The sequence below is a fragment of the Macaca fascicularis genome, chromosome X (genome assembly GCF_037993035.2).
Source record: "Macaca fascicularis isolate 582-1 chromosome X, T2T-MFA8v1.1".
NCBI lineage: Eukaryota > Metazoa > Chordata > Mammalia > Primates > Cercopithecidae > Macaca > Macaca fascicularis.
This window is the reverse complement of record NC_088395.1, coordinates 155,628,199-155,689,146: the sequence shown is the minus strand read 5'-3', so window position 1 is coordinate 155,689,146 and position 60,948 is coordinate 155,628,199. Positions and strand designations below refer to the sequence as shown.

The 60,948-nt window shown below is 44.4% G+C and overlaps 2 protein-coding genes and 1 long non-coding RNA gene across 3 annotated transcripts; 2 read left to right on the top strand and 1 right to left on the bottom strand.

The window, feature by feature from the left end:
- Positions 1-806: 806 nt before the first annotated feature.
- LOC123571149 (melanoma-associated antigen 9) lies at positions 807-2,805 on the top strand. Its single transcript, XM_045383814.2, has 3 exons — positions 807-923; positions 1,082-1,152; positions 1,228-2,805. Exon 3 carries the CDS (start codon positions 1,293-1,295, stop codon positions 2,235-2,237), a length of 945 nt encoding a protein of 314 aa, XP_045239749.1. The 5' UTR covers positions 807-923; positions 1,082-1,152; positions 1,228-1,292; the 3' UTR covers positions 2,238-2,805.
- A 13,967-nt stretch (positions 2,806-16,772) lies between these two features.
- LOC135969071 (uncharacterized) lies at positions 16,773-23,539 on the bottom strand. The gene is made up of 3 exons (XR_010584144.1): positions 23,177-23,539; positions 22,651-22,717; positions 16,773-19,562 (listed from the first exon to the last, which is right to left on the bottom strand). It is a non-coding gene; the product is annotated as an uncharacterized lncRNA (long non-coding RNA).
- Positions 23,540-31,167: 7,628 nt separating this feature from the next.
- On the top strand, positions 31,168-32,386 carry LOC102124602 (melanoma-associated antigen 8-like). Its single transcript, XM_045383547.2, has 2 exons — positions 31,168-31,312; positions 31,388-32,386. Exon 2 carries the CDS (start codon positions 31,451-31,453, stop codon positions 32,384-32,386), a length of 936 nt encoding a protein of 311 aa, XP_045239482.2. The 5' UTR covers positions 31,168-31,312; positions 31,388-31,450.
- The last annotated feature ends 28,562 nt before the right edge of the window (positions 32,387-60,948 follow it).

Below are 60,948 nucleotides of genomic sequence, written 5' to 3'. Positions count from 1 at the left end.
CTTTCTTCGACAGACACAGTGGTCCCAGGATTGGCCAGCAGTCCAGGTGAGGAACCTAAGGGAGGATTGAGGGTACCACCAGGCCAGAGAAACTCTCAAATCAAGAGAGTTTGCCCTGCCCCTACTGTCACCCCAGAGAACCTGGGCAGGGCTGTCTGCTGAGGTCCCTCGTCCATCCTGGTGTCAGGGAGGGCTGGCCTTGGTCTGAGGGGGCTGCACACATCAGCAGAGGGAGGGTCCCAGGCCCTGCCAGGAGTCAAGGTACAGACTGAGAGGACCCCACTCACCAAACACAGAGGACCCCACTCACCAAACACAGAGGACCCTAATCACCAAACACAGAGGACCTAGCCCGACCCTGCCCCTTCTGTCAGCTGAGGGAAGCCACTGGGTGGACGGACTCCCCTCACTTCCTCTTGAGGTGTCTCATGGAGATAGGGCCTCAGGTCAACAGAGGGAGGGTTCCAGACCCTGCAGGCATCAAGATGAGGACCAGGCAGTATCCTCATCCCAGGACACATGAACCCCATTGAATTTGGACATCTCTTACTGTACTTCCGGGGAAACCCTGGGCAGGTGTGTCCAGATGTTGGTTGGGACATGTCCTGTTCCATGTCAGGGATGTGAGCTCTTGATCTGAGAGATTCCCAGGCACGTAGAGGAGTGGAGTCCAGTCCCTGCCAGGAGAAAGGTGAAGGCCCTGAATGAGCGCAGAGGGGACCATCCACCCCAAAAGTGTAGAACTCAGAGTGTCCAGCCCGCCCTCTTGACGGCACTGAGGGACCGGGGCTCTGCCTGCAGTCTGCTGCCTAAGGGCCCCTCGATTCCTCTTCCAGGAGTTCCAGGAAGCAGGCAGGCCTTGGTCTGAGACAGTGTCCTCAGGTCACAGAGCAGTAGAGGCCCAGGCAGTGTCAGCAGTGAAGGTGAAGTGTTCGCCCTGAATGTGCACCAAGGGCCCCACCTGCCCCAGCACACATGTGAACCCAGAGCACCTGACCCCATCCACCCTACTGTCACTCATAGAGCCTTGATCTCTGCAGGCCAGCTGCACGCTGAGTAGCCCTCTCACTTCCTCCTTCAGGTTCTCAGAGGACAGGCTGACCAGGAGGACAGGAGCCCCAAGAGGCCCCCGAGCAGCACTGAAGAAGACCTGTAAGTCAGCCTTTGTTAGAACCTCCAAGGTTTGGTTCTCAGCTGAAGTTTCTCACACACTCCCTCTCTCCCCAGGCCTGTGGGTCTCCATCACCCAGCTCCTGCCCACGCTCCCGACTGCTGCCCTGACCAGAGTCATCATGTCTCTTGAGCAGAGGAGTCCGCACTGCAAGCCTGATGAAGACCCTGAAGCCCAAAGAGAGGACTTGGGCCTGATGGGTGCACAGGATCCCACAGGCGAGGAGCAGGAGGCTTCCTCCTCCTCTGATGAGGAGGAGGAGGTGTCTGCTGCTGGGTCATCAAGTCCTCCCCAGAGTCCTCAGGGAGGCTCTTCCTCCTCCACTTCCGTCTACTACACTTTATGGAGCCAATTCGATGAGGGCTCCAGCAGTCAAGAAGATGAAGGGCCAAGCACCTCGGTCGACCTAGCTCACCTGGAGTTCATGTTCCAAGAAGCACTGAAATTGAAGGTGGCTGAGTTGGTTCGTTTCCTGCTCCACAAATATCGAGTCAAGAAGCCGGTCACAAAGGCAGAAATGCTGGAGAGTGTCATCAAAAATTACAAGCACTACTTTCCTGTAATCTTCGGCAAAGCCTCCGAGTTCATGCAGCTGATCTTTGGCACCGAGGTGAAGGAGGTGGACCCCGCCGGCCCCTCCTACATCCTTGTCACTGCTCTTGGCCTCTCATGCGATAGCATGCTGGGTAATGATCATAGTATGCCCAAGGCTGCCCTCCTGATCATTATCCTGGGTGTGATCTTAACCAAAGACAACTGCGCCCCCGAAGAGGTTATCTGGGAAGCGTTGAGTGTGATGGGGGTGTATGTTGGGATGGAGCACGTTTTCTATGGGGAGCCCAGGAAGCTGCTCACCCAAGATTGGGTGCAGGAAAACTACCTGGAGTACCGGCAGGTGCCCGGCAGTGATCCTGCGCACTATGAGTTCCTGTGGGGTTCAAAGGCCCATGCTGAAACCAACTATGAGAAGGTCATAAATTATTTGGTCATGGTCAATGCAAGAGAGCCCATCTGCTACCCATCCCTTTATGAAGAGGCTTTTGGGGGGGAACAAGAGGGAGTCTGAGCACCAGCTGCAGCCAGGGCCAATGTTTGTGGGGTCAGGGCCCCATCCAGCAGCTGCCCTGCCCCATGCGACATGAGGCCCATTCTTCACTCTGTATTTGAAGAGAGCAATCAGCGTTCTCAGTGGCAGTGGGTGGAAGTGAACACACTGTATGTTTTCTCTGGGTTCCTTATCTATTCGGTGATTTGGAGATTTATCTTTGCTCCCTTTGGAATTGTTCAAATGTTCTTTTAATGGTCAGTTTAATGAACTTCACCATCGAGGTTAATGAATGACAGTAGTCACACTTATTGCTGTTTATGTTATTTGGGAGTAAGACTCTTGCTTTTGATTCACATGGGGAAATCCCTGTTATTTTCTGAATTGGGGCAAGATAACGTAGCAGAGGAATTAATAATTTTTTTAGAAACTTGAACTTAGCAGCAAAATAGAGCTCATAAAGAAATAATGAAATGAAAATGTAGTTAATTCTTGCCTTATACCTCTTTCTCTCCCCTGTAAAATTAAAATATATACATGTATACCTGGATTTGCTTGGCTTCTTTGAGAATGTAAGAGAAATAAAAATTGAAAGAATAATCTTTCCTATTCACTGGCTCATTTTTTCTTCAAACATGGACTGAGCATCTGTTGTTCGGAAAACCCTGGGTTAGTAGTAGAGAGGCTAGGTAAGCCAGACCCACCCCTTCCCCATAGGGTGGTGAAGTCTAGGAGCCACAATCCTAAAATTAAGATGGTGCCATGTCCTCTAAGAACTAGAGGAAAATAAAACATGGGTGAGGGTTTGGGGCTCTAGGTGACAGCAGTCGAGTGTATATGCCCTGAGCCAGGGTCTTTCGGGCTTTGGGAAACTGCAATTCCTTCTGGGGGAGGTAATTCTATTGAAGCTGGATGGTGCCAGAGCTAGATTCTCAGAGGATGAGAGAAAGGCCTGGAATGGAGAACTGCTCAGCAGTTCCTTTTGGATAGTGGATGAACAGAGAAGAGTCTCCACCTGGGACAGGAATAGAAGGAAATTGTCCAGCGCTCTCGTCTCGGTGCGGTTGAACACAGTGCAGGGGCTAGGTGATGGATACCTATCATCTGCAAGGGTTTCCCGCAAGATGAGGGTGAATCTCCCGGGAAGGGAAGCCCAGAAGTCACTGGCCAGGTGCTTTTCTGCCTGTCTGGGAGAGCCAGAGTTGATTGTATTTAAAAGGCATTCTAATCAAGTTATCTCAGGTGGGATTTGACCAATTGTAAGCAAAGGTTAGATTTTGAGTGTTAACAAAATAAGTGAAAACAGTGTCTTGGATCAAAAAGCAGGTGGCAGAGAGGAAAGGAGTTGATTCTGGATTCAGATTCTAGGAGCTCTGAGCTGCATTCAGCTGCGCAAGACTCCAGAACACCCAAATTTTGAAGTACATTCGCAAAGAGGAAGTACTTAATTTCATTGACAAAACTTCCTGTTTGGGCTGATTATCCCATGTCCTGTTGAGCTGTATATTCTCTGGTAAGTCTTGGAGAACAACAACATTTACTAAATCCCAGAGTTCTAGAGTCTAGGGTCAAATGGTATTACATACTCGGGTGGCTGAGGCAGGAAAATCCCTTGAACCCAGGAGGCAGAGGCTGTAGTAAGATGAGATCTCACTACTGTACTCCAGCCTGGGCAACAGAGCCAGACTCTGTCTTAAGAAAAAAAAAAAAGTTTATTTTATGACCCAAGAGACAATCTGCCTGGCGAGTCTTCCAGGTGTGCTTGAAAAAAGACATATTCGGATGTTGGTGGTGCTGTGATATTTGCATCCATAGTATTTCTGAGTCATCCTGAATAATGGCTGAGAACTGGGTGATGATCTACCACTAGTTCATTTCTCCAGTCCTTAGTAACTATGAAGATTTCTGCATGAGCACCTTAGGTTGGGCCCAGGAATTTCTGCTCAATTTAATGTGTTCTCTTGCTTACACTTGCTATTCTCAGTGGTTTTTCCCAAGTTCACTGGGTCCCTGGGGACTTCCTCTGATCCTCTAGCTAGAAGGTAAGTCTTTGGTGTCCTCACATTGCTGTGCATTTCCCTTTCAGGAGTCAGGCTAGGCGGCCAAGTGTTGGGAGGATAAACAGAGAAACGTAATATGGATTTCTTTCACACTTGTTTTTCCTCCAGCTTCTCTCAGGACTTTTTTCTCTTTGATTTTCTGCAGTTTGAATATGATATACATAGATGTATACTTCTTAGTATTTATCCTGTTTCCTGTTGCATGAGCTTCCTGAATCTGCAGTTTCATGTCTGTCATTAATTGGGGGAATTCTCAGCCATTACCACTTCAAATATTTCCTTTGTTTCTTTCTCACCTTCTGAGCATGGTATTTCAGTTATGCACAGTGGTGCCTTTTGTAACTGTCTCACACTTCTTGAACATTCTGTTCTGTTTTTTCCTTCCTTTTTTCTCTCTTTGCATTTCAGGTTTGGATTTTCGATTGACATTTCTTCAGGCTTGGTGCTTGTTACCTCAGCCATGTCCTGCCTATTCGTGAATTAATCAAAGATATCCTTCATTTCTGTTACAGTGGGGGTTGTTTTATTTTTCCTAATAAATTATTTTTATCACGATACAACACATATCACATAAACCTTCCTAACCATGGGAAGTGCACAGTTCAGGGGTCTTAATACATTCATACCCTTATTCAACCATCGCCATGTCTCATCTGAAGAACTCTTTTCCTCTGACAAAAATGAAACACTATACCCGTTAAAAATAACTCCCCATTTTTCCTCCCTCTCATCTGATAGCTAGCTTTCTATTTCCTGTCTCTATGAATTTGACCACTCTATGTACCGTGTGTAAATGATATCCTATGGTACTGTCTTTTCATGCCTGACTTATTTCACTTAGCATAATGTCCTCAGGTTCAGTCACGCTGTACCTTATGCCAGAATTTCCTTCCTTTTGAATGCTGAATAATTTTCCATTGCATGTATATTGCATTTTCCGAATCCAATTATGTGTCAAGGGACACTTAGGCTGCTTTCACAGTTTAGCTATGGTGAACATTGCTGCTACATGTATATGGATCTACAACCATCTGTTTGAGACTCTGCTTTTAATTATTCCGGGTATACACTTATAAGGGGAATCGCTAGATAATATGGTAACTCTATTTGGAATTTTGTGAGGAATCACATACTGCTACCCACAGCAATTTTGTAACATTTTACATTCCAACCAACACAGAGATTCCAATAACACCACATCCTTGCCAACTTGTTATTTCCTGGTTCCTTGTTGCTTTATTTAACAGTAGCCATCCTAGTGAGTGGGAGGAGGTGGCTCATTGTGCCTTTGATTCCTATTTCCCTAATGATTAGTGGTGTTGGGTATCTTTTCTGGTGCCCATCAGTCACTTGCATATATTTTTAGGAGAAATGTCTATTCAAATATTTTACCCATTTTTGATTTTTTTGTTGTTGTTGTTGTTTTGTCGTGTTTCAGGAGTTCTCTATACATCCTGGGTATATATCCCTTATCAGATATATGATTTACAGATATTTTCTCACAGTCTTTGACTTGCATTTTGACTCTGTTCATAGTGCTTTTTGATGCACAAAAGTTCTTAATTTTCATGAAATCTAATTTGTCTGTTTTCTTTTATTGCCTATTTACAGTGTTTTAGATTTTTAGTGTTTTCTTGTGATTCTTCTTAAAGAGTTTCCATCTCCCTACTTATATTACCCACCTGTTCTTGCATGTTGTTCACTTTTTCCGTTAGAGCCCTTAGCCTATTCATCATAGTGGTATGAATTCTCAATCCGGCAATTCCAACATCTCTGCCATACCTGCGTCTGTACCTGATATTTACTCTTCAAACTGTGATTTTTTTTTCCCCCTTCACTATGCCTTGTAACATTTTTTGATGAAAGCCAGTAGTAATGTCCTGGGTAAATGGAATGGAAGAGAAAGGGCCTTTCAGATGAGAGTTTATTTTTATCTGACTATGCTGTAGACTGTTTACTGTTTGCTGGAGCTATATGTGTCAGAGGTTAAACTTTACTCAGGTGTCCTTGTTTTGTTCTTACCTCCTGTCTTGGATTTCCCTAGAGACTTTTTCTTCTTCTATTTTGTTTGTTTCTTTTAGACACAGTGTCACTCTGTGTTGCCTCGGCTGGTCTCAAACTCCTGGCCTCAAGTTACCCTCCCGCCTTGTCAACCAAAAATGCTGTGATTACAGGTGGGAGCCATTGTGCCTGGCATGGGACTCTTCTTAAATGAAGTTTGCGATGTGCACTTGTTTCAGTACTGTTCCCCTGCTATTACACAGGAGCCTACTGACATCGTGGAAAGGTATGGGGGAGAGGAAGCGTTCTACACACCTATGAGTAGGCCTGTCTTTTCATTGGCCTCTGCCACTGTGCCATGACCTGCACAAGTGCTTTTCATTTCTTACCCCCCAACTCTCCCCATACTTTTTGGTTGAAATTTCTTGTCAGAGAGCAGGAATCACCTATTTGAGGGTTTTAGATGCCTGCCCAGCTGTGGTTGATGCTGCCACCGCAGGTTACAGATTCAGGACTGGGGCTGGTGTGGAGGCAGGTCCAGCAGGATCAAAAGGTTTTTTTCCCTCATTATCCGTGTCCCCTACGGGCCTGCCTTCCTAGCTCTTGAACCATACAGAGAGACCTTCATATATACAGCTTTTCCTATCCTTGTGTAATTCTCAAATTTAGGCTGCCTTTGAGTCCATGCTTGGAGATACAAGAGGGAAAAATAGCACAGGCATTTCTCCACTATACTGACCTTACTACAACTTCTGGTTTCTTTGCCCAGTGCTCCTTTTCTAAACCATGCACCCTTCTGGACAAGGCGTCTTTACAGGAAATTATCAGTAGGACCTGACACAGCAGGGAGAAACTGAGCTGCATATTGATGTCACTTATGCCATTAGGGGTCCTGGACTGAACCAGTTAACACAAACCCCATTAACCACAGAGGTGCATCTTAGACAGCCACGTGGCTCCCCTCTTAAATTTCAGTATTAATGTTTTCTTTATACTTGACCAATCCAATCAATTGGGGCATGAGTTCAGACAGGACACAGCTCTGGACTATTGTGACCTGACCTGAAAGTCATCCAGGGCTGAGGCCGTGTCACAAAGGCAGGGCACACATGGGACTTACAACCCCAAGGGCACATGTGGTCCCCCTGCAAACACACACTGTACCATAATTTGGGCACCCCAAGATGGCCGAACTCAGTCAGGAAGCACAGAATATCGAGGCCTCACTGTGACATCCCACCATGGCACCCCCTGCCAGCTACAAGGGTATCCAGTACACAGGACACATAATCCAGTTCAGCCCCTGGTTTCACTTGCAGACAATTTGGCTTTTCCATGACTGGTAGGGAGGGCATCTGGAGGTACTCCGCGGGCAACATAGAGGAGCCGGGGCCTCTCCCTCTGTCCCCTAGTCAGCAAGGTCAGATGTTGTCATGGGTGCAGCCGTGAGTTTGGAGTCACAGAAATTGCAGCTGCTTGCAAAGGCAGCATGGCGAGTTTTCCTTCAGCAAGAGAAGAAAGCTTCCGGGAACAGTTCTGCAACACCAAGATCACAATGCCCTCCTCACACCTCCCCAGATGTTGTGTTTTTCCTCCATCCTTACTAAGTCAGCATGGCCCACTCAATAATAAAAGCTTTACATTGCTTCAATCATCCCCTACCCTGCCCGAGGCCTTCTCACCTGGCAGGGCTATGTGGCATGGGGACAAAAACATTTTCACAGAAGAACACTGTCATAAAACAAGATGTGAATAGAAAGACCCGTCATGTTTAGGAAGCAGTCAGGAAAAAGTCCTGTGTTTCCAGAAGATTCCAAAATGAGTTTGCATAACCCTTTTCATCCCGCTCATTTATGCAGTAAACAGTGTAGAACAACAACGATAAAAAGAAAAAAAAATCCATCACTTCCTGGGCTCAGCTGCATTTGATAATCCTACTGCCTGGCGTGTGGACCAGGAGGAAGGAGAGGAAGCAGAGTTAGGCTGTCTGTCCACTACCTAAAATTGCAACTGACGTGCGTCCTGGGACACAAGTGACTGGCAGTGGACATGCTAGAGAGAAGATCTCAGACTGATCTGTCACGAGTGGGTGGAGAAATCACAGTGGGTGGGGGGTGCCATCCCACAACATGCAACTTTCAGCAGACATCTCACCAGTTAGAAGTGCAACCTGTCTGCATCAGAAATACAGTGCCCATGAGCAGCTTCACTCCAGTTGGCCCCACCGGAGAACAGGCCCTTCATCATGGGCATCTGCAAGAGATGTGCGAGGTCCAGGGCTGCATCTGTGTTGTGTGGTGACAGTTTTGAACCTCACTAACAGGTGTTTAAAGCCTACCAGGGTTCCAGAGTCAAAGATGCCTTTGTTGCGTTGAGCTATGCCTGCTTTCTGCTTGGCACAGCCTGTGGTGAGTCTGAAACCGCCCAGAGCAGATCCTTTGGTTTTAGCTTAGAGTCAAGGCCAGCCTATTGAGATTTGTGAATTTGCAATTCCAAAACAGTCGGTAGTGGGGGGAAGGGATTCTGTAGCAGCAGGATAGCCAGCATGCTGCAAGGCCAGACAACAGTGAGGCAGGGAGACACCTGCATGGTATGCTTTCCTATGGCCTTTAGGCCTTGCCAGTCTTACAGTCCAAACGTGCACCTCAAATCATGCACCTTAGCTCCAACAGTCATCGGCTTATACGTGGCTGACGTCCCAGTTCAGAAGAGCTCATTTCACACTGTTTGGGACTGGGGGTTGATCAAGGAAAATGATAGGATCACCAGAGGCAATACCACACAAGCAGCTTTTTTGGGTGGTGCTTGGACAGGGAATGCAGGGAGGGGACAGACTGTCCAGAGTCTGTGTTTCCAGGGTCACCATCAGAACGGGAGGAAGGCAGGAGAACTGATGGTGCAGATGGGAATTGGAGAAGGACCTTATGGGTATAGGTGATATTGCTCAGCAGCTGGGCAAAGTGGCTTGGGAGTCTCGTAACCATAAGATTCTATCTTACCTATGGTTAGCAGATGTTAGGTGAGGACTAGCAGGGTATGGAAGCCAGCAAGGCTCTGAATGCCTAACGATCTGCTTGGCAGTGCCACGTTTCAAACAATCAAATGTGTGAAAAATTCAGTTTTGTGCTGATGGGCTTCTGAGCCAACAGGTCTCAGTCTTGTGAAGGAAAACACAGAGAAACATGAGCAATGCTGCACGACAGCTGAGATGCTGCTGCAAGGCCCTTTGCCAGCCACATCCCACATCTAAACAATAAGCAAGGCCTTCCTCCAGCCTAGGGGCTACACACACAGGTCATCTTTGGTTCATTTATAGAACACAAGCTGAAAGCTGTTTTTAAAGTCTCTGAAGATGTATCTCCACCTGGAGACCGTCTCTCTTTTTCCATGTGGACTTCCTTCCTCCAGGGATCCCAGGAGGCAAGAATTATCACCTTCAGAAACGCTTTCTGTTACCCATACTTGAAAAACTTAACACAAACACACACGCAGAGTTAGAGAGAAAAAGCGTGAAAGCAAATCCAAGCACTAGATATAGATGGATTGCGAATAATGTTAATACTATAATTCCTCACAGACAAAGTTTCCTACAAAAGGCTTTTAAGATTCTGTAGAAAAGAAAACCAGTGGAAATCACAAGCATCCAAGTATCCCTGTCTAGAGCAAGGGAGGAAAGCTCAGTGTTAAGCAAAGCCAGCACTGTCTCCTTTAGAAAGGCTGATTAACTGACGGGCCTGTGTGAAACACCATTCAGGGGAGGCCACTGCTGTGGACTAGCCTCCTGCCCTAAGCCCCAGCTGATCACACCCGACCAGAATGGGGTCACTTGTGCTGAGTGCCACATAATCATCCTGAACTTTCCAATGGGCCAATTAAAAAGAAAAGAAAAGAAAAGAAAAAACAAAACAAAACTTAGAATCTTCCAATTAACCTGAGCCAGCGAAATAAGGAAGACCCTTCTGCTCTAATCTTAGAAGGAAAGGAACTTTGAAATGCTGAATCTGTTTTCTTTTTCTTTCCTTTTCTTTCTTTCTTTTTTTTTTTTTTTTTTTTTTTGGTTTCTGCTTTCTTTAGCACTGTTCTGCCTACAAAGCCAACCTCGACTGCTTGGTTCATTGTAACACTCATTTTATTTTACAGAATGTAGTGTTGCTCAATTCTAGCATCGCCAATAAAAGCCAGTTTGATCTTTAAATCATATTTGCTGTTATTATTTTCTTGGCAGATTCTGGTGGTTTTGGGGGACCCAAAAGACACAGCTGATGTCCCTGGAGACCCCTTGACAAATGCAGGGGAGATGCCGCTGACAGCTTCGGAGGCCCCTCTTACCCTCACGGAGGCACAAGGTTGTCAGTTCCTCTCGGGTCACATTTTTGCATTGATTCCCCTGATCCTTTTGGCTCTTGATTCCAGGATTCATTCGTCCTGTGAGAGAGAACATGACCTGGGGGTTTGTGGGGGCTGACAAGTCACTGACAAGACGTGTAGTTTTAAAGGTAACTGATGGAGGGAGCAGATGATCACAGGCAGTGTGTGACTCTGGTTTTGGGAAATTTGCAGGGATCTGGGTTCTCCAGTTTCTTTTGCTTGTATGCTTCGGTAGGAGAGATTCACTGGTTACGTTAGTCAAGAGAAGCTCAGAGTCATAGCCAGGACTGACTGGTGGCTCCAGTTTGGGCACTCAGGAGCGATTGGAGCACTCACCACCTAAAAATAAGATATCTGTATTAGGATCAGCTGGTCATGAAACAAGTTAAATACCATGTCACCGCCAGCCTCAAGACAGCATCCATGCAGCCACGGGGAGGACTCTGTGCAGCTGCTGACACTTTCTGTTGTATGTGGATGAATAAGACAAACAGGCTGGTTAGTTAGAATGGGTAGATTCCTCATCTGGCTCATTCTTTGGTCTGTTCAATTTCAGTTGGTTTAGCTCATGGGAAGCCTGCCTAAGGGGCTGTTTTCAGAGCCCCCAGCCAACCTGAGATTCTAGTACCAGAGTATCTGGAAAGGCTGACCTAACTGGAAATGGAGGGGAGCTGATGGCAAGTTTTTCCAGCATGCTTTCCATAGGGTAATTCTTGTGCCTGGCAGACAGCCTAATATCCAGTTGTCCAACCGACCAGTGATCACGTGGCCCCTCATATGGGAAACTTGTTTACTCTGGCAGATGTCCTTGTGCTTCTTGTCTGATCTGTGTCCAGCTTATGCCTGCCTGTGACCACCATTCCGGCGCTTGGAGTTTGAAATTCTCTCCATCCCCCAGCATCCCAGATAAAGTCTGACCTTGGTTGCCATTTGATGTTCAGGTGAAAGGCACAACTTCAAATCACCTCCACAACACAAAATAAATTCAAAGACTTGTTACTTACTGATCCTGGGAAGAGAGAGTTCAAAGAGTTGGGAGGACAGTTCTCCATTCCCTGATCATGTGAGGCAGGAACGAAGAGCCAAATAATCAGGCAGGTAGAGAGAGAGAGAGGAGAGAGAGAGAGAGAGAGAGAACATATAAATATACAGGAATAGGGAATGGGTCAGGTAGGTTCACAGTCAAAAGTCTGAATGGTCCTTTCAAAGAAAAGGATTTTGAAGGAAAAGCGGGGAGAGATGCCTCTAAATTTTTAACTCTGCCCACAGGCTTGAGCCAGTTGAGTGTACTGTTCTACTTCAACTTCCTAGGCAGCAACCTCCGCTCTGCCATTCCCATTACAAGGGCATACTCCAAACTATGGGTATTATCCTCCTGACAGTCATAAGAGTAGTCCCCCTGGTTCACTGCATCCTCTCAAAAAGGCTTATTAATCTCCATGCAGCCATCTGCTGAATGCCATATGGTCTGTCTGCAGCTGGAATGATGAAAGCTCCAAGAAACACATGGTAACAAGGACACTGTAACATATGAATGGCATGTTAACTCCATAAACCCAAAACTGATGGTGACTAACTGTAGCATTCATGTCCTACGATTTGGTCATGACCCAAAGGAAAGGAGACTGTGAAACAAAATTAATGGGAGGCCATTGTGCCAGGCTAGCTTCCTGAACTAGGCCCCGGAAGATCATAAAACCAGAATGGGGTCACTCATGCTAAGTGTCATGAAATGAAACTGAACTTTCACGGGGGCCAGTTAAAAAATTTCAGAAGATGCCAATCAATATGACTCAGCATAATCAAGAGATGCGCTCTGCTTGAACCCTAAATGGAAAGGAACTTGGAAATGAGCAATCTGCTCTTTGCTTGCTGTTTCTGCTTTCTTCAGCACTTTTCTGTGTAGAAAGGCAAACTCCTCTGCACAGATCATTAGAATGCCCATTCTAAATGAGTGAGGTTGCAGGTCCGAGGGTCTGACCTTGTGGGCCTATTTCTGGTCCTCTGCTTCCTCACTGTGGAACCAGGGTCATGGCTCAATCCCACCATTGCAAAGGTTAGCTCATTACAGAGATGGGCTCATTCCTACCAACCACCCAAGGGAGGCTTGCACACAGAAAATGACACAGACCAGCAGAGCACTTAGCACAGCAGCTGCCTGGCACCCAGTAAACCCTGAACCAAGCAGGGTGAAGGGCACCTGGTGTGGCAGATGCCTGAGTGTGTGAAAAAGAGGAGTGCAGTGGCTGACAAAGAAGAAAGGAAGGCCTGAGACATCTGAGGAGTTGATGTCCATGCAATCAACAAGTTCTGAGCCATGATTCAGCATATACTCATGTCCTGGGGACATAATTCCTCTTCTGGCTGCTTTCTGGAAGGTAATACAGAAAAGAAAATGGGAACGATCATAGGTTCAAGAGAGATTTGCAGCTACTAAATAGGTAACTGCAGGCTGTTTCAAACCGTGAAAACAACTGTGTGGGCAAGACTGTGTTTCAAATAGCCATGTAGAGGGCTGCCCTGCATGTCTAAGCTGTGGCAGAAGAATTTGCAATGTGGCTTCAGCCCTCCTTAGAAACATGCACCTGAAAGGTTGAGGACAAGCAAAGTGGGGGCATCCACAGTGTCCAGGCGGAGGACTCTCCTCTCAGAGCTCTGAGTTGTGGGGATGGATACAGGCAGGGTGAGCCTGGAGAATGTCTTGGAAGACTCCCCCAGGGCCGACTCCCACAGACACATGTATTGATCCTGGGTCTGGTTCAATAGCCCTGGCTGTCGTCCCAGGCAGGACTAGAACAAGTTCCACCATGCCTGCACAGGTCTGAGATGTGAGATGATTTACCCGTGATGGCAGATTTTCAGGAGAAAAAGAAAATAAATGCATTAACCAATGTGCATGTGGATCATAAGACATATATAGGTTTAGAAATGTTAAAATACGGGGGGGAAGTTAAAACTTAGACACACAGTAAACAAAGCTACTTCCTATTCACCACATCATTTGGGCCAGGCATTTTACATGCGGGTGACCTCAGGTATAAACTCACAACAATGCTCTTACTTTGTACTATTACATGTCCATTTTACAAATGAAGAATCGAGGCACACAGAAGGCGCATGATTGACTCAGCTTATAACCAGCAGCAGTCACATTTCACAGAGCCCTGCCCTCGCCCTGGCCTCGCTGTGTTCCCCATGACCAGGGGAGGGCTGCTCTCATCAACAGTTACCCAATGCCCGATGCCCCATGCCACATGGCTGAGGCCTGCAAGGAAGCCAGTGAGAGACTGTCACTGGACCTGGCCCACCTGGCCTCTCCCCAACCCCATTAGGACACCACCCTTTCTGAAATTCAGATGAGGGCTCTGCTGGAGACGTTGGGTTTAGAACAGAGTGAGTGAGGATGGAGAAGCTTCCACTTGTATATGGATGATGCAGGTCCCTTCCGCCCTCCAGAGGCTGCACTCCTGTCCCGGCGTGGGGCCTGCACCCCCATAAACCTGCCCTGACTCCTCCCCATCTCTCCCTGCTGACTGGGTGGCCCAATGATCTCCTGTGGACCAACTCCAATAGGTCAAAAAGGAAAATATATGAACAAATATTACTAAGGTTAGTAACTGTGTGCAGCCTTCTTCATAACTGCAGTCATATGAAATACTGTGACCAGAAGCTAAGTCATCCTAAGACATCTATGAAAAACCTTGACAGATCACACCGCATATAGTTTCACCCAAGGAGCCACGATCATGAGAAATTTTTTCTTTCACAAATGAAGATTTAAAAAAGGACATCTCTTCATTTATTGAGCAAGTGTCAATGTTTATACATGCGTGCACAGTGCTTGCACACAGAGTTAACAATGGGATAATGTACGTTTGTGGAGTCAAATCTGAAAAATGCATAAAACAAATTAGAACTCTCTCAAAGTCTCCACACAATTTATACCTCCAGTATTGGAAATAATGCAAAGAAAGGAATGGCATAGTGAGTGGTTAAAAATAACGCTGACACTTCAACACCGTGAAAATACACAAACAGGAAAAAGAAACCAGAAAATTCTGAGAAAAGAGGCACTACAGGTGAAGATATAGGCAATTGGATGGAGATAGTCCTTAAGAGCTGGCTGAATTTCACAGTCGTTAACTATATGTTGAAGTTTTGCGTCACATGTACCTGCTGTTTTTTCTTTTAGGACATGTGTGTCCTTGAAGGATATCTCACATTCATTTTCTATTTGGCGCTGCTCTTTTAGAAATTCTATGATACACGAAATGAGCATTCCTTATTAACCCTCCCTATTTTCTGCTTAGGGGTATTGATCATTTCGAAATTAGATGTCAGAGATTGACATTATGGGCTTTCAGCATTTGGCATTATGGCCTACGGAGTCGGGTCTTTTGGGATTCTGATCCAAACCCACTAGGTTTATGCACTGCTTTTGTTCGTGTCTCTTAATCCTCTCTCCCTCTGCTTAACGAGTGCACAGATCATAAATGTAGAGCTCTTTAATTTTCACCCATGAACATCCTTGGAGAGCCCATCACTCACCACACAAAAAACATCTGCCTTGAGAATTTCCCCTCATTTCCCTCCCAGCCTCTGTCTCCCAAGGTAGCCACTATCCTGACTTCAGTGCCGTAGAGTAGTATTGCCTCTTTTGATCTCCACCTAAATGGAATTATGGAACTGATATTCTCTGCATTGGCTACTTTTTAGGTTCGTGGTCTTCTTCCACGTTATGGATGTAGCCATAGCTTTTTCACGCTCAGGGCTGTATAGTATTCCTTTGTATGAGCTCCAGCGTATTTCCCCATGCTCATGGTGATGAACATGGGGGTTGTTTCTAGCACGCTCCTAAGGGTGTTCTTATACACATCTTCTGTTGAATGAATGTGTGCCTTTCCACTAGTACATACCTCTGAGAGGACATTCTGAGGGGCTTAAAGTGTATGGGTGTTCAGCATTAGTTCATACATTTGGGTCTCTTTTAGTCTCTAGCAGACCTATGGCCCACAATGCCCTCCTGCATCCCACCGTCCTTTTCCATTGTATTGACTTGTTGCAGCTGACTGATCAGTGGACCTACAGCATGTCTCCCCACTACTCATTTGTCTGTCTGCTGCCTCATTGTGTCATTTAACTCTTGCTCCTTTCCATGGATTCTGATTATCTGGCTTTAGGTTCATATCTAGATTTGAGGTAGGTCTCACTCTTTTCTGATGAAAATACTTCATTGTTGGTTTCCTGTCTCCTACTGCATCCTAGCATGAGGCACATGATTTCTGGTTGTTTCACTCTTGAGCTTATTGACACTGACAGGTGGGTTCAGGTGATGACAGTCTCATTCCTCTCTTGTAGGATGCCTCATTGACCTTGAACCAAAGCGTTTCATTCATCCTACAGCAAGTGTCTCACTGGGAGTTGCAGATATTGGGTTTGGTTTGGTTTTGGTTTTTTTCTGAAACATAGCCTTTACCATCCTCAGCTGCAATGTTTCAGTGAGGAAGACCTCTCCCTCAACTACCGTAACTATTGTGAATTTTTGAAATACAAAGGAAGGGCAGAAAAAAGCTTAATGATTTCCAGTGGATTGCCGATAGTCACCAAGTAAGGAGTGGTTGCACTTCTTCCTTTTTTTTTTTTTTTTTTTTTTTTTTGAGATGGAGTCTTGCTCTGTCCCCCAGGATGGAGTGCAACGGCACAATCTTGGCTCGCTGCAACTTCTGCCTCCTGGGTTCAAGCAATTCTCCTGCCTCAGCCTCTCAAGTAGCTGGGATTTCAGGCACCCACCACCACACCCGGCTAATTTTTGTATTTTCAGTAGTAGTGGGGTTTCACCATGTTGGGCAGGCTTGTCTCAAACTCCTGACTTCAGGCGATTCACATGCCTCTGCCTCCAAAAGTGCTGGGAATGCAGGCATGAGCGACTGTGCCCGGCTCGCACTCCTAATGACATCCAAGTGTCATTTTAAAATAAACTTTTAGATTTCAGAACAGTGTTAGATTTACAGAATTATTGCAAACAGGATACAGAGAATTTCCATACACTTCACGTTTAGTTTCCCTATTATTAACATCTTACATTAGCATCTATATTTGTCCCCATTAATGAATCAATACTGATACATTGTTATTAAGTCCATACTTTATTCAAGTATCCTCAGTTATACCAAATGTCCTTGTGCTGTTTCAAGATCCCATCGACGATACTTCATGACATTTGGTAATCCCGTGTCCTTCATCTTGTCTTCGTAGTGACAGTTTCTGAGGTTTTTCTTGTTTCTGATGACCTTAACAGCATTGAGGAGTATTGATTAGGTCTTCTGCATAAAGTCCATCCAGTGAGATTTGTCTTATCTCTTTTCTCATGATTAGCATTGGAGGTATGAGCTCTCAGAGGAAGATCTCAGATGTAAAACCCCATTCTCATTACATCATGTCAAAGGAAATTACCAGAAATACGACTTCTCATGATTGATGTTAGCTTTGGTATGCACTTCTTCTGTAAAGCGACACTAATCAAGAAAATATGGGTATTGGTGGAGGAATAGACACACATCGACGGAACAAAATAAAACCCCAAAATAGACCCACACAAACATTGTCAACTGATTTTTGACAAAAGTGCACAGGCTGTCATATGGATAAATTGTAGTTTTTTCAACAAATGGCACCTGACAAAATGAATGCCAATACACACTGAAATGAACCTGGGGAGAGCCTCACACCTTTCACAAAGAATTAACTCAAAATAGGTCATAAACCCAAATATAAAATACACGATTTTAAAACTTCTGGAAGAAGACACAAGGGAACATGCACATGACCTTGATGTTGGAGATGGGTGTTTAGATACAACATCACAAACATGGCCCACAGAACACAAAACGGAAAAGGTGCACTTTCTGAAAGAAAAAAAAATTGCTCTGCAAAAGACACTATTAAGAAAAAGAAAAGGCAAGCTACAGACTATGAGAAAATATTTGCAAGGCATACATCTGACAGAAGGCTCATATCTAAAATCTTTACAGAAAGCTTAAAATTAAACAATAACAAGTATCTAAAATCTACAGAGAATGCTTAAAAGGAAGCAATTTTAAAAATAGCTGAGGGGACTGTACCCTGCCGAGCCAAATGGGCAGAGATGCCCAAGGTCTTGGGAGCCCACCTCTTGCATCAGTGTGGTCTGATTGCTAGATATAACATCAATGGAGATTATTTTTGAAGCTTTAAGATTTAATGACTGCCCTGTTGGGTTTCAAACTTGCCTGTAGCCCTTTTGTTTTGGCCAATTTCTCCCATTTGGAACGGGAGCATTTACTCAATGCCTATACCTTCACTGTATCTTGGAAGGAACTAACGTGTTTGTTATCGTACAGGCTCATAGGCAGAAGTGACTTGCCTTGTCTCAGATGAGACTTTCGACTTGGACTTTTGAGTTAATGCTGGAATGAGGTCAGACTCTGGGCGACTGTTGTGAAGGCTTGGTTGTGTAAGAACATGTAAGGAAAGACATGAGATTTGGGAGGGGCCAGGGGTGGAATGATATGGTTTGGCTCCGTGTCCCCACTCAAATCCCATGTCGAATTATAATTCTCAGTGTTGGAGGAGAGGCCTGGTGGGAGGTGATTGGATCATGTTGGGGTGGGGGGGAGCTTCGTCTTTGCTGTTCTCAAGGAGTTGATTGAGTTCTCACAAGATGTGGTTGTTTAAAAGTGTGAAACTATCCCCTCTTTGCTATCTCTCTCTCTCCTACTCCAACTGAAGCTGTGCCTGCTTCCCTTCCACCTTTCGTCATGATTGTAAGTTTCTTGAGGTCTCCACAACCATACTCCCTGTACAGCCTGCAGAACTGTGACTCAACTAAACCTCTTTTCTTGGTAAATTACACAGTCTCGGGTAGTTCTTTACAGCAATGTGACAACAGAATAATTATCTATCTATCTATCTATCTATCTATCTATCTATCTATCTATCTGTCTGTCTATCTATCCCCATAGACCAACTAATTATATAGATGAAGGTTCGTGGGAAGTAGCTTTCTCACTGTTGAGGTAGATATTTACAGATAAACAAAGGAAGGAGACTAAAAGCTCCTTGTGGTATTAGAGTAGTGTCATGGACATCAGGAAATACTCATGTTCAACTTCATAAACATACAGAGGGTGCACACATAAACACTAATAAGCAGGTAAATAAACACGCATATATTTCTTTGTTCTGTAAATGAGAGAGCAAGAAGCAACATCTCCCAAGGAATGATGAGCATTCCTAGCACGAACATCTAGGATTCTAATACTTTTCCTCAATACAAGGAAGCAGAAATACTTGGAAAATGGATTCTTCTGTGACTGGAACAGAAGATATAAAAATGATAATCATTGTAATTATTCAATGAAAATGCAAATATGAAGAGCAGTACGATTTCTCTACACACCTAATACAATGAATAAAATTCAAAGACCTGAAAATACCAGACTCTGGAGAGGATGTGGAAGTCTCATTCATTGCTGGGAAAGAAGAAAACTGTTACATTGCACGGCAGGACCTTTTGATTGTTTCTTACATGGGGAAACATAGAATTACCATTAGACTCAGCAATCCTACTCCTAGATTTCGTTTAAATTGAAAATGTAGGTTCCCATAGACAAAACTGTGTGCACAAACATATATAACAGCTTATTCAAAATCAACAACCAAGACTTCCTTCAAGGGGTGAAGGGATAAAACAAGTGGTACATCCATCACCTGAAAGTTTATTCAAAGCTCAAGCCACCCTCAAATGTTCTGGAACAGACACTTTTGGAGGCCAATTCTAACAAATAGTCAGGGGAAATTATCATCAACTTATCTCAACTCTTCCAAAGCAGCCAAAAAGATGAGCAATTGTCCACTTCATTCTCCCGGGCTAGGACTCCTGGATTCAAAAAACAGATAAAGATGCATCCTCAGCTCACATGAAAAGAACACGTGAGTGAATTGTTCACTGATAAGATAGCAAATGTCCTAAATATGTAATCGCATATTCAAGAGAACAGTGGACTAAATGCATAAGCAACCTGTATGTCAGGAATAAAAATATTATTTCACGTTAGAAAAAGTTGCAATTGTAATTCCCTACATACAAGATAGAGAAAAAGTTCCGTCGTGTAAATGGGTACAGAAAAGACTTTGAACGAAATTCTATGTGATTTCAAATTAACAACTTTCAGCAAACTAACATGAAAAGGAACTTCCATTTCATAAAATCGGCAGGAAGCATACTTAAATCTCAAAAGTTAGAAGCATTCTCATTCACAGCAGGGACAACCATCGACACAGACTATCACCATGGCCTTCCATAGGTACAGAGGATACGAAAATAAAAACGAACCAAAAATGTGGACATGAAAAATATACATGAGGTATAAAGATTGAAAACAAAAGTATTTTGACAATATAATTATCAAGAGAATTCAGGGGAACAGACACACGAAGTGTTCAAATGAATAAGAGACTTCAGAAAACATCATATAAAGGATGACAACAGCAACACAAGAGGATTGTCACACAAAAGCAACTTAGTGTCTAAAATAGAAAATATACCATTTGCAAGAGCATTGAAATCCAAAATATCAATTAAAAGAAGCCTAACCAAAATGACCTTTATGGAGGCAACCACACAGGTTTACTGGTAGATTCAGGGAAAAAAATCCAAAATTCATGGAGTAACATGCCACATTCATTGATGGAGAACAGAATATGGTAAAGATGTAAATCCTGCTTAAGTTATATACAAAGTGCCTTTCTCGTAGCTGCCTAAGTGAAAGTCAAGCTCAGGCTGTTGTGCTCTGCTCCCAAAATCAGTCGTGGAAAAATATAGAAAGATAAGAGAAAAAAAAATCTGAAGAAAACAGAGAAAATTCCGGGGATGATTGAAGACAGTGTTGAACTGGTATTCATGTTTGGGGTGGGGGAAGGCAAAAGGATATTGAGGAGGTGTGTAGTCTGTATAGACAGCATATTACGGGATGGGTAGAAGGAAAGATATTAAAATCTACCCGACATCTCCACATCATCGCACAACCTGAGGCAGCACCTCAAAACATGATGCCAGTGGCCCTGGGATAATACCAGGACATCAGGAAATTTGAACTGAGTGAGAATTTTTGACTCCAGAGTTTTGTTAATAACCACCTGGAACAAACCTAGTGGAAGAGGACAGGCCTTCCAAAAATTATTTTCATGGAAAAAAAAGAATGATCTAGAAGTAGAATAGTGTTTGTGAATCACACATACTATGAGGGGATAGTGTTTAATGAAATATGTATATGTGTGCATGTGTGTGTGTGTATATATATATATAGTCTACATATCTACATGTGCCTATATCTAAAGATACATACATATAAATATACATATATGATATAAACATATACAAATGTATGTGTTTATGTATATACACATAAATATAAACATAATCTACATACACCATATATAATGTACACATACAATTGCAAAGATTTAAAATCTATTTCTTACTATATGAATGAGGATTAAAATACGAAAATCACTAAATTGGACTATGAAATGATAGATAGCTTCAAAACTCATGGCTTCCCCAAATCTCTTGCTGCCGTTCAGCCTCTTCAGTGTAAAAACAAAGCTTTTAGGACAAAAGCTTTGCAAAGTCTAGGTCTGGCTGGGGAGGAACCCCCGTGGGAAGGTGTGTGTCTTCTCCTAGAGGTCACTACAATCACAGTTACTGCAGCCCCCAGGGACCATCTGGCCTTAGACCCGCAGCCATTCTCTGCAAGGGGTGGAGCAGGGCAAATGCTCAGAGGTGACAGAAACAGAGCATCTCCCACCCATCACTTCATCAAAGAGCCAGGAGGAGGACCCTCCTGGGTAAAGACTAAGGGTTCTCTCACCCCACATAGAGGGGCCACAGAATCCAGCTCAGCCCCTCCTGTCAGCCCTAGAAGACCCCGGCAGCCTTGCCCAAGGACTCCCTTCCTTCCACTGCCACCTCTGGGGACTCAGGTCAGAGCCTTGGTCGGATGGGAGCCAACACCGTCGGCAGAAGATAGGGATCCAGGCTATGCGAGGAATCAAGGTCAGGACCCTGAGGGATGACTGAGGGCTCCCCAAACCCCACCTGCAGTCTCCCACTACCCCTACCCCCATCCTCCCCCACTACCACACCCCTCCCCCACCCCCACACTGCAGTCTCTCCCCCAGACCCTCACACCCCCACTACCCTCTCTGACCTCCACACCTCTTCCTACACCTACACCCCCAAATGTGTCCACTCCCCACCCGACCCCCGAAATCCCCTCTTCTGCCCTTCACCGTGACAGAATTCAGTCCCGCCCCTGCTGTCAACACAGGGAATCCCCTATCTTGGTGGCCGGATGTGATGCCAGTGACTTGCGCCTTGGGGATCACAGAGAAGTGAGGGTCTGGTTCCGATGGAGGCTTGAGATTGTTGGGGGGAAGCGGGCCCAGGCTGTGTGAGGAGGCAAGGTGAGAGACGCTGAGGGAGGACTGAGGATGCCCCCACCCCAGATAGAAGACCCCAAATAATCCAGCACCACCCCCATTGCCAGCCCTAAACCACCTGAGGGCGGACTTCTCAGGCTGGGCCACCTTTCACCACTCCTCCCCTTAAGCCCCAGGGGACTCTGGAGTCAGAGCTTGGTTTGACCAGGGCAGGGTTGGTTAGGAGAGGGCAGGGGCCAGGCTCTGCCAGGCCTCAAGGTCAGGATTCTGAGGGAGGGCTGAGGCCCCAGAGAGGGAAGCTCTGTCTTTGCCGTCAGCCCTGGGAAGCTCCGGGAATGGGGACCAGGCACATTGATGCTGTTGTCCACATCCTGGGCTGATGGAGGGAAGGGGCTTGGTATCATGAGCACCACCTCAGAGGAGTAGACGGAGGGCCCAGGTCCTGCCAGGAGAGCACGGAGGCCTTAAAGGACAATCACCACAGGACAGGGGGCCCACCCCGCCCCCATCTCAGGCTAAGGTACCTCCTCATTCTGCCTCAGGAATCCGACGGATAGACTCAGGTCCGCAGAGAGGAGCTCTGACGCAGCACTGCCAGGATCAAGGGGAGGAAAAAGAGGGAGGACTCAGGAGACCTTGGACTCCAGATCATTGGGGACCTCGGCCCTTGGAGGTGCCACGCACGATGGCTGCATGTGGTACATCCCTGCCTATGCCTTGGAGATGACAAAGAGGAGAGGGCTTTGGTATGAGGAGTGGAGGCTCAGGTTAGCAGAGGGAGGAGTCTCAGGACCCTGAGGGAAGACTCAGCAGAGCTCCTTTCCCAGATGTAGGAAACCTGCCCTTCCTTCAGTCCTGGGGGGCCTCTGGCAGGACTGTGGGGAACAGACCTGGCCCCCACTTCCTGGTTAGGGATCCCAGGGAGATGGTGGCCTTGACCTACAAGACCCATCCAAAGTTCAGCAGGAGGGAATGGGCCAGGCCCTGTCGGAAGTAAATCTGAATACCTATAGTACACCCAGACACAGGAGGCACTCCTGAAATACGCACCTTTTGTCCGTCTTGGGAATCCCATTCAGGGATGTCAGTGTAGCGCCCCTTCACTTCTGCCTCCCAGGCCTCAGAGAGGTGGGGGCCTCCCTCTGAGGGGTGTCCTCAGCTCAGCAGAGATAGCCACACCTGGTCAGCACAGGTTGGGTCCAGAGTCTGCCAGGAGTCAAGACGAGGAAGGTTGGTGAGGACTGAAGGTAAGAAGGTACCTCCACACCTCGAAAAAGAAGGGAACTTGCAGAACCTGGCTTCCACTGTTCTCAGCCCCGGGTGGCCCCAGGCATAGGTACCATGTGGCATGCTCTCCTTTCTGTCACACGGCGGGAGGTGGGAGGTCTCAGGGAGGTGAACACCTTGGTATTAGTGGCACTTACAGTTCAACAGAGGAAGTCACATCTGGCCAGCAGAGGGAGGGGTCCCAGGATCAGCAGGACCCAAGGAGTGCCCCCTTCATGAGGACTGGAGGTACCCCTGGCCCAGAAGGAAGGGACCCCACAGATTATGGCTGCCACCTGTTTTTAGCTCTGGGGCAACCAGATCAGGAATGTCCCTAATTGGCAATCTCACTTGTCCCACAGATAGGAAGTTGGGGAACCCTTGGGAGCATGGGGTGTTGGTGTAAAGGGGAGATGGCTGCTCATCTCAGGAGTTTGGGGGTTGAGGAAGGGCAGATGCCAGGAGGAGTAAAGATGAATAACCCACCAGAAGACATTGGAAGCCTCACCCCAGAACCAAAGGGGCCAGCTCCCGGAGTGAACCCTGGACACCCCACCCAAGGGTGATGGGATGTGGAGCCTCCTCACTTCTGTTTCTAGATCTCAGGGAGGCTCACCCTCAGGCCTTGCTTTCAGAGGGTGACTCAGGTCAACACAGGGACCCCAATCTGATCGACTGACACAGTGGTCCCAGGATCTGCCAGGTGTCCAGGTGAGGAACCTGAGGGAGGGTTGAGGGTACCCCAGGCAAGAACGCAAATGGGGGCCCCACAGAAATCTTCCCTGCCCCTGATGTCACTCCAGAGAGCATAGGCAGGGCTGTCAGCTGAGGACCCTCTCTCATCCTGGGATCTTCAGTGTCAGGGAGGAGGATGCCTTGGTCCTTAGGGGGCTGCACTCAGGTCAGTAGAGGGAGGGCCCCAGACTCTGCCAGGAGTCAACATGAGGACCAAGCAGGTTCCTCGCCCAGGACACATGGTGTCCAGTGAATTTGGATATCTCTTGCTGTCTCTCCCAGTGGACCTGGGCACGTGTGGCCCGATGTGGGTCCCCTCATACCCTTCTGTTCCATATCAGGGTTGTGAACTCTTTATCTGAGTTTCTCGAGCCAGCAAAAGGGCAGGATGAGGCCCCTCCAGGAGAAAGGTGAGTGAGCACAGAGGGGACCATGTAACCCAATGAGAGTAGGGACCTCACAGAGTGTGGCCAACTCTCCTGACAGCACTGGAAAGCCGGGGCTGTGCTTGCGGTCTGCACCCTGAGGGTCCCTCGATTCCTCTTTTAGGAGCTCCAGGAACCAGGCAGTTAGGCCTTGGTCTGAGGCATTGTCCTCAGGCCACAGAGCAGAGGAGTCACAGGCAGTGTTAGCAGTCAAGGCGAGGTTCTGATCTGAATGGACAACAAGGGCCCCACACTCCCCAGAACACAAGGGACTCCAGAGAGCCCAGCCTCACCCTCCCTACTGTCAGTCCTGCAGCCTCAGCCTCTGCTGGCCGGCTGTACCCTGAGGTGCCCTCTCACTTTCTCCTTCAGGTTCTCAGCAGACAGGCCGACCAGGAGATCAGAAGCCCCAGGAGGCCCCAGAGGAGCACCGAAGGAGAAGATCTGTAAGTAGGCTTTGTTAGGGCTTCCAGGGTGTGGTTCGCAAATGAGGCCCCTCACAAGCTCCTTCTCTCCCCAGATCTGTGGATTCCTCCCCATCGCCCAGCTCCTGCCCACAGTCTAGCCTGCTGCCCTGACCAGAGTCATCATGTCTTCTGAGCAGAGGAGTCAGCACGGCAAGCCTGAGGAAGGCCTTGAGGCCCAAGGAGAGGGGGCTCTGGGCCTGGTGTGTGCGCAGGCTTCCGCCACTGAGGAGCACGAGGCTGCCTCCTCCTCTACTCTGGTTGAAGGCACCCTGGAGGAGGTGCCTGCTGCTGGGTCACCCAGTCCTCCCCTGAGTCTCAGGGCTCCTCGTCTTCCCTAACCATCAGCGACAATACTCTATGGAGCCAATCCAGTGAGGGCATCAGCAGCCGGGAAGAGGAGGGGCCAACCACCTCGCCAGACCTCACTCACCTGGAGTTATGGTCTTGACCATGATCTTAACAGAGGGCCACTGTGCCCCTGACGAGACAATCTGGGAGGCGTTGAGTGTAATGGAGGTGTATCATGAGATGGAGCACAGTTTCTTTGGGGAGCTGAGGAAGCTGCTCACCCAAGATTGGGTGCAGGAAAACTACCTGCAATACCGCCAGGTGCCCAGCAGTGATCCCCCGTGCTACCAGTTCCTGTGGGGTCCAAGGGCCCTCATTGAAACCAGCTATGTGAAAGTCCTGGAGTATGCAGCCAGGGTCAGTACTAGAGAGAGCATTTCCTACCCATCCCTGCATGAAGAGACTTTGGGAGAGGACAAAGAGGGAGTCTGAGCAGGAGTTGCAGCCAGGGCCAGTGGAGCAGGTTGGGGGAGGGCCTGGGCCAGTGCACGTTCCAAAGCGACATCCGCCACCTTCCCTATTCTGTTACATGAGGCCCATTCTTCACTCTGTGTTTGAAGAGAGCAGTCACCGTTCTCAGCAGTGGGGAACAAGTTGGGTGTGAGGGAATACAAGGCAGACCATCTCTTGGTTCCTGTTCTCTTGGGCGATTTGGAGGTTTATCTTTGTTTCCTTTTGGAGTTGTTCGAATGTTCCTTTTAATGGATGTTGTAATGAACTTCAACATTCATTTCATGTATGACAGTAGGCAGACTTATTGTTTTTTATATAGTTAAAAGTAAGTGCATTGTTTTTTATTTATGTAGGGAAATCTATGTTATTTATTTGAATTGGGACAACATAACATAGCAGAGGATTAAATATCTTTTTTAATGTGAAAGAACAAAGTGGTAAAATGGGTGAGATAAAGAAATAAATTAAATTGGCCAGGCACAGTGGCTCACGCCTGTAATCCCAGCACTTTGGCAGGGTGAGGCAGGTGGATCACGAGGTCAGGAGATCGAGACCATCCTGGCTAACACAGTGAAACCCCTAAAATACAAAAATACAAAAAATACAAAAATACTAAAAGTACTGAAAATACAAAAAAATTTAAAAAGTTAGCCAGGTGTGGTGGTGGGCTCTTGTAGTCCCAGCTATTCGGGAGGCTGAAGCAGGACAATGGGGTGAACCCAGGAGGCGGAGCTTGCAGTGAGCCAGGATTGCACCGCTGTACTACAGCCTGAGCGACAGAGTGAGACTCCATCTCAGCTTATTTGTAATTTACAATCAAGACTTTTTCCAAGTGGTGAATGGATATAACCTACAGTACATCCAGAAACTGAAAATGTATTTAAAGCTCAATCCACCCTCTGTTGTTCTAGGGCTGGCAGTTTTGGGGGTCAGTTCCACCAAGTGGTCAGGGAAAACAAATTGCCATCTTAACTCTTCCAAATAATCCCAAACCGTGGCAATTGTTCTACTCATTTTCCAGGGCTCCGTCTCCTGCACTGAAAAAGCAGATAAAGACATCCAGCCTTTATAAAAAGAACATGTGAGCCACGTGTTCACTCATATTGCAGCAAATGTCCTAAATGGATAATTGTATATTCAACACAACAGTGGACTAAACGAACAAGCAGCTCATATGCAAGGAACAAAAATATTATTTAACAATAGAAAACTTCCATTTTAATTTTCTACATACACGATAGAGTAGAAAAAGCAGTCAGGTCAATGGATACAGAAAAAGCCTCTGAAATAAATTTTATGCGATTTCAAATGAAAAACTTTTAGCAAACCTAAGATTCAAAGGCACATTAACTTTCTAAAATTGGCGGGAAACATACTTGAATGTGAAATGTTAGAACCATTCCCGTCCTGGTCTGGGGCAAGTCACTGATACATGCTTTCATTGCTACCGTTCATAGCTGCAATGGATATCAAAAGGAGAAAGTGTCAGAGCTATGGATATCAAGATGAAAAAGAGGTATGAAGATTGAAAAGAAATAGATTGTATTTTTCACAATATGACCGTTAAGAAAATTCGAAGGAAGAGACGCATGGAATGTTCAAATGAATAAGAGACTCCAGAAGACAGCATGCAAAGACCACTACAGCGAATACAAGAGACTTGCCACACATAAGCAACTTAGAACATTAAATTAAAAATACACCATCCCCGACAGCATTTAAACCCAAAATATAAAGAAGAAGAAGCCTAACCAAAATATGCAAGACATTTACAGAACAACTGTACAAGTTTGCTGACAGATTCAGAGAAAAAATTCTCAAATAAATGGAGTAGTATATGATGTTCACTGATGAGGAACAGAATATGGCAAAGGTGTAAATCTCACTTAAATTAAATAAAGAGTGAATGCCTACCTGTAGCTGCCAAAGTGACAATCAAGCCCAGGCTGCTGTGCTCTACTCCCAAAATCAACTGTGGAAAAATATAGAAGGGAAAAAGAAAAATAAAACAACAATATCAGCAACAAAGTCTAAACAACGAAACAGAGAAAAACCCTGGGGAAGATTGAAGACTGTGTTGAACTGGTACTTGTGTTCTGGGCAGGTGGAGAGGCAGGGAAGTTGAGGAGGTCTGCAACCACTGCAGATGACAGGGTGTGTTGCAGGAAAAGTTTTAAATGACCACCTCACATCAATGCACAATCTGAGTCTGCACCTCAAAACACGAGGCCAGTAGCCACGAGGTAATATCAGGACACCAGCAAAATTGGATTGATTGAGAGACTATGGCTCCAGAGTTCTGCTAATAACAACTAGAGACAAAGAGAAGGTTAGGACTGACTTTCCAAAATATTATTACTTTAATTAAATATATAGAATGAACTAGAAATAGAATAGTATGAGTGAATCACACATAGTATTAGTAGATATTGTTTAATAAAATAAGTACATATAGTCCACACACATATATGTATGAATATATGTAAAGATACATACATATAAATACATATAGCTATATAATATAAACATATATACATACATGTATGTGCTTATGCATGTAAACACAAATATGATCTACATATACCATATATAATGCACATACACAATTGGCATAGATGAAAAATTTCTTCCTTACTATAGGAAGGAGGGTTAAAATACGAAAATCACTGAAGTGGACTAGGAATGGTTAGATAACTTCAAAGCTCAGGACCTCCGCAAATTTCTTGCAGCTGCTCAGCCTCTTCAGTGTAACAATAAGTCATTTAGTACACAAAGGTTTGAAAGGTCGACCTCTGGCTGGGGAAGAGCCTCCGTGGGAAGGTGTGTGTCTTCTCCCAGAGGTCACTAGAATCGTGAGTGCTGCAACCCCGCAGGGAGCGTCTAGCCTGGGACCCGCAGCCATTCTCTGTAAGGGGTGCAGTTGTGCAAATGCTCAGAGGTGACAGAAATAGAGTATTTCCTAAAAGCAGGATTCGGGAAGAGGACCCTCCTGAGTGAAGACTGAGGGTTCACCCACACCCCATAGGGGGGGCACAGAATTCAGCTCAGCCCCTCATGTCAGCCCTGAAAGACCCCAGCAGCCTTGTCCCCCCACCACACCCTTCCCCCCACTGCCACCTCAGGAGACTCGGGGTCAGAACCTGGGTCTGAGGGGTGCAGACCCCATCAGCAGAGGGCGGGGCTCCAGGCTGTCCCAGATCTCCAGGTGAGAACCTTGAGGAATGACTGAGCCGCCCCTCCCTGCCCCGCGCTAGAATCCGGCTCCACCCTTGCCGTCAGCCCAGGTGAGCCCCGGGTGGCCGCTTGTGACGCCGCTGACGACGCGGCCGCATGGATCAGAGAGAAGCGAGGCCCTGCTTCTGAAGGGTTCGCTTGCGATCGGCTGAGGGAAGCGGGCCCAGACTCTGTGAGGAGGCGAGGTGAGACGCTGAGGGGGCACTGAGGAGGCCCCCGCCCCAGACAGAGGACCCTCAGTAATCCAGCGCCGCCCCTGCTGCCGGCCCTGGACCACTCGGGGGCGGACTTCTCAGGCTGGGCCACCCCTCACCACCTCTGGCTCAAGCCCCAGGGGACTCTGGAGTCAGAGCTTGGTGTGACCAGGGCAGGGCTGGTTAGGAGAGGGCAGGGCCCAGGTTCTACCAGACATCAAGATCAGGACCCTGAGGGAGGGCTGAGGCCCCACAGAACACATCTCTGCCTCTGCTGTCAGCCCTGGGAAGCCCTGGGCTCAGTGGCTGGGCATGGCGGCCGGACATGGCGGCCGGGCACACTGATTCTGATGTCCGCATAGGGGACTGATGCAGGGAAGGGGCTTGGTATCATGAGCACGGCTTCAGAGGAGCAGAGGGACGGCCCAGGCCGTACTGGGAGATGAGGGAGACCTGAGAGGACCAGGAACCCCAGGACAGGGGACTCACCTTACCCCTGTCTGAGACTCAGGCGCCTCCACATTTGGCCTCAGGAAACCTGCCCCTGCTCTCAGGCTGGGGCACCGCGGATAAGACTGTGGGGAAGGGATGTGCTCCCCCACTCCCCAGTCGGGGGCCTCAGGGAGCTGCAAGACACATCCGTGGTTCAGCAGGAAGGAAAGGACCATGCCTTGCATGGAGTAAATATGAATACCTGGATGACATCCAGACAGAGAAAGCCCCCATGAAACCTACTTCTGTCAGCCTTGGAAATCCTATGCAGGGGTGCCCGTGTAGTGCTCCCCTTACTTCTGCCTCCGGGGTCTCAGGCAGGTGGCAACCTGGGTCTGAAGGGTGTCCTCAGCTCAGCAGAGGGAGCCACACCTGGTCAGCACAGGGAGGAATCCAGGGTCTGCCTGGAGTCAAAGGGAGAAAGGTTGGTGAAGACTGAAGGTAAGAAGGTACCTACACAGCCCAAAGAAAAAGGGAACTTGTGGAGCCTGACTTGGGTTCTCAGTCCTAGGAGGCCTCAGGCATGGGTAACATGTGGCACGCTCTCATTTCTGCCACATGGTTGGGGATGGGCAGTCTCAGGAGGGTGAGAACCATGGTCCCAGTGTCACTCACAGGTTAGCACAGGGAGCCACACCTGTTCAACAGAGGGACGGGATCACAACATCTGCAGGAGCCAACGTGTGTACCCTTTGTGATGACTGGGGGTACTCCTGGCCTAGAAAGAAGGGACCCCACAAAGTCTAGCTAACTTTGGTTATTATCTGTGGGGAAACCCGATCAAGGGTGGTCCTAAGTGGCAATCTCACCTGTGCTATGGGCAGGAAGTTGGGGAAACTCAGGAAGATGAGGACCAACCAGGATCCTCACGTTTGGACACATGGGCCCCAATGTATTTTGTGTAGCTATTGCTGTTTTCTCACCCTAGGGCAGGACACATGGACCCCAATGTACTTTCTGTAGCTATTGCTTTTTCCCCAGGAGGCCTTGGGCACATGGGGCCAGATGTGGGTCCCTTTATGTCCTTCTCTTCCATATCAGGGATGTGAACCCTTGATCTGAAAGTTTCTCAGGCAGGAAAAGGGCCAGATCCGGGCCCTGCCAGGAGAAAGATGAGGGCCCTGAGTGAGCACAGAAAGGACCATCCACACAAAATAGTGGGGAGTTCACAGAGTCAGGCTCAACCTCCTGACAGCACTGGGGTACTGGGGCTGTGCTTGTAGTCTGCAGCCTGAGTTCCCCCTCGATTTATCTTCTAGGAGCTCCAGAAACCAGGCTGTGAGGCCTTGGTCTGAGACAGTATCTTTAGTCACAGAGCATAAGAGGTCCAGGCAGTACCAGCAGTCAAGCTGAGGTGGTGTTTCCCCTGTGTGTATACTAGAGGCCCCTCTAGCATCAAAACAACAGGAACCCCACAGTTCCTGGCTCTACCAGCCCTTCTGTCAGTCCTGGAGCCATAGCCTTTGCCCAGAGGCTGCACCCTGAGATGCCCTCTCAATTCCTCTTTCAGGTTCGCAGGGAACAGGCCAGCCGGGAGGTCGGGAGGCCCCAGAGGAGCACTGAAGGAGACCTGTAAGTAGGCCTTTGTTAGGGCATCCAGGGTGTGGTACCCAGCTGAGGCCTCTCACACGCTTCCTCTCTCCCCAGGCCTGTGGGTCTCAATTGCCCAGCTCCGGCCCACACTCGCCTGCTGCCCTGACCTGAGTCATCATGCTTCTTCGGCAGAAGCGTCAGTCCTGCAAGGCTGAGGAAGGCCGTCAGGCCCAAGGAGATGCACCGGGGCTTATGGATGTGCAGATTCTCACAACTGAGGAGCAGAAGGCTGCATCCTCCTCCTCTACTCTGATCGCGGGAACCCTGGAGGAGGTGCCTGATTCTGGGTCACTGAGTCCTGCCCAGAGTCCTCGGGGTGCCTCCTCTTCCCTGACCGTCACCGACGACACTCTATGGAGCCAATCCAATGAGGTTTCCAGCAGCAATGAAGAGGAGGGGCCAAGCACCTCCCCAGACCCAGCTCACCTGGAGTCCCTTTTCCGGGAAGCACTTGATGAGAAAGTGGCTGAGTTAGTTCATTTCCTGCTCCGCAAATATCAAATTAAGGAGCCGGTCACAAAGGCAGAAATGCTGGAGAGTGTCATCAAAAATTACAAGAACCACTTTCCTGAGATCTTCAGCAAAGCCTCTGAGTGCATGCAGGTGATCTTTGGCATTGACGTGAAGGAAGTGGACCCCGCCGGCCACTGCTACGTCCTTGTCACCTGCCTGGGCCTCTCCTATGACGGCCTGCTGGGTGACGATCAGAGCACGCCCAAGACCGGCCTCCTGATAATCGTCCTGGGCATGATCGTAATGGAGGGCAGCTGCGCCCCAGAGGAGGCAATCTGGGAAGCGTTGAGTGTGATGGGGCTGTATGATGGGAGGGAGCACAGCGCCTATTGGGAGCTCAGGAAGCTGCTCACCCAAGATTGGGTGCAGGAAAACTACCTGGAGTACCACCAGGTGCCCGGCAGTGATCCTGTGCGCTATGAGTTCCTGTGGGGTCCAAGGGCCCTCGCTGAAACCAGCTATGTGAAAGTCCTGGAGCATGTGGCCAGGGTTAATGCAAGAGTTCGCATTTCCTACCCATCCCAATCAAACAGTAGCTAACTCTTGCCTTCCTTGTACCTCTTACTGTACACTGTATAGTTAAAAAATGCATATGTGTACCTGAATTTGCTTGGCTTGAGAATGTGATATAATTAAATATGAATAAAGAAGTCCCCTTGGTCACTGGCTCATGTTTTCCTGAAACATTCATTGAGTTTCTGCTATTTGGAAGACCCTGGGTTAGTATTGGAGATGCTAAAGTAAGCCAGGCCCAGCCCTAACCTTATGGTGGTTGAGTCTAGGATCTGTATTCATATAACTAAGCTGGCCAGGTGTCCCCTAAGATCTAAAGGAAATATAAGAGAGGGGTGAGGGTGTGAGGCAACAGGTGAGAGTGGTGGAGTGTACATGCCCTGAGCCAAGGCCTTTTGGGCTTTGGGAAACTACAGTGCCTTTTGGGTGAGCTGATTCTAGTGAAATGGGTGGGGGCAGAGCCAGATTCTCAGAGGACAAGAGAAAAGCTTGGAAAGGAAAATTGCTCAGCAGTTCCTTTTGGATGGTGGAGGAAACAGAGAGTCATCTCTTCCTGGGGCAGGAATGGGAGGTGTCCTACACGCTTGTCTCAGTGCGGTTGAACACAGCACATGAGGTTGGTGATGGATACCTATCCTATGCAAGGGTTTCCTGAGAGATAAGCATGAATCTGCTGGGATGTGAGGCCCAGATACCACTGGCCAGGTGCTTTTCTGTCTGGCTGGGAGAGCCAGAGCTGACTCCTTTAAAAAAGCATTCTAATTAGCTTATCTCAAGTGTCATTTGGCCAACTGTAAGAAAGAGAAAGATTTTCCATGGTGACAAAATGAATGAAAAGTAGGTGCTTTCTGTTGAGGACCTACTGTGAAAGATGTTATGGGATCTTCTATGAGTGCTCATCCACATCTTGGCTCCTCTGTCAAAGGCACAAGGGACAAGTACTCTCCCAGCCAGCATGTCTGTCTGGGCCCAACACTTTCCCGAATTATAACACCCTTTCCCTGGTCGCCAACACGTTCCCTCTATTCCAACTCAGAGGCCAAGCCTGGTGCTTGTGCTTCCTTGCTGCCTCTGGAGGCTGCACGGAATCCCCTGCTTTCCCCAGAAAATGGAGCATCCCTGTCCCCTGCAGAACTCCCCTAGCTTTCCCACGGCTCACCTTCTGTCCTGTCCCACAGCCACAGCCACCTGGTCCTCCCTCCCTAGGAGTTCCATACACATTCTTTGTTTTCCCAATGGGCTGTGAATAGACTATACTTTGCCCATAATCTCCTGACTCTTGGGAAACATCCCTGAAGGTGGAGAGTAGGTTCTTAAGCCACTCACATATTCGCAGTAGGATTCAATAAGCTTCTTATCTGAAGCTGGGGACTGAATAGGCAAACAAATGGATAGTGCTCAGAAACTCCATTCCTTCATAAGAGGTAGAAGAGGAGCAGCCATCCTCTAAAGCTGAATTCTTACATCCTCTAAAGCTGAATTCTAAAGCTGGGCTCCTCCTGGGGCATGAGAAATGGGTCCTTGATGGACATGCCAGCTGGAATTTGAAAAGAATAATTAATCACTCTTCCACTGCCTCCTCTCTGGCATCTGCACCCAGGGACATACTGGCTTTCAGTGTGACTAGTGACACCTGCGCAGGTGTTCAGGCAAGAACAGTTATGTGGAGAGTAGCAGTATGTTGGGTAAGATTCTGCCCCTGCATCAGATGGAAGGAGGAAATCCGCAGCCTCCTGAGGTGATAGATGGCTTTGCAAAGGGAAGTGCAGTCAATGCTATGGAGTAAAGAAGGTGAAACCTCCCTGCTGACTTTTGCAGGATCTTCTTCCATTTGATGGGTTAATGCATTTGAATGCATCTGATACATGGTAGACACTTGCAAATTCAGATAATTTCAAGGCAAAACTGGTCTTCTCAGAACCGTCTATAAGAAATGAAGAGTGTAGTTAACATGACAAATTAGAGTTTGTATGTAGTTTCCTCTACTTCTGGCTGCATTCATAGCTGTTGTTTCTCCACAGCTACATTTTCAAATTTCTCAGATTGACATGGGTCATTTTAGCTAGTCTGATCTATGGAAGAAAAAAAAAATCTTGGTTTCGTCAACCCCTTTTACTGTTTCCAGAAGTTTCTGAAGTTTCAATTTCATTAATTTTTCTCTTCATGTCTATATCACCCCCACATTTTTGTTTTCCTCAGGTTTAATTTACTTTTGTTTTCCTAATTATTTAACATCAACGATTAGATGTTTTATTTGAGTCCTTTGTTACTTTCTTACATAAGCACTTAAGGACATAAAAAATCCCCTAGGGACTACGGTAGCTGATTTCCACATATTTTAAAACATCATATTACCATTTTTATTCATCAGAGTATGTTTTCTAATTTTCCTTAAGAATTTTTTAAACAAAGAAGAGTGAAAATGTGTTGTTTATTTAAAATTACTTAGAGACTTTACAAATATGTCCTTTGTTATATTTTTATTTTATTTTATTCTGGATTTTTAAAATTTATACTTTGTACCATTTCAATTATTAAATTGAAATGTATATTTTGAAATGTATACTTTCATCATATTAAAAGGTATACTTTGTACAACTTCAAATATTTTAAAGTTGTTAAGGGTTTTTTTTTTTTTTTTGGTCTATCTTTGTAAAAATTCCACATACACTAGAAAAGAATATTTATTCTGCTGTTCTTCTGTGGCATGTTCAGTAAAAGCCAGTCAGCTCAACTTGGTTCTTTGTGTTGTTCGGGTTGCTCTATAATCCTGCAGAGTTTCTGTCTACTTCAATCATGTACTCAGACAGGGGTTTTGTAATCTCCAAATGCAAGTGTAGATTTGACTATTTATTCTTTCAATTCTGTCAGATGTTTCTTGTATTTTAAAACAATGCTTTTAGGTGAAGTAACAGGATTATTATGTCTTGTTTGTTAATCGACTCTTTTGTCATTGCATAATGTCCCTATTTATCCAGGGTAATTTTCCTTCCCATAAAGTTTTTTAAAGTTTACTTTTCTTTTTTCCAGCTTTCTTTTTTAATTTTCAATTTCATTATTTAAATGAACAAACAGTATTTTTTTTTCTTTTTCTGTCCAGTTCTGTGTGTGTAGCTCATGTGTAAATTCATGGAACCACCACCACAATCTTCATACAAACAATTCCGTCACCCTCCTCTCCAGAAGAAACCCCTTTTACTTGCTATACATTTATAGTTATACCCACACATCTACAACTAAGAGTGGGAACCACTCACCTGTACTCAGCATTTCAGTTTTCTCTTTCAAGAATGTCACATGAAAAGAAAAAATAGAATACGTACCTGGTTCATTTGAACCAGGTGCAAAGAGACTGGCTCTTTCCACACTGCAAGACACCTTTGAGTTTGATAGACCTTGTTGTGCATACTAATAGTTCACTCCTTTTTATTGCAGAGTAGTTATTTCATAGTATGGATGCACAAAAACTTCATTATCCATTTATTCACAAAAATACATTTGTATAATTTTCAGGTTTTCTCAAATATGACTAGACCTGCTATAAACACTCACGTAGTAATGTGTTTAAAAAATTTCTTAGTCATTTTCAAATATATGTTATTGTAGCTCATTATGCCTTAATATGCATTTCTCTAATAGCTGTGATGCAGAATAATTTCTCATGTGCTTCTTTGTCATGCATGTGTCCACATTGGACAATGCCCTTAACATACTAGGCATTGAAGCAACACACCTCAAAATGATATAGCCATCTAAGTACAAACCTACAGCCAACATCATATGGAATGGACAAAAGCTGGAAGTGATCTCCATGAGAACTGGAACAAGACAAGGATGCACATTTTCACCATTCCTATTCAACATATTATGGAAGTCCTAGCCAGAGCAATCAGGCAAGACAAAAACATAAAAGGCATCCAAATAGGAAGAGAGGAAGTCAGATTATCTCTCCTTGAAGATGATATGATTTTACACCAAGAAAGCCCCCCATAATCTCTGCCCAGAAGTTCCTAGATCTGATAAATAACTTCAGCAAAGTTTCAAGATACGAAATCAATGTACAAAAATCAGCAACAATTCTATACACCAACAACATCCAAGTGGAGAACCAAATCAAAAACATAATCACGTTCATAATAGTCACAAAAGTATAAAATGCCTAGCAATGCAGCAAATCAGAGATGTGAAACACATTTACAATGGCAGTTACAAATACTGCTGAAAAAAAATCGGAGATGACACAGTCAAATGGGAAAACGTTACATGATCGTGCATAGGAAGAATCAATATTATTTAAATGCCCATAATGCCTAAAGCAATTTACCGATTTAATGCTATTCCTAACAAACTACCAATAACATTTTTCACAGATTAGAAAAAAAACTATTCTAAATTCCAAATGGAGCCAGAAACGAACCTGAACAGTCAAAAGCAATCATAAGCAAACAGAATGTAGCCAGAGGCATCACAGGACCCCACTCTAAACTATACTATAATGCTACAGTGACCAAACCATGATACTGTTCTCTAACACAGGTCATAAGCAAAAACAGCATAGACAGAGGCATCACAGGACCTGACTCTATACTGTAATGCTACAGTAACTAAAATGTGATACTGTTCTCTAACACAGGTCATAAGCAAAAAGAGCATAGCCAGAGGCATCACAGAGAGGCATCACAGGATCTGATTCTATACTATAATGCTACAGTAACCAAAACATGATACTCTTCCCTAACACAGGTCATAAGCAAAAAGACCATAGCCAGAGGTATCACAGGCCCTGAGTCTGTACTCTAATGCTACAGTAACCAAAACATGATACTATTCTCAAACACAGGTCATAAACAAAAAGAGCATAGCCAGAGGCATCACAGGGCCTGACTCTAAACCATGCTATAATGCTATGGTAACCAAAACATGATATTCTTCTCTAACCCAGAAATAAAGACACACAGCTATAACCATCTGATCTTCAACGAGATTGACAAAAATGAGCAATGAGGAAATGACTTCCTATCAATAAATGATGCTGGCATAACTTGCTAGCCATATGCAGAAAATTGATAGTGAACCCCTTCCAGTTTCAACTCAAGATGAATTCATCTTTAATCCATCAACTCAAGATGAATTGAAGACATAAATTAAATCCTAAAACCATAAAAATCCTACAAGAAAACCTAGGAGATACCATTCTGGACGTAGGCCTTGGCAAAGATTTCATGATGAAGACTCCAAAAGCAATTTCAAAAAACCCGCAAATTGATAATAAGACCTGATTAAACTAAAGGACTTCTTCACGTGAAAAGAAACTATCAACAGAGTAAACAGAAAAGCTACAGAATGGGAGAAAAGATTTGCAAACTATGCATCTGACAAAGATCTAATATCCAGAATCTACAAGGAACTATAAAAAATTAACAAGAAAAGAACAAACAACCCCATTAAAAATGGGCCAAAGACATGAGCAGACGAGCAGACACTTCTCAAAAGATGACATATACACAGCCAACAAGCATGTGAAAAAGTGTCCAACATCACTAATATAGAACGGCAAATTAAAATTACAGTGGGATACCATCTCACAACAGTCAGAATGGCCACTAATAAAAAGTCAAAAAATAAAAACTGATGCTGCTGAGGTCGTGAGGAAATTGATACTCTCCTGGTGGGAATGTACATTCCTTCAGCTATTGTGAAAAGTAGTTTGTAAATTTCTCCAGGAAATTAAATCAGAACTACCAATCGACCCAGCAATCCCATCACTGGATATGTACCGGAGGGAATATAAATTGTTCTACCATAAAGACACATGCACACATATGTTCATCGCAGCACTATTCACAGTAGCAAAGACATAGAATTAACTGAGATGCCTATCAATGGTGGACTGGATAAACAAAACGCGGTATATATAGAACATGAAATACTATGCAGTCATTAAAAATAACAAAATCATGAACCTTGCAGCAACATGGATGGAGCTGGAGGCTATTATTCTAAGCAAATTAATGTAGGAACAGAAAACCAAATACCACATATTCTCACTTATAAGTAGGAGCTACACATTGAGCATACGTGGACACAAAGGAGGGAACAATAGACACTGGAAACTACTCTACCAATGTGGGAGAGTGGAGCTAGGGGTAGGGTGACAATTTGAAAATCACCTATCTGATACTATGATGATTACCTGAGTGATAAGTCATCAGTATACCAAACCTCTGTGACACGCAATATACCCTTGCAACAAACCTGCACATGTACCCCCTGAACCAAAAATAAAAGTTGGAAGAACCAAAGAACCAAAACCTAATTAAAATTTTTTAAATAAATAAATGCAGTAAAGACTGTAAAGCCAGAAAAAAATTTCCAAATCATTTTCCACAGTTTTTGTACTATTTCATACTTCCCACTGGCAACATACCAGATTTTAAGTTGGTCTTCATCCTTGCTAGCACTTAGCAGTATCTTTTTTTGAAAAAATTTCAGTCATTTTCAACTATGTGCTATGTTATCTCTTTATGGTTTAATTCTCATTTCTCTAATAGATATGATGAACAATAATTTTTCATGTCTTACTTTGTCATGCATATATCCACTTAGGGGAAGTGTCTATTGATATATTTTGCCCATTTACAAAATTTAGTTATTTGTGATAAGTGAACTCATGTCAGGTGATTGTTTTGGACCAAGGTCTGTGTCTGGGCTCTAGCAGAACAGACCGATACAGAATGGAGACACTGGCGCTAACTGTCACTTAATCAAAGCGAATGGTGGCTCATCCTGTACTCTCTTGTTCCCTGGACTGTCTCCTCTGCTGCTCTCATTTTGCTCTACCATGCCTTGCTCTGAAAAGACACCTGCCATTTCTCCCCCAGCAAGCAGGCCTGCTCTGCTGAGGAAGGCAGCATGCAGCTGTGCTTTGCCTGCTCTCCAAGCATCCATGGCCCTGAACCAGGGGTCTTGGCTGATCGCAGCGTATAACCTGTATAGTGCCTACGATTGTACAATACCATCTATGGAGTAAGCTCTTGTGAACAGTGCTCTTCCTGCTGGCTGCAATGGATGAGTGGCTCAGTGGTCTGGCCTGGCTGCAAAGCACTTTATAGATACAGGAGCTGGTGTCATAGACAGAGATTATAGAGGAAATGGTGGTGCTGTAGTGCTTAATTTTGGTAAAGAAAGATTTGAAGTAAAAAAAGTGATCAAATTGCACAAGTTTTTTGCGAACAGATTTTTTATCTGTAAATAGAAGTTCAAACTCTGGATGAAATGGAAAGGCCTTCAGAAGGTTTAGGTCCCACTGGAAAGAATGAAAATCTCTGCCAAAAGTAGAAAATGAGAAATCATAACTTTTTCTGAAAAATGAAGAGTTTTGCTTAAAGGGATTTGTTGGTTGGTATTTCTGTAAACTTAATAGTTTTAACCTTCTAAAAACACTGCATTTTCATATGATCAAGGAATGAGTACATCTGTACAGATCACATAAAATACCTTCTTATGTTTTTTTTTCCAATAAGCAGTCATCCTAATAGGTGTGTATCTCACTTTTATTGAATTCATAATTTCCTATTGAAGAATGATGTTGATTATCTTGTCTTAAGATTATTTTCCATCTGCACATGTTTTTTGTCAATGTTTCCATTCAGAGATTTTGCCTGTGAACTTTAAAAAGCATTTGGGGCTAGGCATGGTGGCTCACGCCTGTAATCCCAGCACTTTGGGAGGCTGGGGCGGGCGGATCATCTGAGGTCAGGAGTTCGAGACCAGCCAGACCAACATGGAGAAACCCTGACTCTATGAAAAATACAAAATTAGGTGGGCATGGTGACGCATGCCTGTAATAACAGCTACTCAGGAAGGCTGAGGCAGGAGAATCGCTTGAACCAGGGAGGTGGAGGTTGTGGTGAGCCATGATTGTGCCACTGCATTGTAGCCTGGGCAATAAGAGTGTAACTTGGACTCAAAAAAAAAAAAAAAGCATTTGGGCTTCCATTTTTTGATAAAGTCTTTTAGTGCTTTTTTGTCTTTAAGTAAATTAAATATAGAAAATTAAATTATATAAATTATATATAGGTATACAAAACATATAACATAAAATTATATACACATAAGAGATCTCATGAGCTCTTTTGAAATTAGAAAAAATCTAATTTTACAAACTTCAAAATTATTTAAAGTCCCTTATGCAGCAGAGAGTAGCAAGAAGAAAGAGACAGGCAGAAATAAATGGAGAAAACAGAATTCAGTTGACTGAGCAGGGTAAAAAAAATCCCTTTGTGTCAAAAAAATAATATCCTAGAAGAGAAAGAAAGCATAAAGTCCTGATATATATATGTATATATATGCTTCCTTTATACACATATATATGTATGTGTATGTGTATATTTATGTATATTTACCTTTTATTATTATACTTTAAGTTATAGGGTACATGTGCACAATGTGCAGGTTTGCTACATATGCATACATGTGCCATGTTGGTGTGCTGCACCCATTAACTAGTCATTTACATTAGGAATATCTCCTAATGCTATCGCTCCCCCATCCCCGTGCCCCACGACAGGCCCCAGTGTGTGATGTTCCCCATCCCATGTCCAAGCATTCTCATTGTTCAGTTCCCACCTATGAGTGAGAACATGCAGTGTTTGGTTTTCTGTCCTTGCGATAGTTTGCTCAGAATGATGGTTTCCAGCTTCATCCATGTCCCTACAAAGGACATGACTCATCCTTTTTTGTGGCTGAATAGTATTCCATGGTGTATATGTGCCACATTTTCTTAATCAAGTCTATCGTTGATGAACATTTGGCTTGGATCCAAGTCTTTGCTATTGTGAATAGTGCCACAGTAAACATATGTGTGCATGTGTCTTTATAGCAGTATGATTTATAATCCTCTGGGTATATACCCAGAAATAGGATGGTTGGGTCAAATGGTATTTCTAGTTCTAGACCCTTGAGGAATGGCCACACTGTCTTCCACAATGGTTGAACTAGTTTACAGTCCCACCAACAGTGTGAAAGTGTTCCTATTTTTCCAATCCTCTACAGCGCCTGCTGTTTCTTGACTTTTTAATGATCGCCATTCTAACTGGTGTGAGATGGTATCTCACTGTGGTTTTGATTCTCATTTCTCTGATGGCCAGTGATGACAAGCATTTTTTCATGTGTCTGTTGGCTGCATAAATGTCTTCTTTTGAGAAGTGTCTCTTCATATTCTTCACCGACTTTTTGATGGGGTTGTTTGATTTTTTCATGTAAATGTGTTATGTTCTTTGTAGATTCTGGATATTAGCCCATTGTCAGATGGGTAGATTGTAAAAACTCTCTTCCATTCTGTAGGTTGCCTGTTCACTCTGATGGTAGTTTCTTTGGCTGCGCAGAGGCTCTTTAGTTTAATTAGATCCCATTTGTCAATTTTGGCTTTTGTTGCCATTGCTTTTGGTGTTTTAGACATGAAGTCCTTGCCCATGCCTATGTCCTGAATGGTATTGCCTAGGTTTTCTTCTAGGGTTTTTATGGTTTTAGATCTCACATTTAAGTCTTTAATCCTTCTTGAATTCATTTTTGTATAAGGTGTAAGGAAGGGATCCAGTTTCAGCTTTCTACTTATGGCTAGCCAGTTTTCCCAACACCATTTATTAAATAGGGAATCCTTTCCCCATTTCTTGTTTTTGTCAGGTTTGTAAAAGACTGGATGGTTGTAGATGTGTGGTCTTATTTCTGAGGGCTCTGTTCTGTTCCATGGGTCTCTATCTCTGTTTTGGTACCAGTACCATGCTGTTTTGGTTACTGTAGCTTTGTAGTATAGTTTGAAGTCAAGTAGCGTGATGCCTCCAGCTTTGTTCTTTTGGCTTAGGATCGTCTTGGCAATGCGGGCTCTTTTTTGGTTCCATATGAACTTTGAAGCACTTTTTTTCAATTCTGTGAAGAAAGTCATTGGTAGTTTGATGGGGATGGCATTGAATCTATAAATTACCATGGGCAGTATAGTCATTTTCATGATATTATTCTTCCTATCCATGAGCATGGAATGTTCTTCCATTTGTTTGTGTCCTCTTTTATTTTGTTGAGCAATGGTTTGCAGTTCTCTTGAAGAGGTCCTTCACATCCCTTGTAAGTTGGATTCCTACGTATTTCATTCTCTTTGAAGCAATTGTGAATGGGAGTTCATTCATGATTTGGCTCTCTGTTTGTCTGTTATTGATGTACAGGAATCCTTGTGATTTTTGCACATTGATTTTGTATCCTGAGACTTTGCTGAAGTTGCTTATCAGCTTAAGGAGATTTGGGGCTGAGATCATGGGGTTTTCTAAATATAGAATCATGTCATCTGCAAACAGGGACAATTTGATTTCTTCTTTTCCTAAGGGAATACCCTCTATTCCTTTCTCCTGCCTGATTACCCTGGCCAGAACTTCCAAAAATATGTTGCATAGGAGTGGTGAGAGAGAGCATCCCTTTCTTGTGCCAGTTTTCAAAGGGAATGCTTCCAGTTTTTGCCCATTTAGTATGATATTGGCTGTGGGCTTGTCATAAATAGCTCTTATTATTTTGAGATACGTTCCATAAATACCGAATTTATTGAGGGTTTTTAGCATGAAGGGCTGTTGAATTTTGTCAAAGGCCTTTTCTGCATCTATTGAGATAATCATGTGGTTTTTGTCTTTGGTTCTGTTAATATGCTGAATTACGTTTATTGATTTGCATATTTTGAACCAGCCTTGCATCCCAGGGATGAAGCCCACTTGATCTTGATGAATAAGCTTTTTGATGTGCTGCTGGATTCTGTTTGCCAGTATTTTGTTGAGGATTTTGCATTGATGTTCATCAGGGATATTGGTCTAAAATTATCTTTTTTTGTTGTTTCTGCCAGGCTTTGGTATCAAGATGATGCTAGCCTCATAAAATGAGTTAGGGAGGATTCCCTCTTTTTCTATTGATTGAAATAGTTTCAGAAGGAATGGTACCAGTTCCTCTTTGTACCTCTGGTAGAATTTGGCTGTGAATATTTGTGGTCCTCGACTTTTTCTGGTTGGTAGGTTATTAATTATTGCCTGAATTTCAGAGCCTGTTATTGGTCTATTCAGGGATTCAACTTCTTCCTGGTTTAGTCTTTGGAGGGTGTATGCATCCAGGAGTTTATCCATTTCTTCTATATTTTCGAGTTTATTTGTGTAGAGGTGTTTATAGTATTCTCTGATGGTAGTTTGTATTTCTGTGGGGTCGGTGGTAATATCCCCTTTATCATTTTTTATTGCGTCTATTTGATTCTTCTCTCTTTTCTTCTTTATTAGTCTTGCTAGCGGTCTATCAATTTTGTTGCTCTTTTCAAAAAAGCAGCTCCTGGATTCATTGATTTTTTGAAGGGTTTTTTGTGTCTCTATCTCCTTCAGTTCTGCTCTGATCTTAATTATTTCTTGCCTTCTGCTAGCTTTTGAATGTATTTGCTCTTGTGTTTCTAGTTCTTTTAATTGTGATGTTAGGGTATCAATTTTAGATCTTTCCTGCTTTCTCTTGTGGGCATTTAGTGCTATCAATTTCCCTCTACACACTGCTTTAAATGTGTCCCAGAGATTCTAGTATGTTGTGTCTTTGTTCTCATTAGTTTCAAAGAACATCTTTATTTCTGCCTTCATTTCGTTATGTACCAAGTAGTCATTCAGGAGCAGGTTGTTCAGTTTCCATGTAGTTGAGCGGTTTTGATTGAGTTTCTTATTCCTGAGTTCTAGGTTGACTGCACTGTGGTCTGAGAGACAGTTTGTTATAATTTCTGTTCTTTTACATTTGCTGAGGAATGCTTTACTTCCAACTATGTGGTCAATTTTGGAATAAGTGCAATGTGGTGCTGAGAAGAATGTATATTCTGTTGATTTGGGGTGGAGAGTTTTGTAGATGTCTCTTAGGTCCACTTGGTGCAGAGGAGTTCAATTCCTGGATATCCTTGTTAACTTTCTGTCTCGTTGATCTGTCTAATATTGACAGTGGGGTATTAAGGTCTCCCATTATTATTGTGTGGGAGTCTAAGTCTCTTTGTAAGTCTCTAAGGACTTTCTTTGTGAATCTGGGTGCTCCTGTATTGAGTGCATATATATTTAGGATAGTTAGCTCTTCTTGTTGAATTGATCCCTTTACCATTATGTAATGGCCTTCTTTGTCTCTTTCGATCTTTGATGGTTTAAAGTCTGTTTTATCAGAGACTAGGATTGCAACCCCTGCTTTTTTTTTTGTTTTCCATTTGCTTGGTAGATCTTCCTCCACCCCTTTATTTTGAGCCTATGTGTGTCTCTGCATGTGAGATGGGTTTCCTGAATACCAGATTCATAAAGTAAGTCCTTAGAGACTTACAAAGAGACTTAGACTCCCATATAATAATAATGGGAGACTTTAACACCCCACTGTCAACATTAGACAGATCAACGAGACAGAAAGTTAACAAGGATATCCAGGAATTGAACTCAACTCTGCACCAAGAGGACCTAACAGACATCTACAGAACTCTTCACCCCAAATCAACAGAATATACATTCTTCTCAGCACCACATTGCACTTATTCCAAAATTGACCACATAGTTGGAAGTAAAGCACTCCTCAGCAAATGTAAAAGAACAGAAATTATAACAAACTGTCTCTCAGACCACGGTGCAATCAAACTAGAACTCAGGACTGAGAAACTCAATCAAAATCGCTCAACTACATGGAAACTGAACAACCTGCTCCTGAATGACTACTGGGTACATAACAAAATGAAGGCAGAAATAAAGATGTTCTTTGAAACCAATGAGAACAAAGATACAACATACCAGAATCTCTGGGACACATTTAAGGCAGTGTGCAGACGGAAATTTATAGAGCTAAATGCCCACAAGAGAAAGCAGGAAAGATCTAAAGCTGACACCCTAACATCACAATTAAAAGAACTAGAGAAGCAAGAGCAAACACATTCAAAAGCTAGCAGAAGGCAAGAAATAATTAAGATCAGAGCAGAACTGAAGGAGATAGAGACACAAAAAACCCTTCAAAAAATCAATGAATCCAGGAGCTGCTTTTTTGAAAAGATCGACAAAATTGATAGACTGCTAGTAAGACTAATAAAGAAAAGAGAGAAGAATCAAATAGCTGCAATAAAAAATGATAAAGGGGATATCACCACCGATCCCACAGAAATACAAACTACCATCAGAGAATAATATAAACACCTCTACGCAAATAAACTAGAAAACCTAGAAGAAATGGATAATTTCCTGGACACTTACACTCTCCCAAGACTAAACCAGGAAGAAATTGAATCCCTGAATAGACCAATAGCAGGCTCTGAAATTGAGGCAATAATTAATCGCCTACCAACCAAAATATGTCCAGAACCAGACGGATTCACAGCCGAATTCTATCAGGGGTACAAGGAGGAGTTGGTATTATTCCTTCTGAAACTATTCCAATCAATAGAAAAAGAGGGAATCCTCCCTAACTCATTTTACGAGGCCAACATCATCCCGATACCAAAGCCTGACAGAGATACAAAAAAAAAAAAGAGAATTTTAGACCAATATCCCTGATGAACATCAATGCAAAAATCCTCAATAAAATACTGGCAAACCGAATCCAGCAGCACATCAAAAAGCTTATCTACCATGATCAAGTGGGCTTCATCCCTGGGATGCAAGGCTGGTTCAACATATGCAAATCAATAAACGTAATCCACCATATAAACAGAACCAAAGACAAGAACCACATGATTATCTCAATAGATGCAGAAAAGGCCTTTGACAAAATTCAACAGCCCTTCATGCTAAAAACCCTCAATAAATTCGGTATTGATGGAATGTATCTCAAAATAATAAGAGCTATTTATGACAAGCCCACAGTCAACATCATACTGAATGGGAAAAAACTGGAAGCATTCCCTTTGAAAACTGACACAAGAAAGGGATGCCCTCTCTCATCACTCCTATTCAATATAGTGTTGGAAGTTCTGGCTAGGGCAATCAGGCAAGAGAAAGAAATCAATGGTATTCAGTTAGGAAAAGAAGAAGTCAAATTGTCCCTGTTTGCAGATGACATGATTGTATATTTAGAAAACCCCATTGTCTCAGCCCAAAATATCCTTAAGCTGATAAGCAACTTTAGCACAGTCTCAGGATACAAAATCAGTGTGCAAAAATCACAAGCATTCTTATACACCAGGAACAGACAAACAGAGAGGTAAATCATGAATGAACTCCCATTCACAATAGCTTCAAACAGAATAAAATACCTAGGAATCCAACTCCCAAGGGATGTAAAGGACCTCTTCAAGGAGAACCACAAACCACTGCTCAGTGAAATAAAAGAGGACACAAACAAATGGAAGAACACACCATGCTCATGGATAGGAAGAATCAATATTGTGAAAATGGCCATACTGCCCAAGGTAATTGATAGATTCAATACCATCCCCATTAAGCTACCAATGACTTTCTTCACAGAATTGGAAAAAACTGCTTTAAAGTTCATATGGAACCAAAAAAGACCCCACATTGCCAAGACAATCCTAAGTCAAAAGAACAAAGCTGGAGGCATCAAGCTACCTGACTTCAAACTATACTACAAGCCTACAGTAACCAAAACAGCATGGTACTGGTACCAAAACAGAGATAGAGACCCATGGAACAGAACAGAGCCCTCAGAAATAAGACCACACATCTACAGCCATTTGATCTTTGACAAACCTGACAAAAACAAGAAATGGGGAAAGGATTCCCTATTTAATAAATGGTGCTAGGAAAATTGGCTAGCCATAAGTAGAAAGCTGAAACTGAATCCTTTCCTTACTCCTTATACGAAAATTAATTCAAGATGCATTAGAGACTTAAATGTTAGACCTAAAACCATAAAATCCCTAGAAGAAAACCTACATAATACCATTCAGGACAGGCATGGGCAAGGACTTCATGTCTAAAACACCAAAAGCAATGGCAACAAAAGCCAAAATTGACAAATGGGATCTAATTATACTAAAGAGCTTCTGCACAGCAAAAGAAACTACCATTAGAGTGAACAGGCAACCTACAGAATGGGAGAAAGTTTTTGCAATCTACTCATCTGACAAAGGGCTAATATCCAGAACCTACAAATAACTCAAACAAATTTACAAGAAAAAAACAAACAACCCCATCAAAAAGTGGGCAAAGGATATGAACAGACACTTCTCAAAAGAAGACATTCAGACAGCCAACAGACACATGAAAAAATGCTCATCATCACTGGCCATCAGAGAAATGCAAATCAAAACCACAATGAGATACCATCTCACACCAGTTAGAATGGCAATCATTAAAAAAATCAGGAAACAACAGGTGCTGGAGAGGATGTGGAGAAATAGGAACACTTTTACACTGTTGGTGGGACTGTAAACTAGTTCAACTATTGTGGAAAACAGTGTGGCGATTCCTCAAGGATCTAGAACTAGAAATACCTTTTGACCCAGCCATCCCATTACTGGGGATATACCCAGAGGATTATAAATCATGCTGCTATAAAGACACATGCACACATATGTTTATTGCAGCACTATTCACAATGGCAAAGACTTGGAATCAACCCAAATGTCCATCAGTGACAGACTGGATTAAGAAAATGTGGCACATATACACCATGGAATACTATACAGTCATAAAAAAGGATGAGTTTGTGTCCTTTGTAGGGACATGGATGCAGCTGGAAACCATCATTCTCAGCCAACTATCGCAAGAACAGAAAACCAAACACACCGCATGTTCTCACTCATAGGTGGGAACTGAACAATGAGATCACTTGGACACAGGAAGGGGAACATCACACACCGGGGCCTATTGTGGGGAGCGGGGAGTGGGGAGGGATAGCATTAGGAGATATTCCTAATGTACATGATGAGTTAATGGGTGCAGCACACCAACATGGCACATGTATACATATGTAACAAACCTGCACATTGTGCACATGTACCTTAGAACTTAAAGTGTAATAATAATAAAAAAATTAAAAAATAAAAATAATTAAGACAATTTCAAGGAGAATCAGGTCTCAGAATCTTCTCTAAATAATGAAGAATGTTATCACAAGAAAATTATAGTTTACATATACTTTCCTCTATTTGAAGCTTTGTTAAAAGTCGTTGCTTCTGAACAACTGTTAGAAAAACATTCTCATATTGACGTGAGACATTTCAACTAGTCTTATCTATTTAAAGAAGTAACTTTTAGAGGCCAACACAGGCAGATCATCTGAGGTAAGGAATTCGAGACCAGCCTGGCCAACATGGTGAAATCCTGTCTCTACTAAAAATACAAAAATTGGCTGGGCGTGGTGGTGGGCGCCTGTAATCCCAGCCACTCAGGAGGCTAAGGCAGAATTGCTTGAACCTGGGAGGCGGAGGCTGCAGTGAGCTGAGATTGCACCACTGCGTTCCAGCCTGGGCGACAAAGTGAGATTCTACCTCAAAAATTTAAACAAAAAGTAAATTTAGTTCCATCAACCTCATTTATTATTTTTCTATAATTTCTGAAATTTATTTTTGATGTTCATATATATATATATATATATTTCTTTTTTTGAGATGGAGGCTCACTCTGTCATCCAGGCTGGAGTGCAGTGGCGTGATCTCGGCTCACTGCAAACTCCGCCTCCTGGGTTCAACTGATTCTCCTGCCTCAGCCTCCTGAGTAGCTGGGATTGCAGGTGCCCACCACCACGCCCAGCTAATTTTTGTATTTTTAGTAGAGACAGGGTTTCACTACGTTGGCCAGGCTGGTCTTGAACTCCTGACCTCATGATCCACCTGCCTCGGCCTCCCAAAGTGCTGGGTATCATCCATATATTTTTCTTGGCCTTAGGTTAATTTACTTTTTTTTCTCATTATATAAGATCAAAGTTTAGATTTTTTGTTTGAATCTTTTCTTACATTCTAATATAAGCATTGATCTAGGCACTACTTTACCTGAATTCCACAAATTTTTAAACATGAAAGTTATGTTTTAATTTATTTGGAAATATTTTCTAACTTTCCTCAAGAATTTTTTTGAAACATGGATCACTAAAACTATGTTATTTAAAAAACTACAGGTATCTCGTTTGTTATATTTTTAATTTTATCCCGCTAAGGATTTTAAAAATATACTTAGTACATATTCAATTATTTTAAATTAGTTATGGGTTGATTTGTGATTTATTTTGGTAAAACTTCCACATATACTTGAAAATCTTGTATATTCTGCTGCTTTGCTGTGGCGCATTCAGCAAACGCCAATCAGCTTGACTTGGTTCATTTTGTTGTTCAGGTCCTTCCATAACTTTGAGGACTTTCTGTCTAGTTCATTTATCATTTACTCAGAGAGGAGTGTTGGAGTATCAAAATATGATGGTAGATTTGACTATTTGTCCTTTCAGTTCTATCAGATGATGTTTTGTGTATTTTGAAGCTCTGCTTTTAGGTGAATTAACAGTTGTTAGGATTATTATGTCTTATTTGTTAAGTGACTATTTTTTATCATTGCATAATGTCCCTATTTATCCATGGCAATTTTCCTTCTTATAAAGTCAAAAAAATTAAGTAATATAGTCACTGTAGCTTACTTTTTAATTTTTAATTTTATTCTCTAAAATATCAAATACTAAAATTCTTTTCTTTTCTTTTGGTGTCCAGTTCTATGGGTTTTAGCCCATGTGTTAATTCATGGAACCAAAATTACTATCATAATACAATTTCATCCCATTCCTCCCCCAAAACACCCCCTCCACCTGCTATTACAGTCAATCCCACCCCTCCACCACTAACTCTAGTATCCACTCACTTGCACACCATCATTTCAGTTTTCTCTTTCAAGAAGGTCACATAAACAGAATAATAGAAGTCAGGCATGTTTGGCACTTGTTCTTGTGGGGCAGTCGGGATTCTGGAATACTTTGGCTTTTGGGGTAGTCAGGCTTGTGGAGCAGTTGTGTTTCTGGTGTACTAGGCCTTGTGTGGTAGCCCGCTTGTGGGGCAGTTTGGCTTTTGGGGCATTCAGGCTTTTGGTGCACTAGGGCTTTTGGGGTAGTCAGTATCGTCGGGCACTCAGGCTTGTGGGCCAGTCCGGCTTGTAGGGCACTCAGGCCTGTGGAAAAGTGAGGCTTCTGGAGCACTAGGACTTGTGGTGCAGTCAAGCTTCTGGGACAGTTGGGCTTGTGGGGCAGTTGGCTTGTGGGACAGTTGGGCTTGTGGGGCAGTTGGCTTGTGGGACACTCCAGCTTGTGGGGCAGTCAGGTTTGTGGAGCACTCAGGCTTTTGGAGCACTAGGGCTTGTGGGGCAGTTGGGATTGTTTGGCAGTTGGGATTCTGGAGAACTAGCGTTTGTAGGGCACCTGGGCTTATGGGGCAGTCAGGCTTGTGAAGCACAGAGGTTTGTGGGGCTTTCAGGCTTGTGGGGCTTTCAAGCTTTTGGGGCAGTTGGGCTTCTGGAGGACTCAGGCTTGTGGGGAACTAAGGCTTGTGGAGCACTCAGGCTTGTCAGGCTGTCACGTTTGTGGGGCAGTCAGGCTTGATGGTCAGTCAGGCTTTCAGGACAGCTGGCATGTTATGCAGTCAGGCCTGTGGGGCAGTCAGGTTTGTAAGCAGTTGGCTTGTGGGGCAATGGGGCTTGTGGGGAAGTTGTGATTCTGGAGAACTAGGGTATGTGCGGCAGTTGGGCATGTGGGGCACTCGTTCTGCTCTTTTGCCTTCCTTTTTGTCTTTCCATATCAGTTTTGAAAGCATCTATTTTCATTTTTTTCTGGCTTTCTTCTTGTTTCCTCAGCCATGTCCTGTCTATTGATGAGTTAATCAAAGTCATTCTTCATTTTTGTAACAGTGGGGATTTTGGGCTTCTTTTTTTTTTTTTTCTTTTGAGAAAGGGTCTCACTTTTTCACCCAGGCTGAGTGCAGTGGCACTGAGTGTGAGTCACAGCTCACTGCAGCCTTGACCTCACTGGCTCAAGTGATCCTCCCACCTCAGCCTCCCAAGTAGCTGGGACTACAAGCATGCACCACTCTGCCCAGCTAATTTTTGAATTTTCGTAGAGAGAGAGTCTTGCAACTTTACCCAGACTGGTCTCAAACTCCGGATGTAAGCAATCCTCCTGCAATCCTCCCGCCTTGGCCTCCCAAAGTGCGAGGATGAACAGGCATGGGCCACTGTACCTGCCCTGGTTTCATTTTTTTCTAATAAAACATTTTTATTTTGGTAAAATACACGTAAAATTGACCCTGCTAACCATTTTAAAAGTATACTTCAGTGGTATTAAGCACATTCATATTTTTATGCAACCATCACCACCGTTCATCTCAAGAACTTGTTTCCTGTGGCAAAAGTGAAACACTCCACCCACTAAACATTAGCTCCCCATTCCCTCTTATCCCAAAGCCCTGGCAACTACCTTTCTTCTGTCTGTATGAATTTGACCATTCTAAGTACTTCATGTAAGTAGAATCATAAAGTAATTCCTTTTTTTGTGACTAAATTATTTCACTTAGCCTAATGTCCTCAAGGTTCATCCATGTTGTATACTATTCCACAATTACCTACCTTTTTAAGGATGAATAATATCACATTGTATGTATATATTACATTTTTCTTATTCATTCATTTATCAATGAATTCCTGGAAAATCTTTCTCATAGATCTCTTCCTGTCCACACCTCATGTGCAGTTCTCATATGTGGGCTGACTGTGACTCCAGGCTTGGAGGTACCAGAGGAAAACATGGTACAGGAATTTTCACTACCATATTGATCTTACTTCAAGTCTGGTTTCTTTCCCCAATGCTCTTGTTACTATTTACTTTTTAGAAACCTAACCATTTTGTTTTAGAACAGAGTTGGATTTACAGAAAAACTGCATAGATAGGACTCAGGGTTTTCTTCACAAAATGGGTGGAACAATAGAATCTATCTCAAAGGGGAGTGGTGAGGATTAAATTGGATGTTTGCAAACCATTGAGAACAGGCCTTGAGACCTAAGAAGCACGTAAGCAGGCTTGTCCATGATGATCCTTCTCAGCAGTGTCCTAATCTGAAATTCCCTGGAGTGGGAGATGGAAGGGATGGATAGGTGTGTCAGGGTCCCCAAAATGAAATGGGGGACCCCAAACCACTGAATCAGGTCCAGTAGCTCACTAGGAGAGCTCATAGGACTCATGATATAGTCCTACCCATGACTACAACTTATTACAGTGAAAGGATACCAAGCACAATCAGCAAAGGGAAAGGGTGCACAGGGAGAAGTGCAGGAGACCAGACACAGGTTTCCAGAGTCATCTCATCTCCCAGTAGGGTCACACAGAATGCGCTTAATTCCCCCACAACAAGGTGTGACCACACATGTAAAATGCTGCCAACCAGTGGAACTCGCCCATGAGTTGGACTTGGCACTGGTCACACAAGTAGTTCTTCCTAGGATGAACCAAAATTCCAGACTCCCAGGAGGAAAGCAGTGTGCAGCTTTTTGTTTGCATAAGCAGCTTGGGTATAGTGAGCCACTCTGATCAGTTCTGAGAAAAGTAGAATCCCTTCCAAATCCAAGTCCTCAGAATCCAGCCAATGGACAACATTGAAAGCAGCAGGCTTTGCCAAAGATAGCAGCGAGGCCTGCTGTGTGAACTCTTTTCTTCACAGTGCACCCCACTGGCCAAGGCATATTATAGGAAAATTATCACAGGACCTGACACAACAGGGTGAAACCAAGCTGCTTATAGATGTCACTTGTGCCAGTTAGGGGTCCTGTACTGAACCAGTTAACACAAACCCCATTAACCAAAGAGGTGTATCTTAGACAGCCACGTGGCTTCCCTCTTAAATTTCAGCACTTTTTCTTTATACTTGGCCAATTCAATCAATTGGGGCATCAATTCAGATAAAACACAGCTCTGGACAGGAAGTTTGAGTTGACCTGAAAGTCATCCAGGGCTGAGGCAGTGTCATGACAGGCAGGGCACATAAGCTGTACAATACCCGAGCATACACATGGTCTCCCTGCAAAATTAGAGTGTACTATAGTTTGGGCAACACAAGAGGATGTACCCAAGTCAAGCAGCACAGGTTAACAGTGCCACACTGTGGCCTCCCACTGTAGCACCTCCTGCCAGTCACAGGTTTTCCAGTACAGGCTATATAATCCAGTTCCATCCTTGGTTTCCCTTGCAGACAGTTTGACCTGTGCATGACAGGTCCATAGGATACCAGGAGGTGCTCTGAAGGGAACATGGAGAAGCTGGGGCCACCCCCTCTGTCCCCTAGTCAGTGGGGTCTGGTGTGGTCTCAGGCATGGCCATGATTTTGGATACACAAAACTTGCAGAAGCTTGCAAAGGCAGCATGGGGTGTTTTCCTTCAGCAAGAGGAGAAAGCTTTCAGGATCAGTTCTGAAACACCAAGACCACAACGCCTTCATGCCTTCTCCCACACCTCTCCAGATGTCTCATTCTCTTTTTACTCCATCCTTATAAAATCAGCATGGTCCACTCAACAATAAAAGCTTTATATTGCTTCAATCATCTCTTACCCTCCCCCTGGCCTTCTTGCCTGGCAGGGCTATATTAAAGACAGATGAAACTGTTTTTACAGAAAAACACTGTCATACAGCATCATGAGAACAGAAAGATCCATCATGTTTAGGAAGCAGTCTAGAAGAAATCCTGCATTTCCAAAAGATTCCAAAATGGGTTTACTTCTTTTCATCCTGCTCATTCATGCAGTGAGCAGTGTAGAACAAAAATTTAAAAAATAATAATCCCTCCCTGGGCACAGCTGCATTTGATAATCCTACTGACTGACTTGCAGGCCAGAAGCGAGGAAAGAAAGTAGCCCGACTGTCTGTCCACTTTACCAAACTGAAACTAATGTGGATCATTGGACACAAGTCACCAGCAGTGGACATCACAGAGAGAAGGTCTAAGACTGATCTGTCACAATTGGGCAGAGGGATCACAATCCCTGTTGGGTGCCCTCTATCAATGTGCAGCTTTTGACAGGCATTACCAGTAAAAAATGCCACCTGTCTACATCAAAAATACAGTGTTCATGAGTAGCTCCACTCTAGTTGGCCCCACCAGAGAACAATCCCCTCATCATGGGCATCTGCAAGAGATGCAGACAGTCCAGGACAGCATCTAGGTTGTGAGAGTTTCAGACTCCAGAGAGGGGTGTTCAAAACCTACCAGGATCACAGGGTCAAAGACCCCTCCAGTGCATCGAGCTATGCCTGCTTTCTGTTCAGCACAGCTTGACATGAGTCTGAAACAGTCCAGAGTGCACATTTTTGGGTTTTAGCTTAGAGTCAAGACAAGCCTATTGTAATTTGTGACTTCTGGGTTCCAAAACAGTCAGAGTTTTCTACAGCAGCAGGAAAGCTGAGATACTTCAAGACCAGACAACAGCAGCATTCCACGTCCTGGTGAGAAGCTTGCCTGGTGTGCTTTTCTAAGGCCTTCTGGCCTTGTCAGTTTAACCGTCCAAACAGACCCCCTAAAATCATACACCTCAGCTCAGACAACCATCAACCTCTAAGTGCAAGACATCCAAGTTCAGCAGAGTTCATTGCACACTCTGCAGGATTAGGGGGTTGATCAAGAAAAATGCTATGACCAACCAGGGGCAGTACCACACAAACAGCTTTATTGGGTGGTGCTTGGATAGGATGGCAGGAGCGGGGACATCCTCAGAGCAAAAGACTATCTAGAGTTTATGGGTGTGGGATCACCATCAAATGGGGAGGAAGGCAAGAGAACTGCTGAGGGAGATAGAAATTGGAGAAGGAGCTTATGGGTCTAAGTGAGGTGTCTCAGCAGCTAGACAGTATGTTTTGGGGGTCTTCTAACCACAAGGCTCCATCTTATCTATGGTTAGCAGATGTGGGGTGAGGTTTGCCAGGGTATGAAAGCCAGGAAGGCCTCCAATGCCTAACAATCTTCTTGGCTGAGCTATGTTGAAAACAATTTAGAAGTACGCAAATCTGAGTTTTATGCTGGTGGACTTCTGAGCCCTCAGTGTGGAGGAGAAAAACAATAGAGAAATGTCAGTGGTGTTGCAGGAGAGCTGAATTGCTGCAATGCTCTTTGATATCAACATCCCAAGTCTAAACGACAAGCAAGGCTTTCCTCCAACCTAGGGCCTATACACACAGGTCACCTTTGGTGCTTTTATAGAACACAAGCTGAAAACTTCCTTTAAAATCTCTGAAGATGTATCGCTACCTGGAGACTGCCTCTCTTTTCCATATGGACTTCCTTTTTCCAGGGATCCCAAGTGGCAAGAATTATCACCTACAGAAGCTCTATGTCCTATACTTGAGTTTAACATACACACACACACACACACACACACACACAATGTGTGTGTGTTCAGGCATTAGATATTAATTCAGAATAATTTTAACACAATTCCTCACAAACGTTGCTACGAAAGGCTTTTAAGATACTGTAGAAAAGAAAACCAGCGTATTTTACTCTGAGCAGTAAATTAGGATAAATTAATTAGGATAAATTAATTAGATAAATTAATTAACTAATTTTTAAAAACGTGCATGGCCGGGCGCGGTGGCTCACGCCTGTAATCCCAGCATTTTGGGAGGCCGAGGCGGGCAGACCACGAGGTCAAGAGATTGAGACCATTCTGCCCAACCCCATCTGGTGAAACCCCGTCTCTACTAAAAATACAAAAATTAGCTGGGCATGCTGGTGCGTGCCTGTAATCCCAGCTACTCAGGAGGCTGAGGCAGGAGAATCACTTGAACCTGGAAGGCAGAGGTTGCAGTGAGCCAAGATCACACCACTGCATTCCAGCATGGCTACAGAGAGAGACTCCGTCTAAAAAAAAAAAAAAAAGAAAGAAAGAAAAAAGAAAAAAAAAAAGCAAATTATGAGCATCTAGGTGTCCCTGTCTATAGCAAGAGTGGAAAGATGGCTGATAAGCAAACCAAGCAAAGCCTCCTTTAGAAAGACTCATTAACTCAGGGGCCTGTGTGAAACGAACTTCAGGGGATGCCACTGTTGTGGACTAGCCTCCTTCCCTAAGCCCCAGCTGACCAGACCCAACCAGAATGGGGTCACTTGTACTGAATGCCACATAATTATACTGAACTTTCAAAGGGACCAATTAAAAAAAAATACAAAAATACTCAGAAGATTCAGTCAACCTGAGTCAGTGTTACAAGCATGTCCCCTCATCTTTAACTCTAGAAGGAAAGTAACTTTGAAATGATTGTGTTGGTCAGTTTTGTACTGCTATAAAAGAATACCTGAGGCTGGGTAATTTGTCAAGAAAAGAGGTTCATTTTGACTCCCAGTTCTGCAGGCTGTACAGGAAGCATGGTGTCATCATAGCCTTTTTGTGAGGGCTCAGGGAGCTTCCATTCATGGCAGAAGGCAAAGGAGGAGCTGGCATATCACATGGTGAGTGAGAAAGCAAGCAAGAAAAGGAGGAGCTGCCAGGCTCTTTTAAACAACCAGATCTCATATGAACTCACAGAGAGAGAGAACTCACTCATTATTGTGAGGACAGCAGCCAGTTATTCATAAAGGACCCACCCCCATGACCCAAACACCTCTCCCACTAGGCCCACCTCCAACATTGGAGGTCACATTTCAACATGATATTTGAAGGGCACAAAGTACCTAAGCTGTTTCATTCTGCCCATGTCCCCCCCACAAGTCTCACATCCTTTCCACACTGCAAAATACAAGCATCCCTTCCCAATAGTCCCCCAAAAGTCTCAACTCATTTCAGCATCAACTCAAAATTCCAAAATCTGAGACTCAAGGCACGTTTCTTCCAACTATGAGCCTGTAAGATAAAAAAACAAGTTATTTACTTACAAGATACAATGGTGATCTAGGCATTGGGTAAATACTCCAATTCCAAAAGAGATAAATCAGCCAAAAGAAAGGGGCAACAGGCACCACACAAGTCTGACACCCAGCAGGGCTGTCATTAAATCTTAGAGCTCAAAACGAATCTCCTTTGTCTCCATATTCTGCAACCAGGTCACAGTGATGGAAGGGGTGGGATGCCAAGGCCTTGTGCATACCCATCCCTGTGGCTTTGCAGTTGCAGCTCCCATGGCTGCTCTCAGCGGTTGGAGGTGAGTGCCGGTTGCTTTTCCAGGTTCAGAGTACAAGCTGCTGGTGGCTCTATCATTCTCAGCTGCCTTCCTACAATCCCACTCAGCAGTACCTTGATGAGGACTCTGTGCAGGGGCTCCAACCCCACATTTTCCATGAGCACTGTTCTAGTAGAGTCTCTCTGTAGGAGCTCTACCCTTGTGGCAGGCTTTTCCCTGGCAACCCAGGCTTTTCAACACATACATCCTCTGAAATCTAGGTGGAAGCTGTCAAGCCTCTTTCACTCTTGCATTCTGTTCTCCTGCAGACATAACACCATGGGGAAGCCACCAAGTCTTATAGCTTGTGTCCTCCAAGGCAGTGGCCTGAACTGTACCTGGGACACTTTTAGCCATGGGTGGAGCTAGACCAGCCAGGTGCAGGGAGCAGCGTCCAAAGGCTACAAAGAGCAGTAGGGCCCCCAGCTTGGACCCCAAAACCATTCTTACCCACTAGGCTTCTGGGTCTGGGATGGGAGGGGCCTAGATTCTGAAATGCCTTCAAGGGCTTTTTCCCATTGTCTTAGATAGGAGCACTTAGCTCCCTTTTAGTCATGCAAATCTCTCTAGCAAGAGGTGCCTCTGCATACTGCTCGATTTCTTCTCCGAAAATGCTCTTTCGTTTCCTACAATATGGTCAGGCTGCAAGTTTTCCAAACTCTTATGCTCTGCTTCTCTTTTAATTATAAATTCCAATTTTAAGTCTTTCCTTTTCTCCTACATCTGAGATAGGTTGTTAGAAGCAGGCATGCAACATCTTGTATACTTCGCTGCTTAGAAATATCCCTTTGGCCAGATACACTAATTTATCACCCTTAAGTTCAAACTTCCACAGATCTCTAGAGCATGGACCCAATGCAGCCAAGTTCTTTGCTAAGATATAACAAGGATGACTTGCCAGTAAATTCCTCATTTCCATCTGAGACCTCATCAGCCTGGCCTTCATTGTCCATATTTCTGTCAGCAATTTGGTCAAAACCACTTAACAAGTCTCCAATAAGTTTGAAACATTCCTGCATCTTCCTTTTTCTGAGATCTCCAAACTCTTCCAACCTCTGCCCATTACCCAGTTCCAAAGCTGCTTTCACATCTTCAGATATCTTTATAGCATCACCCAACTCCTGTACCAATTTTATATGTTAGTCAGTTTTGCATTGCTATAAAGGAATACCCGAGGCTAGGTAATTTATAAAGAAAAACGTTTATTTTGGGTCATGGTTCTTCAGGGTGTACAGGAGGCATGGCACCGGTATCTGCTTCTGGTAAGGGTTCAGGAAGCTTCCAGTCATGGCAGAAGGCAAACGGGTAATCAGCATATCACATGGCAAGAGAGAGAACAAGGAGCTGCCAGGCTTTTTTAAGCAACCAGATCTCATGTGAACTTAGAGAGTGAGAATGTAAGGTTAGCCAAGAGAAAGGACAAGAGAGACAGAGAGCCCCAAGTTCAGGCAAGCCTTTATTAACCTGCCAGCTGCCCCCATAACAGTCAAGGAAAGCAGCTCCAAGCTTACAGAATGAGGGAGTTACATTGGGGCAGGGAGTTTGAGGGAGTCCTTTGGTATGGCTGCATCCCGGGGTTGTTTGCTGGTTAATTCTGCCACATAATCACCTTGTGATGTTTATGGTACTGGAGGGTGCAGGTAAAGTTTGTTTATGCTTCCCACAACCTCCCCCTGTTCAGTCTGGATGGTTTGTAATTGGGGTTTGCTTTATCGCTCAAGGCCTGATAGGTAGTCTAACAGGCTGGCTTCACTGCGGTGCCTAGATAAGGACTTAGAAATGTAAAAAGGTTTGGGGAAAGGGTAGGCAGCACAGAGAGGTTTGGGGGGAGTGTTGGCAGTACCAAGAAGCTTTTTGCGGTGGTTTGTACCTAACAAAGAACTCACTCATTACCACAAGGACAGCACCAAACCATTTATGAGAGATTCACCTCTATGACCCAAACCCCTCCCACTAAACCCACCTCCAACACTGAAGGTCACATTTCAACATGAGATTTGGAGGGACAAAACAGCCAAACCATATCAATGACTAATATGCCCTTTGTTTTCTGTTTTTGCTTTCTTCAGCCATTTTCTGCTTAAAAAGTCAAGTTCTGCTCAGATCATTGGAACACTCACTGTACTTGAGTAAGGTTGTAAGTCTGACAGTCTGACCATGTGGGCCTATTCTGGCCCTGTTGCTTCCTCACTGCGGAACCTGCACCATGGCTCAACCCCTCTATGGCCTAGCTTGGCTCATTGGAGAAATGTGCTCATTCCTAATACCCACTCAATAGATGGGTGTGCACAGTAAATGACACAGATTAGCAGAGCACTTAGCACAACTCATTGACTATGAGTTGTCCAGATCATTGGCGTTTTGAACAAAGAATTGAACAAAATGCACAAAGTAGCAGGGGAATGAAATGTAGCAACAAAGCAGTGAAAGCAGGAATTCATTAAAGTGAGAAAGCCCTCTGCAGGGTGGGAGTAGGTTTGAGCAAGTGGCTCAAGGGCCCAGTTACAAAGTTTTCTGGGCTTTAAGTACCCCATTTGAGGTTCTTAATGACTATTCCTTATCTGAAGGATTTGGCCTGTGGCTAATTAAAGGCTGAAGTGAACTGGCACCCTATGCAGATGAAGGGATGGTCCCTGCTTGGCCCACGGTCAACAAGGCACTCTACCCTCCCTTTCCATCTGAGATGTGGTGGAAGAGGGATGGTTGTAGGGAGAGTAGCCTCTGATCCTTTGTTACTCAGCATGGTTTTTATCTTTTGGTTTAGCTTTAGGAAGTTTGTGTTAATTGGCCTTAGGTTTCCTGCCCCCAGACTCAGGTATTTTCCTTTTGATCCAGCTTTGGGAAGTCAGAGTGAATTGGCCTTAGATTTCCTACCCCCAGACCCTAGTGTTTTCTCTTTTAGGAAGTCAGCACAGATTGGCCTTAAGTTCCCTGTTTCTAGACCCTATTTTTCTGTCTCAATAGGAGCTCACAATAATTGCCCTGTTATCACTGTTCTAATGTAGAACCATGTCCAAGGATGCTAAACTCCACTGAGCTGGTGACATAGAACTTTCTTCATCCAACTTGTATTGAGGGCTACATTTGCACTGCGGTCTTGGCCATCCTCATGGGCCTCTTAGTCCAGAGGGGAGACAGCCCATCAACATGCCCAACCTCACAGGAGTTCAGGATCCACCCAACCAATGGTGGAGAGCTGTGCTGGGCCAGCCCCTGGGAATAAGCTTTGCCAGCTGACCTCATGGAGTGACCTGGACCCTGACAAGCTGAGTGACTTCTGGGTTGAAAAGGGCGTTCCCATAGGGGAAGAAGCACAAGCACCCTCATCAGCAAGGAAGTTCAGTGTGCTCAGAAAACAGCACCAGACGGAACCAGAGGTTGAGAGTTGTCTTACCCAGGACCTAGCATCAAGCAAATGCTGAGTGAAGGAGGGTTAAGGGTGGGTGGCATGGTGGATGCCTGA

What these genes read in the sequence shown, in the direction of transcription:
- LOC123571149 (XM_045383814.2), top strand. Translation starts at nt 1,293, where the DNA reads ATGTCTCTTGAGCAGAGGAGTCCGCACTGCAAGCCTGATGAAGACCCT.
- LOC102124602 (XM_045383547.2), top strand. Translation starts at nt 31,451, where the DNA reads ATGCTTCTTCGGCAGAAGCGTCAGTCCTGCAAGGCTGAGGAAGGCCGT.